The following is a 72,089-nucleotide window of genomic DNA, read 5'->3' as shown; positions in this document are numbered from 1 at the left end:
GAAGATGTTACATATTTTTCGATAAGGCGCCATCGGGCATCCGTACGAGAAGAGCCCCAAAGGGAGTTATCGCGTTGAGGTCGCCTAAAAGAATGAAAGTGCGGGTAGCTGATCTATACGGCTCTCGAAATCCGAGCTCGAGAGATTGAAATCAGAATGGATGTATACGGAGCAGTGTTATTTGCCTATTTAAAATATGGTACTATTGACCTCAGCGTCAAAGACGGTCTGTAAATGGATTGTATGACACGCCAAGAATTTTCGGGCAATGATGGCCACACCCCCTTAAAATGTACCACCACCAGCTCTGTCCTTACTAAATTACAGGTAACGATTCAAAAAATTGGTATGCTTCGTAAGGGAGTTTCTTCTAGACACAGGGCACTTGGCTGATTGGAGTGGAGTATCTCGTACACATCGTGCAGATTTTTAAAAAGGCCTCTCCAGTTTCATTGAACGATATTTTCTTTTCCCATTATTCAGTGTGACAGCCACTGGAGTGTGTCTGTTTATGTTTAGTGTTTCGGGGCTGTGACTCTTTTTGGGCTTGTCGGGAGGCTTTGGCGTCGGGACACGTTCCTTCGGGTGCACCGCAGACAAGAACAGTCCGACATCCATTTCGTCGTCGGATATCCTCGGTATGCATGCGTGATGAGGCTCCTTGGACCACGCACCCTTTGGGCGCTGTTTGCTTGGCCCGCCACAGCGGAGGGCTTCAAGAACGCGTCGGATGGCGCAGGTGGTGCGGCAAGGGTAGGAGCTGCGGGGGGTGCCTCTGCCTCTATGTCCTCCGTGCCCTCCCGTATGCTTTGGGCTGGTGGAGCGGAAACTGTGGATGCAGCAGCATCCCCCACCGACGTGCTCGCCACCACAGCCGCTGCTGTTTCAGCGAGCAGTGCGGAGGCGGGTTGGGCTGCCTGAGGCAACCCTGTGGGAGGCAGGGTGTGACCTAGTCCGACTCGCAGTACTGGGTCCCAGCCAAAATCAGACGCCACTATCTCACCCTCCCCGCCGCGAGCTGCGTCACCGTACTTCCATGTAGAGAAAGAGGCAAACCTCTTCCGCGCCTCTGGGAAGGGGATGTTCTCGGTTACATTCACATTGATGATGATCTTTCCCTGTTGGAACTTTTCTCATGTGCGGGACCATGCCGCGTGCTGCTCCTGACAGTTGGCACAGGTAAAGGTGTTGGAGTCGCAGTTTTCGGCGGCGTGGTCATGTGCGGCGCATTCGCGCAGGTCATTTTGCCACGACAAGAAGTTGTGCCGTGACAGAACCGCTGGCACTTGAAGCAGCGGTGCGGGTTCGCTGCGTACGGGCGTACTACACACCTCACGAAACCAGCATTCAAGTGGTTATGAAGTTTTGATCTGTTTAATGTTAAGACTATGTGCCTTGTTGGTATTTCTACATTTTCACGATGCATGGCATTTTCTGGCAGCTGTAACGTCCTGACTATTCAGGTCTTCCAGAAGATCAGCCTCTCTTTCGCTTAGCAGATCTTGCTCAGATATCACACCATACGAGCTGTTGAGGCTGCGGTGGGCTGTGACACTGATGTCCAGATCAGCCATGCGGCTTTGGTGACGAGATTTCTGGTTTGCTGATGCGTCTCGACTTCAAGCAACGCTTCGCCCGTTCGTAGTTTTTTGCCTCAAAAGATTTGCCGATGATTCCTGCAAGGAACGAAGAGACGAGGAATACAGCGTGGAAGGAGACGGGTTTCGATTTATCTACTGATTCAAGGACCAAAAAACCGGGAATAATTGTCATGTTTCGATATGTTGATTGTTGGTATGGATGGAAAGGAAACTTCCGTGCAGCCCCTTTTCAGGAACCGGTCACGTTTTAAGGGGGCTTTTGATTTATCCAAATGTCATAGGAAAAAGAAGGGCCGGGGGTACTTTCTTCGCTCGAGTTACCCTGACACCAAAAGAGATCCCAGAGCTCCCTGCTTGGTAAACAGACTGGGAGCACATCTGCCAGAGTTTTACCTGGGCTGCGAATGCCACTGTTCGCGGTTTCTCACCCTCCTCCTACAACACATCTCCACGGTTTGATACAGCTTACGTTTGGGGCTTGGGGTCTGTGGTGTTGCCAATACGGTAACCAAGATTACTCAAGTTGCCCCGTTCCGGTGCCATAAATAAATTCCCAGTCAACAACGGAGTAAATGCTTTGCTTTAAAACAAGCGAAAAGCTGTTTTGAAGCTGCGCAAATGAGGAATTGCATCTTATCATCTGGTTTTTTGAAAGAAAATTGGCAGTGTTGGTTATGGCAATCAGCCTAAATAAAACAGCTTAACTGTTGTTCTGCTGCTGTATTTTCTCTACATGCAAAAAGAAATAAAATACAAGGATATACGCAGAATAGGCATTGAGAAAGCAAAATACAATACACTGCTAAGGAATGTAATTCGTATTCAAGCCTGAGTACCTTTGCAAGCATTGCTACGATTGTGCATTCTGTTGCTTTTAGCATGTCTGCCATCTGTCTTCATACAACACTATGTTATTATAGCATGTCGCTATAAGAGAGCGGCTTAAATAAAGCTTGGAAATCTGTGAAAAAATCCGGCACATCCGCTGACACCACGTGCTATTAGGTTTCATTAACAACTCCTCTCCTCTAGTAGAATGGTAAGGGAGGACATAGTTTTAGATCGAAATTTGCCTCGCGTAAAATGATTCGCAATAATACATGTTAAGCATTTGTCGATACTGATCTCGTTGGGGATGTTCTTGTGTTATCTGACTACTTCAAACAAGCTAAGCCATCTGGCAACGGCTGCTTCATTGTCCAAGCTTGAACTGTTTTAGGAAATTTTGAGGTTTTTTTTAGATCTTTTCTGGTTATGTATTTTTGGATAAGTTTTCCCTGTACAGGGAAAAATTATTTTAGTTTTTTTGCAAAAGGGTAAATATTCAAGCAAAACGTACTTCTGTAAACCGAACATACGGAAGCAATGCGCTATGTCACAAGCTTTTAGAGGAACAAAAAAAAAAAACTCGTAGTCATTGACAATTGACTTCTTTTTCGAGTGTATTGCACATTGTATGTTAATCCACTTGATACTCTTCTTGCAATGTAGGAAATTTGTTTGTATAGCTTTTTATCGAAAACCTATAAAAAGGGCATATCTCACCCAATTTTCGAAGGTAAACTACCGGTATAAACACGCTAGGCGAAAGAGAAAGAAACACACTTACAGCCACTGAGCTGACGCCAGTTTATTCAAAGGAACCCCCTGAGTATTTTTAAACACGATAGTCTTTCTTGGGCTACTTAAAGGCAGAAAGTTTGGTTTGTCTATCTGTCTGTCTGTCTTCCTGTCTGTCTGTTACCAGATTCAGACAGCCGGCCAAAAGCACACAGATGCTGTTCTATAGTGTTATGTACTCACAGCCATATCTAAACGTTTAGATCCGGTGGTAATGTTCATAGTTGCCAACATTGTTGTTGACAATTACAATTGTCGACTTAATTGTGAACAAAAACTCTTGCCTGGTGTTGCCCGCGCTACATGGTGGAGTTCACAAAAATTCAGATGGCAAGAGCAACGAAATGTTACACTAGATAGGTTTTGCGTTCCACTTGAAACGCTCATAGAGTAGGGCAATGTGGCTCCATAAACGTTCCTGTCGGAGGCCCGCATTTACGCGCGTCTCTGTGGTACGGTAGAGCTAGCATCAAGCCACCCGCCTTGGAACGGTAGAACGCAGTAAATTTATACTCACTTGCGCAAAACTGTAGCCTGTTATCTTGGAAGGAATGAAACTCGAGAGCAAAAGCATGAGAAGGAGCGGGAAAGAGAACGCATGCATATTCTTGCCAGAGGCGCCAGTCGACTGCCGTCTTGCATCGGCATTTCAAACAAAAGGAGCAGATACGCGGCCAATTTTTTCAATGGAGCAAGCGCATATATAGTCTCACAATGTCTCATATAAAATGCAATGCCAAACGTAAAGCAACACCACACGTACTGTAATCGCTCCACTCACCTCAGAATGGTTATTTTTGATGTGATGTGCAAAACCAAAAATTCACTAGCGCATTTTCTGTCGTTGTACGTTCACGTTAAAGCTAATATAAGGCTCTCAAAATTCTTCATACTTATGTCCACACAATCAAAACAAGAACTCCAGATTTGTCAGAATTACGCTAGATTACTTGCACCATTCCTGAGCGACGAGCTGTGTTTAAGACTTCCATTCCTGATACATTAGCCCGACTTTTTGAAGGTGACTCTTCCACAGGATAGTGGTAAAGAAAAGGGTTTTTGCCGTATGCGTCCGGACATTGAAATCTAATAAATCGTTGCATGGTTGTCATGTGCTTTTCAAATTTTGTGAAAATGCGCTGCACCTGCTCTGTAAAAGAAAGCTTTCGTTATCACGTTGAACGCCAGTCTCTCCTGGGCTCCCTATCATCTCTTTTCAACGCGGTGGCCAAAACCTTATTGAGGAAGTTGAAGCTGCCCACCAGAAAGGGTTAGCCGCAAAAACAGTAACGCGAGCACGGTTCCAGTAATTTCCATAATTAGGCAATATCTCACAACATAAAAATTACTTCCCTGTCACTCTGTCAAGAAGGATGGCCAGCGCAGGTGTGGGCTGGTCGTCTCTCTTTTTAAATGCGGAGCATTTCTTAGACTCGCCTGGTCCTCCGTCGTTGATGGCGGTGCCGTCCACACGCTCACTGCGCATGCGCAACTCTCCTCCTTACACCCACAGCTCCGCGATGATACACTATAAAAAAAGAAATAGTTAGCGGCGCCCGGTTTCAATCCCACGACTCTCTGGCCGCAACGGGAGGTACACAGTGCTCTTCCCAGTACTCTAGAAATCCGGGACAAAGAGCAAGTGCTACGGACGTGCCTTATGTCCTTGACTCATTCAAACTACGTCAAGAAGCTACTGATACAACGAAGGCACGCGATGCTGAACGTCAACGGAAACGGCGAACTGCAAACTTTAGAGGGGGATGCTGAATTTCCCGTGGGAAAGCTGTGGCGGAAAGCACCACGCGCCTTGCAGCTCAACCAGCCCCGTCCGCAGCGCCTCTGATGCTTATTGTGACAGGATGCCCCTAGGGATTGGCCAACCAAAGAATCCATTACGAGATAGGTTCCCGTTAAACCACCGTCGTCATCTTCCTGTAGGGGAACCGCCGAAGAAGAAGAAGATCGAGAAGACAAGAGAGAAAGAGAGAGAAAGACTTTGTTTATGGCCAGCAGGGAATGGGAGGTCGGAATGCGTAGAGCCTCCACACCCCACCCATGTTCACGACGTCTTCGGGACTGGGCCCCGCCGGCGTCGGCGTGAGCGGTGCGCGAAAGGTACTCGGGAGTTCATCCCTTGCCCCCCCCCCCCCCCCGTCTGCGACTCGCTCCGCTTCTGCCTGGTGAGAGCAGCCTCGAGCTGCTGGACGGCTAGACTTTTTGCGTCTAGGTCCGTCGAATATACGGCACTCGACATGGTGTCCGGCAGCCGGCCGTAGAGGTCGGCAGCTTGCACGGGATGCACTGCGCAGTCCCACAGGATGTGGGCCAGAGTTGCGCGATGTTGCCCGTACACACTACACACGTCACTGGCGTACACGTCCGGGCACACGTGACGCGCGAGCGCCGGCGTGATCACTGACTGTGTTTGTAGTTGGCGTAGTAGCACTGGCTGCCGTCGTGTTAGTTCCGGGTGGGGCGCCGGAGCGGTGCGCCGGCCGAGGCGGTACCACTCCAGCACCTCTCCGTACGTGAGGAGGGGCTCCGGGTCCCACTTCACGTCGTCGTTGTCTTCGCGTTGGCCTCCCTCCTTCGCGGAGCTCAGCAGTGGGGAAGAGACCGCCGCCGAGCAGTTGGTCAGTCCTCGCGCGGCTGCGTCCACCGTCTCGTTGCGGTTGGGGAGACCGTCGCCCACGTTGCCTCTGATGTTGGTGTGCGCCGGGAACCACCGAAGGTGGGTGGCCGGCACCGCTCCACTGATCACCGCACTGCACTTCACCGCGCGCACGGCACTTTCACATACGTTGTTCTTGGCGTAGTTTGCGAAGGCCGACCGGGAGTCACTGAGCACTGTGGTGCGCTGCGGATCCATCAGCGCCAGCGCGATCGCCATCTCCTCCGCCTGGCTGGCGGACGGCACGCGGACGCTGCAGGCGCTGTATATTTCTCCCGTGGTAGCGCGGGCCGCCACCGCTACGTAGGCGTCGGGTCGGTCGGTGTACGGGGCGACGTCCACGTACAGAGCGCCCGGGCCCTCGCCTCTCTGCGACCGCGGTTGCGGTCGGGGTGGACGTTGCGGGGCAGCGGGAGTATCCGGAGTCGCCCCATCACCTCCGGCTGGAGCTGCTGCCGCTGCTGGTGCTGCGCTGTCTCGTTCTGCTGCGACGACGTGCCCGTCAGCCCGAGGCGTTCCAGGGTACGCCTGCCCGAGCTCGTGGTGGCGAGGCGTTCGAGTTGCGCCGTTCGTTGGGCCACGCTGATCTCCTCGAGGGTGTTGTACACCCCGAGCTCGAGCAGCCGGGCCGTGCTGGTGCTAATAACAAGCTTAGGGCAGTCCTGTACGCATTGCGGATGGCCGCGTTGAAGCGGTCCCTCTCCTGGCGCAGCCAGAAGTGGAACGCCCCGACGTAGGCGACGTGGCTCATCGCGAAGGACTGGAGCTGGCGGAGGAGGCTGGCCTCCTTCATTCCGTTGCGCCGCGTCGACAGCTTCCGGATGAGTCGGGCCGCCGCGCCGATCTTGGTGACGTGGCTGTCCACCGCGGTCTTGTTGCTTCTGCTGCCCTCGATGTGCATGCCGGGAACCCGGAGAGTGGCGACCCTGGGGATGACTGTGCCGTCCCTCGTTCGTATGTGGATGTTTGCCGATTCTTCTGCCTTTTTCTTGCTGTACCTGCCCGCCGGTGGGACGATCAACAGCTCCGACTTCTGCGGCGAGCACCGCAGTCCCGTGCCGATTTTGCTGGTCTTCGATGGCGTTCACCGCTGTCTGCAACGCGTCTTCGATGTGGCCGTTGCTGCCCCCGGGGACCCACAGTGTGATGTCATCCGCATAGATAGTGTGGCGGACCTGCGGGATCTCCGAGTGCGTGCGCGCCACGCCTATCAGGACTAGGTTGAAGAGCAGCGGTGATATCACCGAGACCTGGGGGGTTCCCGTGCTCCCTATCTTCTTAGGCGGCAGCTGTAGGTCGCCCGCTTGTATTGTGATGGTTCGTTCTGAAAGAAAGTCCCGAAGATATTCATAGGACCTTCTGCCCATGCCGAGTCTGCTGACCTGCGCGAGGATGGCGGAGTGCTTGACTTTGTCAAACGCACTCTGCAGGTCCAGCCCCAGCACGGCCCTGTTGTGGTGAGTGCGTACGGACGCGTCCAGAATGTAGTATTGTGACTGAACCATTGCGTCTTGTGTGCTCAGTCTCTCCCGGAAGCCGAGCATGGTGTCCGGATACAGTCTCTCCGATTCTAGGTATCGTTGCCACCTGTCGTTCAGTATGTGTTCATCATCATCATCATGTATTGTACCCTTAAAGGCCCCTTGCGGGGTATTACATAAGGGGGGGGCGAAATCATAGTACACACATAGCAAGAAGACAGACAGTAGTACAGGAACAATTCCGACATACATTCGTGTAAAGAAAGTGAAAACCTACAGGCATGAAAAGAATAAAAAGGGGGGGGGGCAAAACAATAGCACACACACAGCAAGAATTAAGACAATAAAACATAAACAATTCCGACATACATTTGTGTAAAGAAAGGGAAGACGAACAGGCATGAAAAAAGAAATGAAAAGAGAGAAAGGGGAGGGAGAGAGGTGACCAATTTCAAGAAGTCAAAGTTTCCTTAGTCCGCCCAAAAAAAAAAAAAAAAGCTAGAAAGAGCAATGAACTGACTGAGGGCGTCAACCGTATGGCATTTGAAACGCGTGCCAATGCCCTATGAACGAGCCGCCAGAAGGGCGCCGGCCTGCCGGCCTGAGTACTCTCACACGGTCACAAGCTTTTGGCGTCAGTGGGCCGGCTAATCCCCTTGCCCCAAGGACCATGCAACAATGGGCAAAGCACTCGGAGTAGAGTTCCCCACTCTTTGCGCTCAGTACCCCAAAATATTCCCGGGAGGACAAGGCAGGGCAAGAACGACGACCGCAGACAGGTCAAGGAACGCAGCCCCCGTCTCCGAACAATGCGGGGCGGCAGACCAAAAAGCTGACCTTGCCGGAACTGCCATCTCCGAAAAAGGGGCGAACTGGAGGAAGTGCCTTTACAGTGAACCCCACGGAGCCGCAATGGCTCGCAAGGGACTCCCCAGTCTGTGTAAACACATGAGCTGCGTTCCGCAGGGCGGGGTTTGTGGAAGGCCGGCAGCGGCGAAGGGTTGCAAGGCGGCGTTGCAATGTAAGCCGTGTCACCTCTGAAGAAGGAGCCTTGCCGTCATCGGGACGCAGGATCTTCCCCACGCATGACGTTAGGAAGATTGGCAGCAGGTTTTTATGCCCGGCGGTTTGCCCGGCTTCGGAACGAGTACCGTCTTCGCTGTCTTCCACTGCTTCGGTGGTGTTCCCGAACGCCAACAGCGGTTGAAGTATGTCGTCAAGGACGCGATGGCTCCGTCTCCGAGGTTTCGTAGGGCCTTGTTCATTATCCCGTCCGGTCCGGCCGCCGACTTGCAATTGATACTCTGGAGCACAGCCCGGAGCTCCCACTCCTCGAAGTCGCGGTCGAGAGCCAGGTTGTCCACGCCCGCGTATTCGCCGTGTCGTTCAACGGGAGTGCTTGGGAGGTACTTGGTATCTATGCGGTTTTTCGTCTCTTCTTCTCCCACCGCTTTGGTTGCCGCGTGCAGGACCTGCGTGAGGCGGTGTTGCTGGTAGACCTTGGTGCCGGTCTCGTCCAGGAGGTAGCGGAGTAACTTCCACGTTCTCCCCTTGTGGAGTTGGAGTCCCCTTCGTTGCACACCGCGTGCCAGCGTTGGGTGCAGAGCTCCCAGCTGTACTTCTCGGTTTCGCGGCCGAGCGTCGCTATTCTCTTGCGGAGGCGGTGGTTGTTGCGCCTTCCCCACCACCTCTTCTCCATCGACCGGCGGGCTTCCACCATGTGCGCCAGGCGGTTGTTCATGTCGGGCCAGTCCTTCGCTAGGCGAACGACGTCGCTGGTCCAGTTCTCTGTCTGTGATGTCTCGTGCGGGCCCTTCTTCGACTCGAGCACGGAAGAGATTCCATTCCAATCCTTAATGTTTTGTCAGCGGCGATCGCGCTCATCTCGGTGTCTTGCGGACGTCGGCCGCTCGATCTCTATCACGAAGTGGTCGCTGCCCAGGTTCTCCCCGTGTTTCGCTACTTTTCGCCTCCTTTGGTTGTGTTGGCCGCGCGGACGAACGTGAGGTCCGGGTTCGTGTCCCTGGTCACCGACATGCCGATTCGGGTGGGAGCCGAGGTGTCCGTGTGTAAGGTGAACCCCGCGTCGGCCGCATCGTCTAGTAGTTCCCTGCCCTTGAGCGTTGTGCGGGTGTAACCGAGCTCCTTGTGAGGAGCGTTAAAGTCTCCGCAGATCGCTATCATGTCTCTCGGTGCCGCCACCAGCGTCTTGTGCAGCATGGTGCGGAACGTTTGCTGGTGGTGCGCGGGATTGCTGTATACGTTCATCAGAAGGATGGATTCTTTCTTCTTCTTTCCCAGCACCACCTCGGTCGCGCAGTATTCCAGCGCGCTCCGTCCGAGGAGGTCCACGTGCTTCACGAACGGGATCCCGCTCCTTACGCAAGTACAGACGCCTTGCGCCCCTTCCTTGCCGCAGGCTCGCGCGCTCGGAGGCTCGCGTGCGCCCTGTAGTTCGAGAGGGACGGGGCGTCCTCCGCCTGCGTCTCTTGCACCATGATGACGTCCGGGGGCTTCTCGGCACTCTGGATGATTTGGAGTAGCGTTGCCTTGTGGCAGTGGAAGCCGTTGGTGTTCCACTGCCATATTGTGAACTTGGAGTTGGCCTTCTTAGATTGTCTGTTTAACGTGTTGATGTTCTCGAGTTATCGGTGTGATTGCGGTCTCCTGTTGCCACCACGTCTTCGTCGCGGCCGAGCTTTTTGTATAAGAATTCTTGGAGCGCATCCAGCCGTGTGTTTCCGCTGCGTTCGAGCTCGTCGATTCGAGCGTCTAGTCGCGCGCTTAGACGGTCGAACCTCGAGAAGACAAAGCTGCGAAGAGCAGGGCGTGTACATTGCTCTCAGCCAGTGCACCAATGTCAACAACCTTTACCTCACCAAAGCTGACGGAGACTACCGATTCTACAACACAGACAACATCGACAAGAACATGATGGACGAGTTTCGGTGCCTCGAGAACCACCGCCTACTCGCCGTAACACAACAGCATTTGCGTGCCTTTGCCACCGGTGTGGACCCGGACGCGGAATTCCCTCTGGCGCAAGTAAAAACCAGATCACCCAACATAACGGCAACGCAATGGAACCACACGGAACCGCCACGATGCTTCGCATCCTCATCAGGGTTCCCCAATGGAAGATGGTGTAATTTTTAAAGACGGTAGTCTTTCTTGGGCTACTTAAACCCAGTAATTTTGGTCTGTCTGTATGTCTGTGTGTCTGTATGTCTGTCCGTCTGTCTGTCTGTGGCTCGATTTAGCCACCCGGCCAAAGCAAAACAATGCCTGCGCAGTAGTCTTATATAGTCACAGCTAAATCTACCCGTCTTGGTCCGGTGTAATGTTCATACTTATCAACATTGTTGAAGAAGAACAAGACATTACGCAAATATGAGACAACAAATCAATACAGAAGTGATATTTGCAGTGTTCCTTTATAAAAATTCAAACATGCTTGACTTTTGCGAAATTAAATACTTCATCAACTGCAGAAAAAGAATTCACTCCGCCGTCGCCTGCTGTCGCCAGCGCCACTATAGCTTCTGGCGCCATTTTAAGAAATGAACCGGCAACAGTTACGCAAGGTTCCACTAGATAGTTTCCACGTTCTGCTTGCAACGCACGTGGAGTAGGGAAACGCGGTTCTATAAACGTTGGAGTAGGGTGCCTCGATTAACGCGCGTCTTCGCCGTACGGCAGCGTTCGCATCGAGACGCCCGGTTTGGAGCAGTGGAACGCGGGAAATTTAAAATGATTTAGCAAACCTTTGGTGTCTTTACCTTGGGAGGAGCGCGACGCAAGAGGAAAAGCATGAGAGGTGAGCGGTAAAGCGAAGGGACGCATTTACTTGGCAAAAGTCGATAAAGACTATCGTCTTTTGACGACATTTGCAATGAAAGCAGCAGATACGCGGCCAATTTTTTTATGTGGTTCTTGATGTCTTTACGCAGGTACAGTAAAGTTCTCTTTGTAGTACGCAGCTCAATTTTTTATGCATGCATAGGTGAAAAAAACAGTGTACACGGCTTTATTTTACCTTATTGCTTCACTCAAGGCACGCGTTCGTTAGGTTGTTGTAGCAGATTACAAGTTCCGTGGGATTTTTTTTGGCGTTAATAAACACCGCCTTGGGGTCCGTCTCTTACACCTTAAGAATAGGGTTTCAATGCCTTCAAGTCGAAGTTGGAAAAGGTCAAGAGACAGAAGCACCTCTTGATATCTTGGGTATCTTCCAGTCCTTAAAGAATCACTGTTGACAACACCGGTTTAGCATGAATGAAGCAACCGTGATTCCCAATGCTGTCTTTGTTTATGAATTGTTTATACACCACTAGGGGTCACACCATTTAGGTGTTGCGGGCGCTGCTGGTGTGTAACGAGCTATCACTGCCGCTCGTTCCAATGTGAATGCACGAAGCAATATGGCGAACGCCTGCGAAGGAACCTTCTTCTTTTCGGGCGCATGCTGAGACTGTAGAGTACTCTGTCCTGTATTCGAAAACTTGGCCCTGCCTGACACCCGCCGACACACGACCAAGCTCGCCTTAGGAAAGGTGCCTTGTTATATAGGTTAGCTCAGAAACATGGTTTTCGGGTAATTCGTTGTACCCTTCGCAAGCTTTCGGGCTTCTTTGCTCGCATTCACAGTAAACGTTCCGTAAACTTTGTATGCTAAAACAAGGCAGCAAATAACAGTCGGAGTCTCCGGTACTGGCGTCATCTCTTCGGTGCCACTATTCCTTAAACGGATATACACCGGCCACTCGTGCCGGTGTACCAGAGACAAAATTCGTGATTATCAGACGTGCTTGAGTTTCACAGCCAGCAATAAGTTACCGCATGCTGCCCGTGCTGTCCCTCAAAGATCTTAAACATTAGCCATTCGGAGGAGGAGTTGCCACGCATGATGAGGGAGGGCTCATGGCACTCTTAACGCATAAGTGCGCGGTGCAAGTTGCAAGAGTGAACCCTTTTAAGATTTGTGAACAGCTTCAGTACAGTGATAGTTATGGGATTACAACGGGTGCAAGAATGTAAAACAATTACATGACGTGAAGGTTTTGGTTGGTGCTTCGCTTTGCTGTTGTGGTCTGGCAGTGGTTACAGCATCAGCAATTGCACCACGAGAAAAAGACATATAGTTAAGACAGCTTCGTTTGCAATAACACGTGTAGGTGTTCTGTGGTCGTCGGTGTGTTTCTTTTCTCTATTGTAAAGCATCTTTGGCTGCTGGTTTTAACTTTCCAAATATACGGACCAACGTGCGCCGCAGTCTTATTTAGTGAACTTACGGATTCACTATTTTGCAATAATACTTACGACGATGGTTAAGTAGTTTATGCCAAAAGCAGCATGTTTGATGGAGTACTTTAATCGTAACAAGAAAGGTTACTTAGGTGTCACACACAAAATGTAATGTTTGGGTGGGAATACTTTGAATAAAACATAATGTGGTGTCATTGAGGTTCTTCTGTACAATTGTATCTAGCAGTGTATCGACCGACGCAAGTACATATTAAAGCCAGATTATTTTTAACTACGCCAAATTTGTCTGATGTATATAAAGGTCATTTTTTTAACCCAGAACTAACAAGGACATCTGTCTACAGTGCGTCTCGGCCGTGGACTAGACAGCCGTCGATTAGATTAACAGCTGGGCGTAATTGTGTTCGGGTTGTTCATATTATTGTTCTTGAATAAATCTCAAGTTATGGTCTCGATATGCGAATGCTGTGCCAGATATATTACGTTAATAGGCAACTATCTCGCACTAAGCGTTGAATTTATTATTTCAAAACCGCCGTTCTTATGCTACACGGCTGCTTTTGGTAGTCAGAGAAATTTTACGTATTGTTACTCTTTTATGATGTAGTGAACAGAGAGAGGAAATTGTTTAATTGTGGGACAGGGATATGCGTTATATATACATGGCCATGATATATTATAGTGAAGGTTGCAAAGCGTCCTCATTTTATTAATTACTGGTTGCTCCTCATTTGCTTGGCCAATGAGCCCTGCTATCTAAGCCGCTCCACAGGTGGAAATGTCTTTTGGGTTTCGCTTTCTTGCTACTACTCTTGATGCTCGCACAAATATTTGACTTTATGAAAAAATCAAATGCCGCGGCCAATTCACCATTTCCACATTTTAACAACAACCATGAAGGTGTGTTATTAGAGAAGTTCTGTGATGTAACAGAATGTCAAGAAACTACTGAATTCTGACCGAGACCCAAAATCAATAACGTTTATTGTCAACTTTTTAAGTTCTCTTGTTTGAACGATCCTTCATGAGCATATTTTCTACTCCTTCAGGAGTCGGCCTTGCTGTGTGGCATGGGTGCCGAATTTTCGGACAAAATTAAAGCGGCGGCTTCTGAATGCTTGTAATGGTCGCTCGAAAATTGGGCGTCGAAGACTGAGTGTACTAACCACCTTCTTTGTGATATTTTCTTGTTGCCAGGGCGTTCGCCTCAGTACTACGCTTTTTTCTTCGTTCGACATTTATGACGGAGGTGGAGGCAGTAGACGAGTCGCTTTGCGTTGTAGATAAACTTTAGTTAGCAGCAACGTTTTTGTGGGCCTCATTTGTTAGTTATTTTAGAAATACTGCAGATAAATAGCCCGGGCAGGAGAGGTAAAAATATCACCCTTTTTTCTCTTCCACAGAGTGGCTGCTCAGCTTAAGTAGCACCATAAAATACACCTGTTGATTTTACCGACTTACGTAAGCCGAAACATTTTTGTCTCGGAATTTTCTTGTTTTAGAATAAAAACTTCCCTTCGCAAACACCCTTCATTCGCTGTCTTTTTAGCGCATAAATACCTGCCACAGGCACAACAGTAATTCTTTGGGTGATTTGACCAGTTACCTGGATTATAATAGTGACTGATGGAAACACTTCTGTATTAGCCCTATATTATCAATAAAAATTACCAAATGTATTTGGTGTACAACCATTCCTTCGGAATTTGTACTTTATTTGTTCCATTTCTGCAATTTATTGCTTTGTAGAAGAGCACACATTGTTAACCTGAACTTCTCCACTGTAAAAGTGTAAAGCATTTGATACATAAATTTGTTACCTTGATTTAAATGGTATTAGTAAATATTGCCTCTGTATTACGTATTCGAGGGTCCCGGTACAGCCGAAGACTTTGGGACACTTTTGGTAGTGCTTTTACTTACGTTCTTTTCTTACACTCCTAAATGAGATCCTTCTTCTTCTTCTTCTTCTTCTTCTTCTTCTTCTTCTTCTTCTTATTCTACCTCTTCTTCTTCTTCTTCTTCGTCAAATTTGCTGCTGATTGTTGGATTTAATTTCCGAAGACAAAGTAAAGAAAAGAGCGTCATAAAACAACATTTGACCGTTTGACTAAGAATAAGGTTTTGTTCAAAAAATAAATGCGTATTTTTTTCATAAATTGTGCCTTTGTGTGGGTTATTTAGTTAAAACATTAAGAAGATGACTTGTCCAGAATCAAAAGTTGAGACTATTACTTTCACAAACTGAGATATGAAAACTTCATCTCGGATACAAAAATAAAAACACACAGGCTAAAAAAACACGACCTTTTCAGTTAGAAAGTATAGGGTTGTTGTATATCACGCCTATATAATTACGGAGAGATTGCGGCATGTTTTGTCGAGTTCATTGCATTTTCTTGGGACATCTTATTCATCAGCCTTTGTAGAAGACGACGCTTATCGTCATCACTTTTCTTTCTGCTCCTCTTAGGTTTCTGCATGCTCCCTTGGCTGCCCCAGCGCGCCCCGTTTTCTGAGAAAGCTCTAAGAAATCCTAAGCCTGTTCACACGTGTCGCTCCGCTCTCTCAACATCGTGCCTCAGGTGGAGGAACTAGAGGTTGAACACAGAGGTTTCGACGACACGTAGCTCATTGACTCAAGGAGCTATATATATGCAAGCTATATAAAGCACAGTTGACTCTCGATAAACGGAGCTTCAAGGGACCGAAAAAATTAGTTCCGTTTAACAGGAGTTTCGTTTACTGAGATAGATGTGCGAACGTGCAAACTTATGTGCACGCACACTGTTAATACCATCCTATGGAACTATAAGCACTAGAAGGTGAATGTAGCTCATAGGTTTTTAGAAAGCATGAAAACTACAAGAGGTTTAGGCACAGCATTCACACAGTTGATTTGGCAACAATGAGTCGCTGTACACTACAAAATGCGTTTATTATTTTTGTTTGAGTGTTTGCAACTGCATCTTCACAGAAGCTAGGGGACTCGACTTCGCGACTGCTTACGAGCAACCGAATTTGAAAGACGCCCATGCGGTAATGAAGCGCGAATAGAACGATGGCATGAACGAAGCGGCATGCAGGAGCTGAGACCTGTAACATTGCACGTCTTGAATTAAGACCGAACGACTGGAACGAAAAGTGCGATGTTGCATTCGTTGCGCTAACACGGCTGACCACGAACGAGACGACGCTTACGAGGCCAACGAGGCTAAAAAAACACGGAGGAAGAAAAAAAACGAAAAGACCGGAACTGTAAAAATCTGATTCTCATGCCAATCAGTTCCACAAGAGCTCCACTTATGGTTCCGTTTACACGGTAACGCTAAAATTTTAGTTCCGGTTACCGAGAGTTTTTTACGCTATCTGAATAAAAAACCAACCAACTTAGAGGCTCCTGGTCTGTTTTAGCGGCAATTTCGTTGAACCGATTTTTATTTATGGAGATTCTTCTGAATATATATATAGCTATATATACCTGCGATATACGCGAGAGTTCTCATGCATGCGACAGAAATGAGCGACAGCTTTTACAATGCCACAGCCTATAGGCGTCCCTAGATGGCCTTTTAGCGGAAGCAGAAAACCACATAACGGGAAAAGAGAGCTGACGGCAGGCGCAGTAAGTGCACTCCTCGAGAGAATGGGCGGATTTTATGGCAAGATCGAGAAAGTGGACGAGGCGATATTTGATGGGACAGAAGATGACCTTGTGAACAGCGAGCCCTTAGTGACTTAACAATACCCCGACAAGTTTGTCAGAACACACCGAACCTGCGTCTCAAACTGCAAGGATGCCGGTCTTAGGCGCCATGCCCGGCGACCGCACACTCAATACCTACCGGTAAGTGAAGGCTTCTCCAACAAGCGCTTCTGAAATTGGAGGGGAACAGCAGATCATGGCAGAGAATATGGTGGCAGTTTTCTGCAGCCGTTCACAACAATTAATGAAAAGGTCAGCACGGCTCACAAGTTCCAGTACTTCAGCAGCCTCGTGACTGAGGATGACAGCTACAGGCACCCCATTGAGATACTAAAAAGCAGTTCGGAGATGACTGCATCATACGCAATATATGATCTGCGAGACCTCCTGAACTTGAAACCGCTGTCGTTGTCATCCAATGCCCAAAACTAAGGCGAGTTATGACAAGATCCACATTCTCACCCACTGCTTCAAGGCCCTCGGAACGTGTTCGAGAACTGTTTGTACCATGCTGCGGGAAACCCTTCTAGGGGTCCTGCCGACGGACATGGCCCTACGGGTCCATGAGTGGCGGAAGACGTAATTTTTTCAGATGGTGCTTCATCAAACCTATACGGTGACTCATCCGGTCGAACAGTACTGTCCAACCAGGAGCTTCAACTGCTTTCGGCACTGCTGAACCACCAGCTCATGTATCGAGAGCGAAACCCATCCACCCGTGGGATGTTCCCAAGCCGGCTACTTTGCTAGGCTCAGCAAGTGCGCTCCGCTGTTTTTTTGCCAGTCCGAAATGCACTATGCCGAAATATTTATGTCAAGAACTCACCCTTATGTGAAAAAAATGAGTTCGTTGCCAAAGCTTGATGGTGCTTCTGTTTCTAAAGCAGGGTGAAATGGCGAAAGAGCAGAAACCAGTTGATATATGGCAAGTGTACGAGAGGCACGCCGCATTAGAGCGTGCCTCAGACAGTAATGATAACCACACGGAGTACTTCATTTCTACGCCGGTAAACCAGGTATCCATGCAAACAGGATCGGTCACGCTGCTGCAGACTCCGGACAACTGTTACCTTCTGACAGCGCTACAACTACAAGAATAAATATGCGTGGTCAATCTTATTATCAATCCGACATCAGTAAAGAAGCGATCGAGAGTAACAAGGAAATGAATATTGGTCAGGAAGCTTCCTTGAACATTTGTAAACAGGCCAGCGACGACTTTGTAATAGCTGCCAAATTTGAACAACGAATGACTTCGCTGAAAACATCTCTCAGCTTGCCTCGCGGAACCCTGAACATGCTAGTACGTTCTAACACGCAGAATGACACCTTCTGGCGAATGTCACAGGGCGTTTTCACTTCCCCAGAAACACTAATTCACAATTTAGAAGGTCTCAAAAGATACTGAAAATTTTCGTGAGCATCTGTCTCGAAAACCAGCTGATTTGAAAAGACAAACGCAAAAAGAAGAAAGCACGAACAGGAGACATCGTACCGATTCCGTGGTGAAGTGTCAATGGCGTATTTAATGGCTGCAGACACAGACCACGGATACAGAACTTCAGATGCCAAGAAGTTCATGGCGGAAAACCCAAAGGAAAGGTTGCAAACCAACAAATTTACTTAAGGATCGGCACGTTCAAGGAAACATTTCGGTTTCCAGCGAATTTCCTTGGCTCGAAAACTCTTGTCGCTCCAAACTTCACGAAATGAGCCCGGCTTGAAAAACAGTGTGGACTTGTTTTAGGTGCCTCAACAGGTTCGACGGTATAAATACCGATGACGAAAACGCATTCTGAGGCGCTGCAGTAGTGCTGCCAAGAAATCTTAAATCTAACCAAGGAAAACAGAGACTCCTTTAAGAAGAAAACACAGTGCTAGTCCACGAAAGGCCAATACATCGTTAGACTTTTACATCCGTAGAAGATTAATTTGGCGGACGTAACGGCGCCGCCAGGTCCTGATTTCTACGTTTGCTTGCGGCACTACAGCTGCAGTCACGCATCTCGATCAGCAACTAAACCTTTCGGAAGTAGCCTAGCGTCTTCTGGCAGTGGGTGAACTGTTGGGACTCCAGCTTCATCTCATCACCCCCTGTAGACAACAATGCTGATTATCGTTTTTATCCTGCTCCTCACAAGATGTCGCATGCACTTTAGGCTGCGCCAGCTCGTTCCGTTTTCTTACAAGACCCCATTAAGGATTCACCATTTCAGACGTGTGGCTCCACTCTTTCATCATCGCGCGGCAGCTGAAATACCGAGACGTTCAACATATTGCATTAGAATGGGAGGGACGGATATGTCTTCTTCACACTGCCACGCGGAAGTTTTGAAGACGCAATGAACCGGCACAGGAGTGTTGTGGGTGTGCGGCAGGCCTGTCATCAAGCAAACCTACATTGTTGAATCTCTTTGGCGTGTCAGTAGTGTGTGTGCGGCATTTACGTATATTACTAATACTTTGTTATTTTCTTGTGCCTTCCGCTGTTTTTCATGCTTTGTGATCTTGTTCCGTCTGTGGCTTGACCTCAGCCCATTAAAGCATTGGCATGTTTACCGAGTTCTCAAGAGCAGCACGAGTAGCCCATTAATTCACCTCTTATCTTGCTACTGTTATCTTGCTACTGTTATGCTCGTTGGGACTACATTGGCTTGTATGACTTCTTTTGTACATTTGATTGGTCTGCAATTCAAGATATTCCTGATTGTGATGCGCAGGTCGAGCAGTTCACTGAGGTTGTCAAAAGCGGTATGGACTACTTTATCCCCAAGTTCAAGCCAAGCCGCTCAAAGTACCCCTATTGGTTCTCCGCAGAACTTTGTACCGCGCTTAAATTAAAGGACCGTGCCCACAGAAAGTCAAAGAGCACTGGACTTGATAAATAAAAGGATTAATTTCGCTCTAACGGAAAAATAAGTAAAAGTCTATATGAGCGTGACAACCGCTCATATCTAGATTTCGTGGAGAGCAGCATGAATACCCAGCATGCAAAATTTTGGAAGTATATCCGGTCTCGTCAAAACAACTCATGTGATCGCATCAGCCTGGTTAATTCCTCTGGGGAAGAGGTGCATGACGTCGCCAAATATTTTGCGCAGCAATTTAGCGCTACATACGGCCAGCGCGATGAGATGGTAATAAACCTTCTGTTAAGCCATGTACAAGGCCCAAGCCTTATACTATTAGACGGAAAGCTGGTTCTTGAGAGCCTGAAACCATCTTTGTCCTGTGGCCCTGACGGAATCCCTCCAGCAATTGTTAAAACCTATGGCAGTATTTTTGTACCTGTTCTAACTTATATATTCAATAATTGTCTTAAAACAAACGTCTTCCCTCGCACGTGGAAAATCTCTCGAGTGCGTCCAATTTTAAAGACAGGCCCGACGTCTGACGCAAGAAATTACAGGGCTGTTTCTCTCCTTTGTGCCTGCTCCAAGCTTTTTGAGACAGCACTTCACAGTCTGATCAAGTTCTGTACAAAACGTCCTTATACCTAACCAGCATGGTTTTATATCGGGAAAGTCGACAACGACACACCTCCCCTGCTTCATGGAGCAGGCCTCCGCAGCAGTTTCAGAGAGGGGCCAGTTGGACGTTGTATACTGCGACCTGAGCAAGGCATTCGATGATGTCTGCCACTCGTTGTTCCTTAATAAGCTTTTACTGTTTGGCATTGATGCACCACTTGTGGCATTGTTGTGGAGTTGTCTACACAATCGGTTTTGTTATGTGAGTGTTCACAACAAGAAATCCGCTATGTACAGGACAACAAGTGGTGTGCCCCAAGGATCTGTGTTGGGCCCTCTGTTGTTTTCTATTTTTATAAACGATGTGTCAGCTGCAATCAAGAAGTCTTCGTTCCTAATCTATGCTGACGACATCAAAATATTCAAACGTATTGATTCTGCTAAGAACTGTGTTTCCCTAAACAAAGATGTGTCCTCGTTCTCTAAATGGTGTTCAGAGGATAGATTAAATCTTAATTCAAAGAAAACAAAGGTCATCTCTTATAGCCGAAAAACAAACATCCTTTACTTTCCTTACACCATTGACGGCAGCCCCCTGTGTAGAGTTCATGGTATCAGAGACCTTGGAGTGCTCTTTGATAGCGCCTTAACTTTCTTGCCCCATGTCGATCAACTTACTCGGCGGGCTCTTCGCTCTCTTGGTGCTGTATGCAGATTTTCACGGGACTTTCGGTCTCCTAATTCCTTTCTGAAACTATTCAAAACACTTTGTATTTCTCAACTAGAATATACCTCTGTCGTGTGGAATGGAACCTGTCATCCTAACAGCAAACGTATAGAGCGTGTTCAGACCAAATTTCTATCAATCTACAGACATCGTTTTTCCTCTGGGACTCCCGAGACTGCCTTAGGAGTATCCAGATTCCCATTACCTGTCTTTTTGAGTTGTCGGCGAACCCGCCTAGATCTTCTTTTTTCATATAAACTGCTTCATGGTATTATCACATGCCAGAACTCCTTGCAAAAGTCAGCTTTCGTGTTTCGCAAAAACAACAAGGTTTACCCCCCCTTTCCATAATGCTACAGCACTCAACACCCATTCCCCCTCCAAAGAGTGCAGCGTCTCTATAACTGTCACTCTGGGAAACTTGATACATTTCACCGTTCCCTTCGGGAGATTTTGACTGGGTTGTTAGCTGTGATACAATAATTACTCTTCTTTACGGCACAGTTTTTTTTAGTTTTTTTATGTCGTCTTTTTGTGTGCAATGTCTTCATAGTTCTTGTTTCTTATTTGTAAGTCCTATATATTCGTGACTTTGTGGCTTTAATTGCTTCATTGACTTGTCATATACTACGGTATGCTACTTGCCTTCCATCCCACCCGATTTATTGTGCCGCGAGGAGCCAGTGATGTGTCTGGTACTTTCCATCTTCTGTTGCTGTAATTTCATAAATTAGTTCCTGTATTTTGTTTCATTGATTCATGTTTAATTGAAGCTTTGTGTTTTCGCCAAAACTGCGAATATATTTTTATGTCTGCTTGCTTCACCCAACTGGTGTGACCGTTGTTCCAAAAACTTTTGCCTTTCATCCACCATTAGAGTCTCTTAATTGTCTAATTTTGGTTAGAATACCTTTTTATTATCCTTAGGGTTTTATTGCGCTTTCTTTTCGTCGCTCGTTCTTCTCCTTGACTGTTTATATTGTGAGTTTCTGCTGTATATTAGTGCCGCATTTTGTCTTCCTCAGTGCGCCAGAACTACGGCCTCGGCTGTTCCTAGGCACTTTAATAAACATTGATTGATTGATTGATTGATTGATTATTATTATTATTAATATTATTATTATTATTACTATTATTTTTACCTTGATATATTTAATGATTGCCCTATTCTGTTTCGCAAACATGTCTGTGAGTTTGTATTGGCGTAACTGCCACCTTCTCCTATTCTGCATTTGTCTTTTATCCTTGAGTTCATGGACTTAAATGACTGTCATTCCGTAACTTCAACATAAGCTGTCCTTTCGTTTCCCCCCCCTTTGTATTTTATATTTTATTTTGTATTTGAGAGATGTGTACATTATGTTTCGTGTGTTTCTGTTTCCGTGCACCAGCACAAAGGCCCCCCGGCTGTTCCTGGGCACGCAAATAAATGATTGATTGATTGATTGATTGATTGATTGATTATTATTATTATTGCGCGTCACTTTGGTAGCACTTTCGCACCTCCCAGAGACAGTGAGACATCTCGGTTTATCAACAGCATGCGTGAGGCAAGTTCAGTTCTTGAAGAGAAGCTTGTATTTGAAAGGCTCAAGCAGCTGAAACCTTCTTTGTCGTCTGGCCCAGATGCCATCCCTGCGGCCATACCTAAAGCTTTGAAAGATATTCTAGTTCCCCTTCTAACATCTATATTTAATAACTGCTTAACTACTAACACATTTCCAGCTTCATGGAAAATTTCTAGAATATATCCTATCTTTAAGTCAGGCAACCGCGCAGATCCAACGAACTACTGGCTGGCTTCAATCCTCTGTGCCGCGTCCAAACTTTTTGAGTCCTCGTTACACACAGTTTTGTCTTCGTCCGTAAAAAATGCGTTGTTACCCGATCAGCATGGTTTAATAACTGGGCGGTCAACGACAACTAACCTCACCTGCTTTATGACGCATGCATCCAAAGCAGTCACAGACCGAAGCCAGATTGACGCAGTCTACTGTGATCTAAGCAAGGCTTTTGGTCTTGTTACTCATCCACTGTTGCTCACAAAACTGTTGCTCTGTGGCGTCAATGCTCCACTAGTTGCCTTACTAGGCAGCTATCTTCTTAACAGACGTTGTTATGTCAGTGTAAATGGCCAAAGATCTGTCGACTACATTCCTACCAGCGGCGTACCTCAGGGGTCCGTGTTGGGCCCTCTTCTGTTCTCTCTCTTCATTAACAACGTATCTACCTCTATTAACAGCTAGTTTTTTCTTTTGTATGCTAACGATATTAAGGTTTACAAAATAATTAATTGCCCAGAGGACTGCCTCGCCCTTCAACATGATATCTCATCTTTCGCGCTCTGGTGTGCTGAGCAGGGATTAATTCTTAACTCTAATAAAACCAAAGTTATCACCTACAGCCGGAAAACACACCCCTTCCAATTTTCTTACACGCCTAATAATGCTCGTCTGTCAAAAGTTTCCGAGGTTAGAGACCTTGGAGAGCTGTTCGACAGCTCCCTCAGTTTCACTCCCCATATACGACAGGTGGTCGGGCAGGCCCTCCGCTTTCTGGGTGCGGTGTGCAGGTTTACAAGAGATTTCACTTCTCATGTTCCCTTTTTAAAGCTTTACTCATCAGTATGCCTCCCCCAATTAGAATACTCATCTGTCGTTTGGAATGGAACCTGCCAGTCCAACCACCAGTATCTTGAACGAGTGCAGAAAAAATTCCTGTCAATATATAAACACCGGCTAGGACGCGGTTCTGTTTTGTCCTGTAGTCAACATCAGCTTCCTAAGCTTATTCCGTTGAGTTCTAGGCGTGATCGAGCTGATCTTCTTTTTCGGCACAAGCTACTACACGGAGTCATTTCCTGCCCAGAACTTCTGTCCCAGCTTATGCTCCGAATTCCCCAGAAGTGCACGCGATCACGCTATCCATTCCATACTGGTGCAACTAGTAGTCGTCACTCGCCTATCCACCGACTGCAAAGCCTGTACACCGTTCTTGGTGACAAATTGGATGTTTTCAATGGCTCCCTCGCCCAGTTTCGTGCAGGGCTGAGTAGTGCTGTTTGTAGCTAACGGTATATGCCTTACTCATTTCACACAATCTTGCTATGCCACCTTCCTTTGTTTGCTCGTGCCTGCACTTTATTCAACTTCTCGTTTGTATAGCTTTTATCCTTACCTCACTATCTTCTAAATGACTGTATGTTCACTTAACCAGTTCATTATTTGTGGCTAACTCTTCTGTCCATAGAGTATGATATAATTGTTATTAGCGTTCTTTGTGCTTCTATTAGTGTAGTTCTTTGTAGTTCTATTAACAGTTCTTTGTGCTTCTTTTAGTGATACGTGTTGTATGTACCATGTCATTTTGTTTATTTTTATGTTTGTTAGTGTATCAGCACTAAGACATCACCGTCGTTCCTGGGCACTGAAAATAAATTGATTGATTGATTGATTGATTGATTAATTGATTCATTATTATTATTATTATTCCTGCGCTCTCGCCGTCTGTATGCGGGCCCATGGGGCCAGTGCAGCCGAGAGTGCCCGGAACTGCAGCCTCCGACACGCCTTCACAATCGTCCACCAATGGTAAGAGCCCAACACTTCTACAGGCAACAGGCTCTCGTCGTCCAACCAAGGAACGATCACCGGCGTGCTTTGGACTGGCAACATGTACAACGTTGTCGGTCGCCAGTCAACATCGGCGATCGAAGGCGCTGTTCGTGACAAAGCTGGCTCCTGAAACATCGTCTTCCCAGGTGTCGGCATATGTTTCCAGCGTGGCGATCGCACCGTTAGTGTGAAAACGTCTGAAAACGAAGTATTAATCCTCTGCATCATTTTACGTTGCAGTTGACGACGTAGCTTTTCAGAAGCTGCAGGACCCGGGCCTATGGCCGACAAACTACCTTTTTAAACCTTTCCAGGGAATCCTTCATGATCGCCATCTGCCCGCATCTGAGTTAGAAAATGAACAGGTCACTCATTAATAAGTCACTTACCGTTTTGTATCAAACTTTTCGTGGTGGAAGGAGTAAAGCAAACGAATTTTTTTGTAATGTATCTTCCTCAATTTTTTCAGTGATTGTTCCTACGGAGACCTGGCTCTTACTCAGTATCTCGTCAAAAGATTATTTTCCGCCTTATTACTATGTGTTCCGCAGTGACCGTGCCACATCTTGCCTTAAATGCACGGGAGGGGGAGCTTTGATAGCCGTCAATAGCTCATTCAAATCTTTGAGGCGCGCAGACCTGGAGACAGAGGATGAGTCTGTCTGGGTTGACTTGTGTTACATAGGTGGCGAACGCGTCCTGCTTGGAGCATTTTACTTGGGTTCTAACAAAGCTCCGGTTTCTTTTAAAACTTGTTAAGCATCGGTTGAATATGAAAGTTTCTCTCATCCTAGACACCGTATCGCGATTCTCGGTGACTTTAACTCGCCGGGAATAGAATGGGGTGACCTTAGTATCTCTCATTACAATATCTACATGGTTCAAAAGGCCTTAGCCTTACTGGACTTCATTTTAGTTACTCGTCTTGAACAGTGCAACCACGTTGTGAACTCTGCTGAGAGCTTACTTGACCTTTGTTTTGGTTTGGTTACCCCGGACAATTATCATCCACCCTTATCTATAGTACTACCTATTCAAAGTGATGTGGAAAAGGCCAAGCCACGTGTTTCCTAACTCCCCCGCTATAATTTTGCTGCAGGTGACTACATTAGTTTTACCAGTGCTTGTCGAATTTTGATTGGTCGGCAATACTCGCGTCGAATGACCTAAACTTTCAGGCCAGCGAAAACCAAAGTACTTCAAGAAGGTATGCGCAGATATATACCACTAATGAAATTGAAATCTTCGAAGTATCCTTTCTGGTTCCCTGGGGACTCCGGTCGGCACTAAAAGGCAAAGAGCCTGCCCACAGAAAAGCTAAAAAGAGTGGGGAGACAAAATTGAAGTTAGAGTTTAAAGAATACCGGTCACTCTGTAAAACCCTGTATGATCGTGATCGGGCTGCATACATTACGTTCATAGAAAGCAATCTTAAAAGGAGCCCCAAAGATTTATGGAAATATATCCGCAGTAGGTCACCCCAGCATAACACTGAATGCATTAATCTTTTTGCTCCGATTGAGGAATCATTGATGACGTCCCTACCGCTTCGCTCAGCAGTTTAAAACGGTGTATAGAGATACCTGCGGCGTTCCATCAGCTCTGATGTCCAATTGTCGCGGTACGGCGCCGAGCACGGCATTTGTAGGGAAGGAAATCGTGATGAAAGCCCTACGGGACGCGAAGCCGTCGCTAGCCTGTGGCCCAGATGGCATTTTCATGACTCTACTCAAGGCTTTCAGTTCTGTCCTTGCTCCAGTGCTTGTATGGGTGTTTAACAACTGTATTAGGTTTGCATGTTTCCTAAGTGTTGCAAAATTGCTAAAGTTGTACCTGTACACAAATCCGGGTCAAAAAGAGATGCAAAAAATTATAGACCGATTTCCCTCCTGTGCAGTGCTTCTAAAATTTTTGAATCTATAATTCATTCCCTGATTACATCCAGAGTAAGATATGAAATTATTCCAAATCAACATGGTTTTATACGTGGCCGCGCAACCACTACAAACTTAGTTTCTTTTATGGAACATGCGTCAAAGGCAGTGGAAGACCGAGGCCAACTTGACGTGGTATACTGTGACCTTAGCAAGGCGTTCGATGCGGTTTCCCACTCATTGTTGTGTAAAAAACTTTCCCACCTTGACATTCCTGATTCGTTCCTAGATCTGCTGTGTGACTACCTTACCAGTCGTCACTGCTGCGTTCACTGTAACGGGCTACACTCCGGAACGTCCTCAGCCACCAGCGGGGTGCCTCAAGGCTCTGCCCTTGGACCACTTTTGTTTTCCTTCTTTGTCAACGATGTTTCGACAGCAATTCAGCACTCATCGTTCTCGGTATACGCAGACGATATTAAAATATTCAAATTGATTGGCAACATCTCACACTGTGCACAACTGCAATGTGATAACGCCGCGTTTTCGGACTGGTGCAACAGAAATAAGTTGATACTAAACAGTGCAAAAACCAAAGTGGTGTCGTATACCCGTAAAACAGATGATATCAATTTCACCGATCGTATAAGTGAAGAAGATCTTAATCGGGTATGTCATATCAGACACCTGGGAGTTTTGTTTGACTTTAAGCTCACATTTACAGCCCATACTAATGAGATTACCCGTCGTGCTTTGCGAACACTAGGTGCTACATGTCTTGTCTCCAGAGAATTCAACTATCCAGACACATTTCTTCAGCTCTATACCTATATGTGTCGCCCTCTAGTGGAATACGCATCCGTGGTCTGGAATGCAACGTGCCGGTCCAACGCGGCGGCTACTGAGAGAGGGCAAACTAACTTTCTTTCAATACTAAAACATAGGTACGCTACTGGAAAGGCTAAAGATGATCCTGGTGTTGATAATGCCAGCTTGCTTGTAATGGACCCAGTACACAGCCGGAGGGCCAAGGCTGACCTTTTATTCTTGTACAAACTGGTCCACAACCTCATTGATTGTACAGAGTTGTTGGGTGCAATAAATTTGACAACCCCGACAGGCAACACCAGGGCACCTAGACCGTTTCATGTCCCCGCCCGTGTCAGGAGTCCCGTGGGACGCCTTCAGCACCTATACAACATGCACGCAGAAATTTTGGACGTATTCCATCGTCCCTTTCCATATATTTGTAAGGAACTGCGTAGCTTGAGAAACCAGGATTAGTTTGCTTGCCCTAGTATGTAACTTCAACTCACACACTTTTTGCTGTCGGGGTTATGTTTATCTATGTATGCATGCTCTTCCGATGATTCACTTGTGTATGTAAGTTTTAAGCCTTCATTTTGGCGTGATTTTAGCTAATATCTTTTTCCGGTTTACATGTTTCAGTGTACAGAGTTTTAATCAGTTCTTGTTGTCTTACACTTGCCTTGTTTGCATATGTGCGCGGGTCATGTGCGTGTGTCGGCGTGTGTGTATCTGAAAGTGTCTCATTCTCGTTCAGACTAAACAATACTATTTTCTATATTTTTCTGAGATATGCACTTTTCTTCCCGCACCAGCACATCGTTCCTGACACACCTTTAACAAATAATTGGTTTATTCATTCGTCATTTTTGTTATCTCTGCGATTTGTTGGTCTGATCATTTATGTCTATACTCCTGCCATTGTTTTTTCGCTATTTTTCTGTCAAACGTGTTGATGTATTTGTTGTGTGTCTCGACAAGATGGGACATTGCAAAGCCATCGCTCGTTTTACGCTAATGCAGTATTGCAGTGTAACTTTTCAGAAATCTAATCTCTCGCTTTATACGTACACTTTGTCTCTATTATATGCACTGTGGATTTTGTTTTATAATTCCCTTTCTCAAGTGCTTTGAACGTTTCGCTGGCCAAGGGCCATAGCTTGAAACACTGTTTTTTTTGCCTTTTTCTGAATTTCTGTAACCATTTTTACGTTATTTTTTCTGTCATACCGGGGATTTTGTGTTTTGTGCCGTGCTGTTGTACGTTTCTTTTAATAATGTTTTGTATATGGTGTGCCAGCATCAAGACGTTAGGATTGTTCCTGGGCTCCGAAAATAAAAGATGATTGATTGATTGATAAATATTAATATTAATATTATTATTATTATTATTATTTCTGTCGGTTTAAGTGTCAGTGCTTGTAACGCTGAACTTCGTTTTTTCATTTTGAAATTTCCTAACATTTTGTTACAAAACCTTTGTTTTATGTGTATAATCTATCTCCGTCATGTGCATTGAGTATTTGCTTGTGTATTTTCAATTTTTCACGTGCCTTCAACGTTTTGCTGGCCGGGTGTCATGGCTTCTAACACTAGGCTTCCTTTTTTTTGCTGTTTTGCTGTTTTGCTTTCTGGGATCTCTGTAACTATTTTTATCTTATTGTTTCCTTCATATATATGGTTTTCTGTGTTGTGTTGTCTTGATTTTAGTTTGTTTTTATGAATGTTTGTATATGGTGTACCAGTACCAAGACCCTAGGGTTGTTCGTGGGCACCAAAAATAAAGGTTGATTGATTGATTGATTGATTGATTATTATTTGTATTTCTATTAATAGTTCTTTGTGCTTCTTTTAGTGATACGTGTTGTATGCACCATGTCATTTTGTTTGTTTTTATGTTTGTTAGTGTACCAGCACTAAGACATCACCGCCGTTCCTGGGCACTGAAAATAAATTGATTGATTGACTGATTGATTGATTGATTATTATTATTAATATTATTATTATTAATATTATTATCTCATTCTCGTTCAGACTGGGCGAGGAGAACCGGCTTCTTCGACGGGACATTGTGGCTGGGCTTGCCCAGCAGGCTGCAATCGTCGCTTCCCTGCGCGAGGAGGTTCGCTGCCTGCGAGGGGAGCTCGCGCGTCCCCCGTCTTCTCCGCCTACTTCCCCGAAGCCTGCTAATCCTTTCATGCCGCCGGTGACGTCACCGCAGTCTGGTATCCCTACGAGGTCGTCGTTGGCCGAAGCCGCCGCCGGTGCAGCTGGTGAAGGTGCCCCCTTCCTGTCCTCTACCACCGCTTCGCCGTTCGTTGACCGCCCCAGCAGTCAACCTACTACGGCCTTGAGCACTTTGGTTTCCCCTTCGGTCCACCCTGTGCCCCCGCCTCCTAGGTCCGACACTGCGTTTAATGGCCCGCCGACGAACTTGCAGAAGAAAAGGAGCCCTCCCCGCGTGGGTGCGTCGGAGGCTTCTCAGTTGGATTTAGTACACCGACCACCGAGCTCCAGGGTCATCTTTGTTTCAAAACTGTCGGCTAACACCACATCTGCTCAACTGTTGGCTCACTTGTCAACTGTGCAAGTTACGCCATTGTCGTGCAAACGCTTTAGGACCAAGTACGACTCCTATTCTTCTTTTTGCGTAACTGTTAACGAGGAGTGTTTTAGGCGCCTGAGCAAACCGTCTATGTGGCCAAAAGGCTGCCTTTTCAAGCCGTTTCAAGGCAAGGTCCACCCTGGTATGCTGCAGAGCTCTGAAATAACTGAAAATGATCAGTAAGTACGAGAGTTTCGACATATCCTATCAAAACACTCGAGGTGTACGAACTAAGTCCTCTGAATTTATTAGAAATGTTGTATGCTCTAAATTTTCTGCTGTTGTCAATACTGAAACCTGGCTTTCCGATGATATCTCGTCTTCCGACTATTTCCCTTCTAACTATCAAATCTTTAGAGGCGACAGAAAATTAACTGGACCAAAACAAAAAAGTGGCGGGGTTCTCGTTGCCGTTGATCATTCAGTGCAGTGCATGCGGCGTGCTGACCTCGAGACCCTAGAGTGCTACACTTGTGTAGTCAACGCTTCATACATATGTTTAAGTGGCCCGGGCAAACCAAATATTATAGAAACAAATGTTTCTATAACTTATCAGTTTATGTGAATAGTTACAAACATTTCCTGTACTTTGTTTCATACGTTTTTGTGTAATTGATGCTTCAGCCAATTGCTATGGTCATTGTACGCTGTTTGTGCAATGTACCATAACTTCGTGTAATGTAGTTTGGATGCCACTTTTAATTTTTTCTCTGAGGTATTTCATTCACCCACATTTTTTCCTGGTTTTATATGTGTCAGCCGCTGATGTATTTCAATGCGGCATTTTTTTCTTTTTTTTTCTCAGTGCGCCAGCACCAAGGCTTCGGCTGTTCCTGGGCACTATAATAAAGGTTGATTGATTGATTGATTGATTGATTGATTGATTATTATTATATTAGATGAGATTAGGGATCTAGGGGTGCTTTTCGACAGTACCCTCTCTTTTTCTCCTCATATTAGGCTCATCACCCGGCGAGCACTCCGAAGCCTTGGAAATGTGTGTAGGATTACAAAGGAATTCTCTTCTCCAGATCCATTTCTAATGCTATACAATGCAATATGTATACCACAGTTAGAATATGCTTCTGTTGCCTGGAACGGCATCTCCAAATCTAGTAGTGAATAATAGAACGTGTGCAGAAGAAGTTTTTATCCATATTTAAGCACCGTCATCACAATCACAGTTTTCATCCTGATTCTGACTTACCCATAGTCCCTTCCATCCCTTCCTTGAACTGCAGACGTATGCGTGCAGACCTTACATTTCTTCACAAAATTGTTCATGGCGACCTTTCTTGCGCAGACCTGCTTAACTGTTTAGAGTTTAGTGTACCACAAAAGCCCACCAGGTCGCATCGCCCGTTCTTGACCGCTGCGCGCAACTCCAATCATTCTCCTGTGCGCAGAATACAGAATTGTTACAACCGCTTCTTTGAACGCCTTGACATCTTTCAGAAATCCTTTACGATTTACCGTACAGCGCTGTTGAATACAGTATGTTAAACACCTATGATATGTCTGTCGCTCTTTTTTTTTTGGAATTTGGTTTCTCTGCGGTTGTGTCTATCCAACTGATAGTTGCCTATTTTTGAAACTGTTATTGTCATTTGTTCGTATTATCATTTGTCTCCACACTTTGTTGTTTTTGTTGTATTACTGTCAAACTTTGTTGCTCTGCCTGTCGTGTGGCCTTTACGACAGGCAGAGCAACATAGGCATCTTCTTTTTTATTTTTTACCTGTACCCAGGCTCCGCCTGTGCTTTATTCGTCATTTTAACTACTTCAATTTTTGTGTCTTGTCGCTTGTTTGTTTCTTGCTATATGTTTCTTGTATTTTGTTTTCATGTAACTACCCGTGCGCCAGCACTCAGGCCTCTGGCTGTTCCTGGGCACGTAAATAAACATGATTGATTGATTGATTGATTATTATTATTATTATTATTATTATTATTATTATTTATATTCAATAATTGTCTAAAAACAAACGTCTTCCCCCGCACGTGGAAAATCTCTCGAGTGCGTCCAATTTTAAAGACAGGCCCGACGTCTGACGCAACAAATTATAGGGCTGTTTCTCTCCTTTGTGCCTGCTCCAAGCTGTCTGAGACAGCGCTTCACAAAGTCTTATCAAGTTCTGTACAAAACGTCCTTATACCTAACCAGCATGGTTTTATATCGGGAAAGTCGACAACAACAAACCTCGCCCGCTTCATGGAGCAGGCCTCCGCAGCAGTTTCAGAGAGGGGCCAGTTGGACGTTGTATACTGCGACCTGAGCAAGGCATTCGATGATGTCTGCCACTCGTTGTTCCTTAATAAGCTTTTACTGTTTGGCATTGATGCACCACTTGTGGCATTGTTGTGGAGTTATCTACATAATCGGTTTTGTTATGTGAGTGTTAACGGCAGGAAGTCCGCTATGTGCAGGACAACAAGTGGTGTGCCCCAAGGCTCAGTGTTGGGCCCTCTTTTGTTTGCTATTTTTATAAACAATGTGTCAGCTGCAATCAAGAAGTCTTCGTTCCTAATCTATGCTGATGACATCAAAATATTCAAACGTATTAAGTCTGCTGAAGACGGTGTGTCCCTAGTCCTTGTTCTCTAAATGGTGTTCAAAGAATAGATTAACTCTTAATCCAAAGAAAACAAAGGTCATCTCTTATAGCCGAAAAACAAACATCCTTTACTTTCCTTACAACATTGACGGCGGCCCCCTGCCTAGAGTTGATGGTATCAGAGACCTTGGAGTGCTCTTTGACAGCGCCTTAACTTTCTCGCCCCATGTCGATCAACTTACTCGGCGGGCTCTTCGCTCTCTTGGTGCTGTATGCAGATTTTCACGGGACTTTCGGTCCCCTAATTCATTCCTGAAACTATTCAAAACAGTTTGTATTCCTCAACTAGAATATGCCTCTGTCGTATGGAATGGAACCTGTCATGCTAACAGCAAACGTATAGAGCGTGTTCAGACCAAATTTCTATCAATATACAGGCATCGTTTTTCCTCTGGGCCTCCCGAGACTGCCTTAGCAGTATCCAGATTCCCATTGCCTGTCTCTCTGAGTTGTCGGCGAACCCGCCTAGACCTTCTTTTTCTATATAAACTGCTTCATGGTATTATCACATGCCAGGAACTACTTGCACAAGTCAGCCTTCGTGTTTCGCAAAAAACAACAAGGTTTACCCCCCCTTTCCATAATGCTAGAGCACTTAACACCCATTCCCCCCTCCAAAGAGTGCAGCGTCTCTATAACTGTCACTCTGGGAAACTTGATATATTTCAACGTCCCCTTCGGGAGTTTTTGACTGGGTTGTTAGCTGTGATACAATAATTACTCTTCTTTTCGGCCCTTTTTTAAGTTTTTTATATGGTTTTTATGTATGAAATGTCTTCACAGTTCTTGTTTCTGGTTTGTAAGTCCAATATATTTGTGACTTTGTGGCTGTAACTGCTTCATCGACTTGTCATATATTACGGTATGCTACTTGCTTTCCATCGCACCCGATTTATTGTGATGTGTCTGGTACTTTCCATCTTCTGCTGCTGTTTTTTATAAATCAGTTCCTGTATTTTGTTTCATATATTCATGTTTAATTGAAGCTTTGTGTTTTCGCCTATATCTGCGAATATGTTTTTATGTCTGCTTACTTCACCCAACTGCTGTGACCATTGTTGCATATACTTTTGCCATTGATCCACCATTAGAGTTTCTTAATCGTCTAATTGTGTTTGTAATACCTTTTTATTATCCTTAGGGTTTTACTGCTCTTTTTTTTTCTTCGCTCGTTCTTCTTGTTGACTGTTTATATTGTGAGTTTCTGCTGTATATTAGTGCCGCATTTTGTCTTCCTCAGTGCGCCAGAACCAAAGCCTCGGCTGTTCCTGGGCACTCTAATAAACATTGATTGATTGATTATTATTATTATTATTATTATTATATTATTATTATTACTGTGTGTAGGTTTTCAAGAGACTTCCAGTCTTCTCATTCGTTCCTAAAACTTTTTATGGCACTTTGTATTCCTCAACTTGAATATGCCTCTGTCATTTGGAATGGAACGTGCACATCTAATTGTCAACGTGTAGAGCGTGTACAAACCAAATTTTTATCCATATTTATGCATCGTTTTCCCTCTGAGCCTCTCCCGATAACTGTCTCTTTAAGTTACCGGCGAACCCGTTCAGATCTTGTTTTCTTATATAAATTGCTTCATGGTAGAATTTCATGCCCGGAACTGCTTGCAGCAATCGGGTTTCGTGTTCCGAAAAAAGCAACAAGGCTTAACCACCCTTTCCACACAGCTGCTCAACTTAGCAGATGTTCTCCTCTTGATAGACTGCAACGCCTATATAACCTTCACTCAGGGGAACTTGATATTTTTTGCCGTCCCCTTGGGGGGTTTTTGTCCGGGCTGTTAGCCGTGGCGCACTAACTTCATTTCGACAGTTCTCGTGTTCTTCAGTTATTTTCCGCATGTGTATGTTGTTTTCACCGAGTCTGTTCTCATTTGTTCATATATGTTGTTCATATATGTTCATATATGTTAGTGTTCATATGTTGTTCTTATGTTGTTCATATATGTTAGTGCTGCGGGCGTAATCGTTGTATGTACTATGCTACACTTGTGTAGTCAACTCTTCATACATATGTTTAAGTGGCCCGGGCGAACCAAATGTTATAGAAACAAATGTGTCTATAATTTAAGTTTATGTGAATAGTTACAAACATTTCCTGTACTTTGTTTCATACGTTTTTGTGTAATTGATGCTTCAGCCGATTGCTATGGTCGTTGTACGCTGTGTTTGTGCAATGTACCATAACTTCGTATAATGTAGTTTGGATGCCACTTTTAATTTTTTCTCTGTGGTATTTCATTCACCCACATTTTTTCCAGGTTTTATATGTGTCAGCCGCTGATGTATTTCAATGCGGCATTTTTTCTTCTTTTTTTTTCTCAGTGCGCCAGCACCAAGGCTTCGGCTGTTCCTGGGCACTATAATAAAGGTTGATTGATTGATTGATTGATTGATTGAATATTATTATTATTATTATTATATTATTATTATTATTATTATTATTATTATTATTATTATTATTAGAAGGTAATTACTCGTAGAGCTCTTCGATCACTTCGCGTTGTGCGTCGCGTGTTGAAGGAGTTCAAGGAGCCGAATTCTCTTCTCAAGCTCTACACAACTATATGTCGTCCTCAGCTTGAGTATGCATCTGTAGTTTGGAATGGCACGTGCAAAACAAACCGTACGCTTATCGAAAGGGTCCAGAATAAGTTTATATCTATCTTCAACCATCGCTTCGGCGACTGTAGTAATTATAACCCTGGATCCCCCTCTTCATTGACGCTATCATGCTTAACCTGCAGGCGGATTAAGGCTGATATTCTCTTCCTCTTTAAAATTATTCACGGTGTAGTGTCTTGTGGTGAGCTGCTACAACATGTTCCTCTCTACGTGCCGCAAAAGTTGACTACGTAACATGATACTTTTACAACCCCAAATGGCTGCGTGTTTTGTGCCCTATGTTCCGACTGCAATGCACGTATAATCAGTACTCGGATTAACTGGATATATTCAATAACTGCCCTACTTTGTTTCGCAAACATGTCTATGAGTTTGTATTAGCGTAACTGTCACCTTTACTTATTCTGTACTTGTCTTTTACCCCTGTGTTCATGCACTTGATGGACTTTCATTCGGTTACTTTAGCTTAACCTTTCGTTCTTTTCTGTTTATTCACTTTTTAATTGTCTTGTTTGCTTCTGTCAGATATGCCTCACTGTTATTCCTTACTTGTGTGTATGAATGGGTGCTTGTAAGTGCATGTGTTTGTGTGTGTTTAGGTCAAAATGTCTAATTTTCTGTGTGTGTAACCACTACTATTGTGTTGGTGCGTTTGCGTGTATTTATGTCAAAATGTGTAGTTTTCTTCTTGTGTAACCACTATTATTCTCCTCTTTTTTTTTCTTTGAGAGATGTGTACATCATGTTTCGTGTGTTTTTGTTTCCGTGCGCCAGCACAAAGGCCCCCGGCTGTTCCTGGGCACGCAAATAAATGATTGATTGATTGATTGATTGATTGATTATTGATTTTAGTTTGTTTTTATGAATGCTTGTATATGGTGTACCAGTACCAAGACCCTAGGGTTGTTCCTGGGCACCAAAAATAAAGGTTGATTGATTGATTGATTGAATATTATTATTATTATTAAATACACATGATTGATTGATTGATTATTATTATTATTATTCAAGATGGCGCCCAGCACAGATGTCTGCGTGCTGTGCTCCGCTGTTTTTTACGGCAGACAGGAGCATTTTCGATGCACATCGTGCAAAAAACGTGCGCACTCCAAATGTATTTAGCTGCCCGACATGGAGCTAAAGCTCTGAAGACTGGTGAGAGGCCCTTCCAGTGTAATCTGTGCCTGTGTTCGGCGTCGGAGGTGGTGAGTAGGCCTAGTGACGATTCCGTACACGAGAGCCGGCCGGCCACACAGCCACCCGATCCTCAGAACAGCGCTCCTCGACCAGGCGACCTTGGAGGGGACGCGACCGACATCCGCGAAATGCTGCTCCACGCTCTCGAGGGCCTTTCATTCCTGACGGACAAGGTGGCAAAGCTACGAGAGGCCAACGACCGCCTCAGCAGGGAGAACGCGCGTGCCTTCGCCCCGCAGTCAGGTATAATTGCTTTTCTGCGGGCGGAGGTTCGCAGCCTTCGAGGGGAGCGGCTCCCGCGGTTAGCGCGGGCCGGTCTCTCGCCTCCCGAGCTGCCTGCCCCCCCTTCCACACCTGAGCTCAACGTGACGATGGCGACCCCTTCCACGCAGCAAGTGGACATTTCATGCTTTGCCACTGTTGTGGCGAAGATAAACGCAGCGTCTACGCTTTCAGCGAACGAGAAGCTGACCCCAGCCCCTTCCGAGGCTTGCCTTTTGTTAAATGATGCATCCGGCAAGCCACCTTCCAACGACTCGGCCCAGTCAAACAAACGCAGAGGGAGTGCAGTGTGTGTGGGTGCTTCAGATGCGTGTAGCATATCTGTCGTTCGTCCATCTAAGCGTCCGAGACACATCTTCGTGTCTAAACTGTCACCGTGCACCACTTCAGCCCAACTGACGGAGCATCTTTCGACGGTACATGTCATACCTCTGGCTTGTCAGCGGCTGAAGACTAAGTACAGTTCATATTCTTCCTTCTGCGTTACGGTCGATGAGGACTCCTTCGAGCGTTTGAGCGATCCTTTGTTCTGGCCGAAGGGCTGCCTTTTCAAACCTTTCCGCGGAAAGCTGCAGGCCGAAATGTTCTGTTCCACTGATGTCCCACACGATGAAAAAAACTAACAATAGGGTGGACATTTACTATCTAAATTCGCGCGGCTTTCGCACTAAAGCGTCCGAATTTTTGGCTAATGTACTTTCCTCAAATTTTCCAATTATTGTAATTTCTGAATCCTGGCTCTGTAGCGACATTAGCTCAAATGATTATTTCCCTCCAAATTACCAAGTTTTCCGCAAAGATAGGAATTTTACTGGGGCTAAACAAAAGGGAGGGGGCGTATTAGTTGCGGTCGATTGTGGTCTTCAGTGTAAGAGGCGACAAGACCTTGAGGGCGACAATGAGTGTGTCTGGCTGGACATCCGACTGACTGGGGGCGAGATGCTCTTAATAGGGGCGTTTTATATTCCCCCCGATGTTCCTATTTCTTCGTTCAATAAGCTACTTACTTCTGTAGAAGAAGTTTGCGCTTCACACCAAAATCACCAGTTTATCATTCTGGGGGATTTCAATGCACCTGGTGTACAATGGGACAGTCTAGCTAACCAGCATTACAATTATTACGAACAGCAAAAATCTCGCATTGTTTTAGACTTCCTAGATTTCACATCCATGACACAACTGAATAACATCAAAAATTGCTCCGAAAATATCTTAGACCTCTGCTTCTCAAGCATTCAGAGCACGCGAGTATCAATGGTGGATATCTCTCTTGTCAAACTCGACAGGATTTATCCTCCATTTTCAGTTTAGGCTCCCGTTTCGATTCGGCATTGTGGTACCTCACTAAAGTATAATGAACTCTCTCCCTTCTGTTATGCACGTGGGGATTACATTGGCTTGTATAGCTTTTATTCTTCGTTTGATTGGTCGGGAATTCAAGAACTCCCTGATTGCAATGCACAGGTCGAACGGTTCACAGAAATTGTCAAAAGCGGTATGGACCAATTTATTCCCAAGTATAAACCAAACCACTCCAAGCACCCTCATTGGTTTTCGAAAGAACTTCGTACGACTCTTAAATTAAAAGACCGCTGCTACAGAAAGTATAAGAAAACCGGGAGTGACGAATAGAAACAGAACTGCTGCTCTTACCGTAAATTATGTAAAAACCTTTATGAGCGGGACCAGCGCTCCTATCTCGATTCTGTAGAGAGTAGTGCGAATTCTCTGCCTGAAACATTTTGGAGATACATCCGGTCCCGTAAGAACAACTCACATGATCTTATCAATCTTGTAGATTCCTCTGGGGAAGAAGTTCATAATGTCGCCAACCACTTTGCTCAGCACTTCAGTGCCACATGCGGCCAGCGTGACGTCTCTGAAATGAACATATTGGTAAATCGCGTGCAGGAATCTAGCTTAGTGCTTTTGGACGAGCAGTTGGTTTTGGAGAGCCTAAGCGCATGAAATCGTCATTGTCGTGCGGAGCTGGCGGAATACCTCCAGCTATTCTGAAAACATACGGCAGCATTTTTGTACCTGTTTTGACGGTGATATTTAACCAGTGTCTAAAAACAAACGTGTTTCCTCTCGCGTGGAAAATTTCCCGAGAACGTCCTATTTTCAAGTCAGGCTCCAAATCGGATGCAACAAACTACAGAGCAGTTTCTCTCCTTTGTGCTTGTTCCAAGCTGTGTGAGACAGCGCTGTACAAATTACTGTCAAGTTCTGTACAGAATCTTCTTGTAAGTAAACAGCACGGCTTTATATCAGGAAGGTCGACAACGACTAATCTCTCCTGCTTCATGGAGCAGGCCTCGGCAGCCATTTCTGAGAGGGGCCAGCTCGACGTTGTCCACTGTGATCTTAACAAAGCATTTGACGTTGTTTGCCACACGCTGTTACTTAAAAAGCTTTTACAGGTAGGAATTGATACACCACTCGTGGCGTTGTTGGGTAGTTATCTAGATAACCGGTTCAGTTTCGTTAGCGTTAACGGGCAGACGTCTGCTCTGTACAGATCAACAAGCGGTGTGCCTCAAGGCTCCGTGTTGGGGACTATCTTGTTCTCCATTTTTGTTAATGATGTGTCAGCCGCAATTAAGATGTCTTCTTTCCTTCTTTACGCTGACGACATTAAAATATTCAGACGGATTGAGTCCATTAATGACTGCATTGCCCTGGAGCACGATATATCCTCATTTTCCAAGTGGTGCTCAGACAATAGATTAAATCTTAACTCTACAAAATCAAAGGTCATGTCTTATAGCAGGAAAACGAACCGCACTTTATTTTGCTACAGTATTAACGGCGGTTACTTGTCTAGAGTTGAAGAGATCAGAGACCTCGGCGTGCTTTTCGACAGTGCCTTAACTTTCTCACCTCATGTCACTCAACTTACTAGGCGGGTGCTACGCTCTCTTGGGGCTGTTCGCAGGTTTTCTCGAGAATTCCGGTTTCCTTCTTCATTCCTAAAACTATTCAGAACGCTTTGTATTCCGCAACTAGAATATGCTTCTGTCGTTTGGAATGGAACCTGTAGTTCCAACTGTCAACGTTAAGAGCGTGTACAAACCAAATTTTCATCAATATTTAGGCATCGTTTTCCTTCGGTGCCTATCCCTATAACGGTTTCTCTAAGTTCCTGGCGGACCCACTCAGACCTTCTTTTCATGTACAAATTGCTTCATGGTATTATTTTATGCCGGGAACTACTTGAATCAATCAGTTTTCGCGTTCCACAAAAAGCTACAAGGCTCGCCCACCCTTTTAAAGCAGCTGGAGCTCTCTGCACACGTTCTCCTCTTCAAAGGATGCAGCATCTGCATAATGTTCACTCCGAGAAGCTCGATATCTTTCAGCGTCCTGTTCGGGAGTTTTTGGCCGGGTTGTCAGCTCTGACACACTAGGTTCATCTTGGCAGTGCTTTTTTTCTTCACTTATCGTCCTGACGTGTGGATTGACTTCACCGAGCTTGTTCTTGTTCCTGTTATTCGTGTATTGTGCTGATACTGCGACTGTAATTATCGTAGAATTTTATTTTTTCTGCCGCTTTTATCATTAAAAGTTGCCATATTCCCTTCATGCGTCCATTTGAAACTGAAAATGTACGCTTCCCTTATCTTGCAAAAACTTTGTTCTTTTCACTCACCCTTCCGTATAGTTACGCTTATTCTAAGATGTCTTCTTGCAATTGACCAGACATTACAGTTTCTATTGATTGTGTAATGTTGCCTAAAATTACACTATGGTATTTTATTCTTCTTTGAAGTTGTAGTTTCTTCATATTTTTTGCTCGCTCACTGTTCTTTTGCCAGCTGTTGATGCATTTCATTGCTGTCCTATACCTCTTCTGTGCGCCAGCATGACTTGATTGTGTAAAGTCGGTTGGATTGCACTATTTTATTACTAATCTTCTTTGCCGTTTTTTGTAAGTCTTTCTGTCTTTTTTTTTGCTCACTCAGTGTTTATTAGCAAATTGTTCATGTACTACAGTGCTGCATTTTTCCCCTCTGAGTGCTCCAGCACGAAGGCCTCCGCTGTTCCTGGGCACTATAATAAACATTGATTGATTGATTCATTGATTGATTATTATTATAATTGTTATATTGTATTATTTTTATTATTATTGTTATTATTATTACTCTTAATATTTTTATTTTTATTGCAATGATTGCAATGCACAGGTCGAACGGTTAACCGAAATTGTCAAAAGCGGTATGAACCAATTTATTCCCAAGTATAAACCAAACCACTCCAAGCACCCCCATTGGTTTTCGAAAGAACTTCGTACGACTCTTAAATTAAAAGACCGCTACCACAGAAAGTATAAGAAAACTGGGATTGACGAATGGAAGCAGAACTTCCGCTGTTACCGTAAATTATGTAAAAGCCTTTATGAGCGGGACCAGTGCTCCTATCTCGATTCTGCAGAGAGTAGTGCGGATTATCAGCCTGGAACATTTTGGAGATACATCCGGTCCCCTAAGAACTCACACGATCTTATCAATCTTGTAGGTTCCTCTGAGGAAGAAGTTCATAATGTCGCCAACCACTTTGCTCAGCACTACAGTGCCACATGCGGCCAGCGTGACGTCTCTGAAATGAACATATTGTTAAATCGCATACAAGGCTCTAGCTTAGTGCTTTTGGACGAGCAGTTGGTTTTGGAGAGCCTAAAGCGCACGAAACCGTCATTGTCGTGTGGAGCTGACGGAATACCTCCAGCTATTCTCAAAACATACGGCAGCATTTTTGTACCTGTTTTGACTGTGATCTTTAACCCGTGTCTAAAAACAAACGTGTTCCCTCTCGCGTGGAAAATTTCTCGAGTGCGTCCTATTGTCAAGTCCGGCTCCAAATCGGATGCAACAAACTACAGAGCAGTTTCTCTCCTTTGTGCTTGTTCCAAGCGGTTTGAGACAGCACTGTACAAATTAGTCAAGTTCTGTACAGAATCTCCTTGTAAGTAAACAGCACGGCTTTATATCAGGAAGGTCGACAACAACTAATCTCTCCTGCTTCATGGAGCAGGCCTCGGCAGCCATTTCTGAGAGGGGCCAGCTCGACGTTGTCTACTGTGATTTGAGCAAAGCATTTCACGTTGTCTGCCACACGTTGTTACTTAAAAAGCTTTTACAGGTAGGAATGGATACACCACTCGTGGCATTGTTGGGTAGTTATCTCGATAACCGGTTCAGTTTCGTTAGCGTTAACGGGCAGACGTCTGCACTGTACAGATAAACAAGCGGTGTGCCTCAAGGTTCCGTGTGTGGGACTCTCTTGTTCTCCATTTTTGTTAATGATTTGTCAGCCGCAATTAAAATGTCTTCTTTCCTTCTTTACGCGGACGACATTAAAATATTCAGGCGGATTGAGTCCAATAATGACTGCATTGCCCTGGAGCAAGATATATCCTCATTTTTTAAGTTATGTTCAGACAATAGATTAAATCTTAACTCTGCAAAAACAAAGGTCATGTCTTATAGCAGAAAAACGAACCGCACTTTATTTTGCTACAGTATTGATGGCGGTTACTTGTCTAGAGTTGAAGAGATTAGAGACCTCGGCGTGCTTTTCGCCAGTGCCTTAACTTTCTCACCTCATGTCACTCAACTTACTAGGCGGGCGCTGCGCTCTCTTGGGGCTGTATGCAGGTTTTCAGGAGAATTCCGGTTTCCTTCTTCATTCCTAAAACTATTCAGAACGCTTTGTATTCCGCAACTAGAATATGCTTCTGTCGTTTAGGATGGAACCTGTAGTTCCAACTGTAAACGTATAGAGCGTGTAGAAACCAAATTTTCATCAATATTTAGGCATCGTCTTCCTTCGGAGCCTATCCCTATAACTGTTTCTCTAAGTTCCTGCCGAACCAACTCAGACAAATTGCTTCATGGTATTATTTTATGCCTGGAACTACTTGAATCAATCAGTTTTCGCGTTCCGCAAAAACCTACAAGGCTCGCCCACCCTTTTAAAGCAGCTGGAGCTCTCAGCACACGTTCTCCTCTTCAAAGGATGCAGCATCTGCATAATGTTCACTCCGATAAGCTCGATATCTTTCAGCGTCCTCTTCGGGAGTTTTTGGCCGGGTTGTCAGCTCTGACGCACTAGGTTCATCTTGGCAGTGCTCTTTTTCTTCACTTATCGTCCTGACGTGTGCACTGACTTCACCGAGTTTGTTCTTGTTCCTGGTTATTCGTGTATTGTGCTGATACTGCGACTGTAATTATCGTAGAACTTTTGTTTTTCTGCCGTTTTTATCATTAAAAGTTGCCATATTCACTTCATTTGTCCATTTGAAACTGAAAATGTACGCTTCCCGAATCTTGTAAAAACTTTCTTCTTTTCATTCACCCTTCCGTATAGTTACGCTTATTGTAAGATGTATTCTTGCAATTGACCAGACATTACAGTTTTTATTGATTGTGTAATATTGGCTAAAATTACACATGGTATTTTTATTCTTCTTTGAAGTTGTAGTTTCCTCTTATTTTTTGCTCACTCACTGTTCATTTGCCAGCTGTTGATGCATTTCATTGCTGTCTTATACATTTTCTGTGCGCCAGCACGAATTGATTGTGTTAAGTCGGTTGGATTGCACTATTTTATTTCTAATCCTCCTTGCCGTTTTTGTAGGGTTTTTTTTGCACACTGAGTGTTTATTAGCAAATTGTTGATGTACTACAGTGCTGCATTTTCCCCTCTGAGTGCTCCAGCACGAAGGTATCCGCTGTTCCTGGGCACTATAATAAACATTGATTGATTGATTGAATATTATTATTATTATTATTATAAGCGCCATCTCGCGAGATGGCGCCTAGTGCGCATTTCTGTATTTTGTGCTCCCAGGCTTTCTTTGGTAAGCAAAAGTTTTCCCGTTGTGTCGCCTGTAAAAAACGTGCGCACGCGAATTGTGTTGCGTGGCCGGACGCGGAGCTGCAACTTCTGAGGTTCGCTGCCTGGCCATTCAATTGCAATCTGTGTGAGACGGCCGAGGCGGCGACTAGGCCTAGCAGCAGAGCTTCACTGATGAGCAACGACACCGGCCCGTCCGCCAACAGGTGATCCTCCCTCTCTTCCCTCCGACGGATGTCGCCGGCCGAAGAGGCCCCTGTTTCGCCGTCCTAACTGGTTGGCTGGCGCTGCTGTCGTCTGTGCACTCCATACCGACGCGTTGGGGGGCATTGTTTTTTTGACTGGCCAAATGGCCCGACTGCGTGAAGACAATGATCAGCTGCGCCGGGAGAATATGTAGGGTTTTGACATCCTTCGTCGGGAGATTGAGCGGGAGTGGGCCCACAACACTGCCATCATCGTTTCCCTTCGGCAAGAGGTACGCACTCTCCAAGAAGAGCTCGCCGCGCGGCAACCGGTTTCCCTGTTGGCCTCCCCTCTTCACCCGGCGTGATGCTTTCAACCGCGGCGTCGGGTCTGGCTGGGCCTGTGTCACCTGTAGTACCCATGACATCGTCGTTCGCCGCTGCCGTCGCCGCCGTTCCTGCTGTTACTGTTGGTGGTGCGCCTAAAAACGTTGTCCACGGTCACCAGCCGGTGGCTTAACACGGACATCAGCGTCTGCAGCGGCAGCTTGCGTCGCCCGGCTCCAGCCCGATTGCTGTCGTCACTGGTGCCAATGCGGGTTTCACATCGCAACCGTCAGATGGAGGAGGAGGATCCACCGTGGGCCACACCAGCATTGGTGATGTCAATGGCAAGGCTCGTCAACCGGCAGACTCATGTGAGGTCACGGTGGTGCTGAGACAGGGGCTGCCGAAGGCTCTCTTCATCACGAAACTTTCACCCAAAACCCTAGAAGCTCAGCTGTTGTCGTACCTGACTGAGAGAGATGCTGCTCCTCTTGCTTGCAAGCGGATAAAACTAGGTACAACACCTATGCCCCTTTCTATGTTGCCGTAAGCAACGTCTGCTATGAAGTACACCAGGATCCAAGTCTGTGGCCAAATGAGTGTCTTTTTAAGCCCTTCCGGGGCGTACTGCGGGAGTCCATGCTGCACCTGTCTGAACCTTCCTCGCCGTCATGATCAGTGTTTGTTACCAAAATGTCCGTGGTTTGAGGGCCAAATCTGCTGAGTTTCTCTATAGCTTCGTCCCCATATAGAGTAATCGTGCTTACCGAAACTTGGCTATCCTCAGAAGTTCTGTCTAGCGAATATTTTACCGGAAATTATGATGTTTTCCTAAGTGACCATACTGGCCCCACTTCTAAAAATTGCGGTGGTGGAGTGCTCATAGCGGTGGACAAGTCCTTGAACTGCCGTCGTCGCTCAGACCTCGAAACTGCTGCATAATCAGTGTGGGTGGAGGTTCTCGGCGGTAGAAAAAATAGTATCCTAATTTCCACCTTTTATATACCTCCATTCATAAACTACGCTGAATTTCAGCGCTGTGTCGCATCAATAGAGGATGTTGTTAATCCTTACACAGACACTAAATTTCTTATATGTGGGGACTTCAACGTTCCCGGCGTCGACTGGGATGATCGCACTGTCAGACACGATTATCATTACATTTCCCAGAAGGGCTAATGTGTGTTAGACTTTATTTCTTTCAGTGATCTGGAACAAAGTAATAGGTGTAAAAACATTTGTGGTAATGTTTTAGACCTTTGCTTTTCCAACCAGGCGGGCCTTACCATTCCTCTGTCGGTTACCTCGCTGGCCCGCCCCGACAGATTTCATCCTGTCCTTCATGTCTCACTGTCGAATGTGTCGTGGCAATCGAGATGCTCCGGCCATTCTGCACATCCGACGTACACTTATGCTGCTAGAGATTACGTTGCTTTTAACAACTACTTATGTAACATTGACTGGTCTCTCCGTGACAAACTTCCCTCTGTTGATGACCAAGTCGAGAAACTTTCTACAATTATTGAGCAAGGAATGCACATCTTTATACCGAGAGCGTCCGGAAAGAAATCTAAATTTCCGAACTTGTTATCTGCGGAACTGAAAAGGCTTTAAAATGTACAGCCCGTGCTCACAAGAAAATTCGCGGGACACAATCCGAAGCTTGGAAAAAGGAGTTTAAGTATTTCAGGAGCCCTGTGTAAAGAGCTGTATGATCGCGATCGTCAGACTAAATAACCAAGGTAGAAATCAGCGCTACGCGTGGTCAGAAAAGTTTGTGGCAGTATGTTCGCTCTCATTCTGCTGGCAAGGTTGCCGAAATCGCTACCCTTCTAGACGACAATGGAAACCCGATTGGAGATGTTGCTAATGCCTTTGCGGATAATTTCAGCTCTGTATTTCCAAAGGGTGAAGTTAACATTGTGTACAACTCTTCCTCTGCGTCGTCTAAATTATGCGTTCCCAGAATAAGTGAGGACGACGTTCGGAAAGCCCTGAAGCGCCTCAAACCGTGATTTTCTTGTGGCCTTGACGGCATTGCTCCCGCAATATAAAAACCTATAGGGAGGTTCTGATTCGTATACTAACCAATATTTTTTTAATGATTCAATTCAATCTCCTATTTTTCCAGCAGCCTGCAAGTTAGCACGCGTGGTCCCTGTTTTCAAAACTGGTGCCAAAGATAGCGCTAGAAACTATCGGGCTATTTCGCTTCTGTGTGCGGCATCTAAGCGTTTCGAGACTGTGTTGCACGATGTTTTAACTTCCATTGTTAAGGGCATACTAATTTTCCAAAAGCACGGGTTTATGTTCGGACGTTCCACAACCACTAACCTCGTTTCTTTCATGCAGCGAGCGTCCGAAGCGGTTCATCATAGGAGGCAGCTCGATACTGTGTACTTTGACCTGAGCAAGGCTTTCGATGTGGTCAGTCACCCTTTTTTAATTTCTAAACTGTCGCTCCTGAACATAGATAATTCGATTTTTGATTGATTGTAGGGTTTAAGGCGCCGACGAAACGCAGGCGATGAGGCGCGCCGCAGTGGAGGGCTCCGGAATAATTTTGACCACCTGGGGATCTTTAACGTGCATCGAAATCTTGTACACACGGGCGTTTTTTGCTTTTCGCCTCCATCAGAAAAGTGGCCGCTGCGGCCGGGAATCGAACCCGATAATTCGATGTTTGACCTCCTAATTTGTTACTTGCGTGGGCGGACCTGCTACGTAAATGTTAACGGCCAGCAATCCTTTGTTACTGCGTTTCAAGTGGCGTGCCGCAGGGGTCTGTTCTTGGCCCTCTTTTGTTTTCTTTATTTGTCAATGATGCTTCCGCTGCTTTAAGGCATTCTTCTTTTTTACTTTGTGCTGATGATATCAAGATTTTCAACAAAGTTTCGTGTCTTAGCGACTGCGGGCATTTAAAAGAGATGTGGATTCATGTACACTCTGGTGTAAAGAGAACGAACTGATAGTGAACGCAGCGAAAACCAAAGTGTTGTCGTACACGCGTAAAATGTTGTCCTACACGGCCAAACGAGTGGCGTCCCAAGTTGGAGCAAGCTTCGATACTTCGCGGACCTATGCGCACAGTTAGCCGCCCTGAAGAATCTCCTGTCCGAAGCCTGCACCAGCCTCTCTTTTCTCGGGGATGTTGCCACCGAGCTGCGCAAGCAGAACCGGCTTCTTCGACGGGACAATGTGGCTGGGCTTGCCCATCAGAGTGCAATCGTCGCTTCCCTGCGTGAGGAGGTTCGCTGCCTGCGAGGGGAGCTCGCCCGCACGCCGCCTTTCCCGCCTGGTTCCCCGAAGCCTGTTAATCCTTTCATGCCGCAGGTGACGTCACCGCACTCCGGTTTCCCCATGAGGTCGTCGTTCGCCGTAGCCGCCGCCGGTGCAACGGGCCAAGGCGGCCCCCTCCTGTCCTCGACGAACGCTTCGGCATTCGTAGAACGCTCCAGCGGTCAACCAGCTGTCGCGTTGACTGATTTGGGTTCCCCTTCGGACTGCCCTTTGCCTTCGCCTCTACGGTCCGACACAACGAGTAATGGCCCGCCGGCGAACTTACTGACGAAAAGATGCCCTCCTCGCGTTGGTGCATCGGTAGCTTCTGAGTTGGTGGTGGTGCGACGACCACCGAGCTCCAGGGCCATCTTTGTTTTGTAGTTGTCGGCTAAAATGACATCTGGGAAACTGTTGGCCCACTTGTCGAATGTACAAGTCGCGCCATTGTTGTGCAAATGCATTAAAACCAAGTATGACTCGTATTTTTCTTTTTGTGTAACTGTTGACGCAGAGTGTTTCAGGCGCCTGTGCGACCCGTCTATGCGGCCAAAGGGCTGCCTCTTCAAGCCGTTTCAAGGCACGTCCCACCCTGGCATGGTGCACAGCTGTGAAACTACTGAGAATGACCAGCAGTAAGAACGACACTCTGGGCATCTATTATCTAAACGCTCTGGGTATACGTACTAAGTCCTCCGAGTTTCTAGAAATGTGTGTGCTCCAAATTTTCTACTACTGTTATTACTGAAACTTGGCTTTGCAATGATATCTCATGTTCCGACTATTTTCCTCCGACCTATCAAATTTTTACAAGCGAGAGAATGTTAACTGAGCCTAAGCAAAAGGGTGGCGGTGTTCTCATTGCCATCGATCGCTCAGTGCAATGCTTGCAGCGTGCAGACCTCGACACCCTACAGGAATCAGTCTGGCATGAGGTAGGGCTCAAGATGGCCGAGAAGCTATTCATCGGTGCATTCTATATATTGCCGGATATTTTACCTGCTGAATATATTCCAAAGCTTACATCTATTGAAAATGTTTCCAATTCACAATACAACCATAAGCTAATTATAACTGGGGACTTCAACACCCCAGGTATAAACTGGAACAGTCTTTCATTTCAGCATAAAAAACATTATGCAGCGCAGAAATGCCGCATGTTATTAGATTTTTAATCATTCACCTCCTTGCAGCAGTTCTGCCACATAGAAAACTTCTGTGGTGATGTCCTAGTTGTCTGCTTCTCGAACCTGAAAAACGAACAAGTGTGTGCCTCAGAAATATCTCTTGTACACCCCGACAAGTTTCACCCCCCTCGTATTGTCGTTGTCTCGGTCGCTGCCCAGCATCGCTATGGCGGTGTTGACGATTGTGCAGTCCCGCGATTTGCTTTCAAGCGTGGAGATTATGCTGGGCTCTATCACTTTTATTCATTTGTTGAATGGTGTAGTGTTTTTGATGTCAATGACGTTGACGAACAGGTTCGACGTTTTACCGAAATTGGCAGGAGTGGCATGGAAAAGTACATCCCTTGTTATAAGCCTGTTTATTCCAAATTTCCTAACTGGTTCTCTAAGGAACTTCGAAGTTCACTTAAACTTAAGGACAGCGCCCAAATAAAGCCAACCGTTCTGGGCTTGACAAGTGGAAAACACAGTTTAGTCGGTATCGCTCACTATGTAAATGCATCTACCGGCGTGACCACCAGCTCAATATAGTGTCGTTGCAATCTGCTACTTTTCCACCATCCTGGAAGTTAGCACACTTGGTCCCTGTTTTCAAAACTGGTGCCAAATATAGTTCTAGAAAGTATCGGCCTATTTCGCTTCTCTGTTCGGCGTCTAAGCTTTTCGAGATTGTGTTGCACGATGTTTTAACTTTCATTGTTAAGGGCATACTAATTTCCGAACAGCACGGGTGTTGATGTCCGGACGTTCCACAACCACTAACCTCATTTGTTTCATGCAACGAGCATCCGAAGCGGTTCATAATAGGAGGCAGCTCGATACTGTGTACTTTGAACTTAGCAAGGCTTTTGATGCGGCCAGTCCCCGATTGTTAATTTCTAAACTGTAGCTCCTGAACATAGATAATTCGATTGTTGACCCCCTAATTAGCTACTTGCGTGTGCGTACCTTCTACGTAAATGTTAACGGCCAGCAATCCTATCGTTACTGCGTTTCAACTGGTGTGCCACAGGGGTCTGTTCTAGGTCATCTTTTGTTTTCTTTAGTTGTCACTGATGCTTCCGCTGCTATAAGGCATTCTTCTTTTTTACTTGATGCTGCTCATATCAAGATTTTCAAGAAAGTTTCGTGTCTTAGCGACTGCGGGCATGTGCAAAGAGATGTGAATGCATTTACAATCTGGTGTAAAGAGAACGAACTGATAGTGAACGCAGCGAAACCAAAATGTTGTCGTACACGCGTAAAACAAACTGCTGCTTTATCACTACTCAGTTCATGATGTTACTTTGCCTCAAATCTCGACGACAACTGATCTTGGCGTGCTCTTTGATAACCAGCTGAGTTTTACACCACACGTTAGATCCATCAAACAGAGAGCTCTCCGCCGCTTGGGCATAATCTGCCGGATGTCTAGAGAATTCCGTAGTGCAAAGTCCTTCCTGAAACTGTACTCCCCTGCCTGTCGTCCCGTGCTGGAATATGCCTCGGTTATCTGGAATGGCACATGCAAATATAACAGCGGGGCTATTGACAAAGGGCAGAATACGCTGCTGTTCATACTTAGACATTGTTTCCCTCGCGAGTATCACCGTCTTGACTCCGGACCAGGGTACTTGCAAGTGCTGCCTAATCTAAAGGCTAGGCGCGATACAGCTGACCTCTTATTTCTTTTTAATCTCATACATAGACAAATTAGCAGTGGGGAACTTCTTTCTGAGCTCCAAATAACAGTGCCTCTTAAAACCACAAGAAAATGTCATCCCTTTTGTACTCTCAGCTCCTGTAACCGACAAAGCCCGCTGTTCAGTCTGCAGAGCACGTGCAACTTCTACTCCGCAGCCGTAGATATTTTTAACAGCTCCCTCAATCAGTTCAGTTCAGAAACTTGCAGAATTTTTATTCGCTTTTATGCTCCCTCTTGTTCTCTTACATGAAACTATACGGAATATTTCTTTGCTCCGTCATACTGAATGGATCTTGTTCTGGCAATAGTAACTTCTTTTTACCTGATGCCTTACTATATAGATAGTATGCTGTTTATATGACTTTTTTGTTGTTTCCCTTTTTGTGGATTGTTGTTATAACGTTATACGATTATCTGTAGGGTGCAGATGTTCTGTTTCATCTGTACGATGTAATTACGAATTCTGTTGTATCCTGTCAGTTTTGTTTGTGTTCATTGCATGTAGTGTATACGCTATCTACGTTTTGCAGTTGGGTGTGGGGTATACTTTGTAATATACGTTGTAAAATAATTTTTCTTACTGTTTTCACTTAAATGTTGTCAAAGTGTTCTTTCCTTTCACACTTTTTCCCTTTTTTTCACTTGTATCCTCCTGTGTATCAGCACCAAGGCCTCACGGCTGTTCCTGGGCACAATAAATATACATGATTGGTCGAATAATATTATGAATAATATTATGAATCTTATCATTATTTATTACACTATTGTAATTATGTTATTATTATTATTATTATTATTATTATTATTATATTATTATTATTGTTATTTTATATTATGGGCCGCATGATGGCGCCAAGTAAGGACAAGTGTCTTCCTTGTTGCCTCTTTTTCTTTGGCAGGCAGGAGTTTTTTCGATGTTCTGCGTGTAAACGTCGTGCGCACGGAAAGTGCATAGTTCTTCCGGACGAGGAACTGCAGTGTCTGATCTCCGGTGAGCAGCCGTTCGTGTGTAATCTCTGTGTGGCTGCGGCGTCACCCGCTAGGCGTAGCGACTGCGGTGAGCAAACCAGCGAAGATGGTCAGCCAGCGAACATCCCGGCCGGACGAGTGGCGTCCCCTGTCGGAGTAGGCTTCGTCCCTTCTGCAGGCCTATGCGCAGAGTCGCTGCTATGAGGAATCTCCTCTCTGAAGCATGCGCCAGCCTTTTCTTTTTCGGCGATGTAGTCACCGAGCTGCGCGAGGAGATCCGGCTTCTGCGACGGGACGATGTGGCTGGGCTTGCCCATCAGGCTGCAATCGCCGCTTCTCTCCGTGAGGAGTTTCGCTGCCTGCGAGGGGAGCTCGCGCGTCTCCCGCCTTCCCCGCCTGCTTCCCCGAAGCCTGTTAATCCTTTCATGCCGCAGGTGACGTCACCGCAGTCTGGCATCCCTACGAGGTCGTCGTTCGCCGAAGCCGCCACCCATGCAGCTGGTGAAAGCGCCCCCTTCCTGTCCTCTACCACCGCCGCACCGTTCATTGAATGACCCAGCAGTCAACGTGCTACAGCTTCGAGCACTTTGGTTTCCCCTTCGGTCTACCCTCGGCCCCCGACTCCTAGTTCCGACACTGCGTTTAATGCCCCGCCGACGAACTTGCAGAAGAAAACGAGCCGTCCCCGCGTGGGTGCGTCGGAAGCTTCTCAGTTGGTTGTGGTACGCCGACCACCGAGCTCCAGGGCCATCTTTGTTTCGAAACTGTCGGCTAACACCCCATCTGCTCAAATGTTGGCCCACTTGTCAACTGTGCAAGTTACGCCATTGGCATGCAAACGCTTTACGACCAAGTACGACTCCTATACTCCTTTTTGAGTAACTGTTAATGAGGAGTGTTTGAGGCGCCTGGACGACCCGTCTATGTGGCCAAAAGGCTGCCTCTTAAAGCCGTTCCAAGGCAAGGTCCACCCTTGTATGCTTCACAGCTGTGAAATAACTAAAAATGACCAGTAAGTATGATAGTCTTGACATCTACTATAAAAACACTCGAGGTGTGCGAACTAAGTCCTCTGAATTTTTTAGAAATTTTGTATGCTCTAAATTTTCTACTATTGTGATTAGTAAAACCTGGCTTTCCGATGATACCTCATCTTCCAATTATGTCCCTTGCAACTATCAAATCATTAGAAGCGACAGAAAATTAACTGGACCTAAACAAAGAGGTGGCGGGGTTCTCATTGCCATTGATCACTCAGTGCAGTACATGCGGCGTGCTGACCTCGAGATCCTAGATGAATCAGTATGGCTTGAGGTAGGCCTCACGAGGGGCGAGAGGCTACTCATCGGTGCATTCTATATATGCCCGGATGTATTACCTTCTGAATTTATTCGAACACTCACATCCATAGAAAATGTATCAAAGGCACACTCCAGTCATAAGCTCATTATACTTGGGGCCTTCAACAGCCCAGGTATTCGCTGGAACAGCCTTTCCTTTGAGCACAAAAAACATTATGCGACTCTCGAGCAGCCCTTCAGCACCTCATGGTGCTGCCACAAGAGCAGCTTGCTCAAGAAATCAATGGCCAGCACATGCAGGCAATAAACAACCACCACGTCGTTGTTCTGCAGTGGCTTCCATCTCACTGCGGTGTGGCTGGCAACGACGAAGCCGACAGAGCTGCTGCATCAGCGCATTCAAGCCCAATTATTACGCCAGTGCCCTTCACAAGGCGAGATGGAGCGACTCTCGCGTCATCGCTTGCCAAGAGTTCTCAGCGATTGCTGTGGACCGACCCAAATAATACCTACGATCCGTTGCACACAATAGACCCAGAGTGTCGATTTCGGATGCCAAGCGGTCTGTGCAAGCGAGATGAAGCTGTCCTGCATCGAATACGACTGAATGTGGCGTACACTAAGCATTTCCTTTATAAACTAGGTCGAGTTTCCTCACCTCTGTGCCCTACCTGTACAGTTCGCGAGGACCTGAAACATGTTCTCTGCGCATGTCCTCGCTACGAACTTGAGCGTACCACGGCAAAGCTTTCTGTGGGCCTGCCGGCGTCCGCCCAGATCTCTTCGAGTCACCTCCTTGGGCCCTGGCTTGCAACCGGCATGGCAAGTCGCGCAACAATAGTGCTCCTAATGTTCCTCCGAAGCACTGGACTTGTCAGTGAGCTATGAACTCTCAGACAAATGACTATATCGTCTGATTGTGTGTGTGCTTTTTGTGTGCGTCTGTGTGTTTGAGTATTCTTGTGTAGGTGAGAGTTTTCATTAATCTTCATCACACCTTCACCCCCATTTGGTGTAGCAAGTCGGGCGCCCCGCCTGCATGACCTCACTTGTTCATAAAGATGTTTCTCTCTCTTTCTCTCTGAGGTGACCTCCTGGAGCGAATAAAAAAATGACACCACTTTCCCACCAAGAGAACCTTGAGTTGATGCGAAACATCTCGGAGGTTCCCAAACGTTCACGAGACTGGGTATCTAAATAACGGAAAATAACAGAATTGTTGGCGCCCTTTGAGCTCATCGGACGGCGCAGCGTGACTCAACCGAAGCAGCAACTGAGGGAGTGTTGCGCAGCCCGGTTTTATTAAATACAGCAGATGGAGTGGAGAGGAAGAGTTGAGAGACGAGACGCGCATGCGAGTTAATCGCGCAGCTGCGGTGATGAGCAGCGTGCGCGCTATCTCACAGCTGGTGGGGAGAGGGGGAGAGGTGCGGACGGACCACGGACGGACGACGGACGACAGAGCCTAGAGCAAAAATGCTTTGCATCTAAAACTTGTGCTGCTAGTCTGCAGTACTAGGTCAAACTGAGAGCTTTCATTGCATGGAAAGAATAAACGATTGGTTCAGATTTCTGGTCAATATTTCTCCCTTCACGTTCAAGTAGTTCTATGGCGTCACACGTTTCTGAGCCTACAAACGCCATCTGTAACTTTCTTTTTTAAAAGTTACCTTGCGACACTGCACCAATCTAGCCATCCATGCGTCGTATATCCGAACTTAGAGGCGCGTTCTTTGTTCGCATTTTTCCTGCGAATTGTAAGATACCTGTCTCGCAAAAATGTACCAAGAAGTTGTTTCTCCCCAAACGCAATTATGAGAAAGATAGCTTTTGTGGGGATAAACCGTTGGGTTGAAATATAACTTGTCTGCTTTCAATATTTTAACCTGAATCCTACTAGTTTGACACCATCTCTGCGCTTCGTTCGGCTTATGTGTGTTTTGTATGCACCAGGGCAATAGGTTGCATGTTGTTTCAAAAACAAGAGATGCTGCGAAACACATGATGTGTTCAGAGTGACCACAGTGTCACATATAATAGCTGGCAAAGTGGAGTTAACAAACAAACGTGGCCAGGCCTATATTTGAGTGCCCACTTTGCGACTTAGCGCATCAGATTCTGAGTCTTAATTTTTTGTAGAGAATTAGCATCCTGCGCAGTTACCGAAAGATGACATAACAACCCAAAAAAAGTTGGAATGTTCCAAGAATAACTCTTAAAGTAAAACTCTAGAGCTCACACCTGCCTTCTCGTGGTATTTAAATTGGCTGCCTTTTAAGCACTTGAATGTTAGTAGCTTAGTCACCGGTCATCGGGAATATTTTTTTGTATTCTCGCAGCTTTCTGAAGGACGGTTGTGCAGCACTAACGTCTACCCTTTGCTGCCAATACTGCAGTAGAGAAAAAGGCGCACCGTTTCCGACTGTTTGTTCACCGTTAGCCTATGCCTAATTAAACCGACTGTTTGTTCACCGTCTGCCTATGCCTAATTAGAGCTCATGCCCTTCAAGTCTGTCCAGCGCTAAAGATACACTGGCTTGAAAAGAATAATAGTTGGCAAAAACACGATATTCATGACGGCAATTTTACGAAGTCGACCATTGTTATAATAGGGATAAAGGGTAACACTTACTTTTTGCGTGGCAACATTACAATTGCTCTACGGAACCTGGAGTTTTTGTTGTATGTGTGTTTTTCTGTAAAGGCTGTCTCAGGCCAAAGAGCTAATGTGTATGGTGCAATATTTCTACGCTGGTTTTTCTTATTTCATGCCGAGGTGATAGGTGCTATCCGTACTGCTCAAAGCGACTCTCCATTTAGGCCCCTGAAATATGTTTACCAAAAGTTCCGGGAGAAACTGGAAAACATTGTAATTACAAAAAATATGAAGGTAGAAATCCATTACGGCCTTTAATTGGCCTGGGCTGAACCCTCTACGCCATTACGAAACATATATGGTACCCGAGCGTTTCATAAAATTAGTGCCGTATTTTTATCCCTACTAGATGAATATTACGACGAACTGTGTGGCCTGGAATTCTGTCCCGTTTCAGTCATATATTAGGAACAATTTTAGGTGAAATCTATTGAATTGCTTCAAATTCTCTCCAACATTTTTCTGTGGTATAAAAATTGGCTTATACCAGTCATTTTCACATTATATTAAAATACAATTTTCGAAATTCTTTATTGTCAGTAGCATTAAAGGACACACACATCGCCGGGTATGTCGGGGCTCATTCAATGGGTAATGAACCATTGCCATAATCCCAGCCACCTTGAAATTTATAGCACTTTTTTATGCCATGGTTATATGAACCACAGAAACACTCCTCTGGGCAAGTCGTATTGTTGCTGTCACACTGAAAAAGACAAATGTAGCGATTAGGTGTGAAGTCATAATAACACCACACACATAAAGAAATGTTTGTTTTCAGCAGCACCAAAACAAACTTGTATATCGAGGGTGAAGCTTCCAAAAGACGTCATTTATTTGCTTAGCTAAATCCTTTTTTGCGCACATATTGGGTATTCAGCTTCTATTTATTTTGCAGTTAAACATTTGTCACAAGCTTTATCACCATATTATAAATCATTTTTCCGTTCACTATTGTGGAATACGTTTTTCAATAAAGTCGCCGAACCAATGCCACCCCGGTTTTTCTCAGCGCCTGTTCTGTTTCTGTAAAACAAAGCGTACTTCTTATACTCTTGACCTCTTCTCAGAATCGATTAAACGGTAAAAGCTTTACCCTCAGAAATTTGTAACATCATTTCAAAATTGTAGAATAAATGAAACCACAGTCAGCAGTCGTACAAAATCAGTGATTGTAACGCAGGCACACAAAAATACAAGAAGTGAGATAAACCCTTCGTATTCGTTTTTCTTTTCAACATATTTCAATTTTTGATGAAATTGCGGTCACACCACTAAAGTAACAACTAACTCTGGAGCTTTGCTGTAAAGTACAAGAGAAAAATTATAATATTTGCGGAGAAGACTACAAAACAACATCAATTGTTATTGCTTTAGGCTTCGTGACATTCATTATGGTATTCAGGTAGTCATGGAATAGCGATTACAAAATACTTGAACAAAAATTATTGCCAAACAATACGTAACGAGCACTGGTAAGATGAATACTATGACACATGAACCAGACAAAATGTAACATTGCGTCTTTTAACTGCACAGATAAGTGAGCTCGTATTTCCCCCGTCCAACGTTCCCAGAAAAAAAATGCCAAGACAAAATAACCAGCACACATTAGTCGGCGCCTGATGTGTACTCATTGCGTCCGCCAGCTCCACCAACGAGAGCCCTCTGCTCAGCGTTCGTGGCGTTATCCATCGCGTGCTGTTTTGTTGGACATTCAAAGGTATTTCGCAAATGAAGTGGGGAGCACAGACGCCGACTTCGCGCAACAAACGCCGGGTTCCCGAGGCTGGTGGCCGCGGATTTTTGAGTATGCTAACACAGTACACTTCGGAAGATATGGCAAAGCCTCTGGACGGAACGACCCGGGCATGGTAGTTATGAAGAACTTCCGGCGGCAGTTTGGGAATCAATCTATGGTGCAGCAGCCAAGCCTTTGACGAAAGGAAAAGGGCCGCCAGCTCTGCTCTTTCTCGGGCGTTCCACCACAAGCGCATGGTGGGCCAATTTTTGGTCGTGTTTTCTCTTCCGGCGGCTGTGTTTACTATTTTGCTGCAGACGTTTTACCTCAGACACTTAGCTTCTGTCGTTTATTGTGTGCTTTTGAATGAAATATGCAAACCTAAATCGTGAACAAAATATTACGTATAGCCTGCCAAAAAAAAGATTTTTTACCGAACAAAATTAAAAAAAACAGGATATAGGAGTTTTTTAGCTTATTTCTTGTCCTAATGTCTCAAATGAAATGAAACAGACATGAATCTGAAGCAACGAACTGCAGTATGAGCGATTTGCTCCATTCTGTGACTAGTCTTGCAATATATGCGCTGGCTGATCTAGCAATATCTTGAGGCAAATTTATTGTGAATACCGTACTTTATATTTTGTTATTCTGAAAGTGCTCCATTTTGGTCGTATCATAATCTCTCAGCGCAAGAGGGCCATTGGCATCATATTATACAGTGAGCACAAGCGGGAATATTCTCTGCACAGTGCGCTAGTGTGATGGTATCCAATTAAGCTTCAATTAAAATCACGAGGTTATTGGATTACGAACGCATGTCTGAACCTGCCCCGTGCATTAAAGATTATTTATTTATTGACAAAACCAGTCTTGATGTGAGCAAGGAGAAAAACTGCCCCGTAAACGCTCCGCTGAATTAAGGAGATTTGTTTCTTTGTGCGAAACCTATGGGCTGTTTTTATTCTGTATTATTGTAGGTTTAAAGCCGTTGGATGTTTAACTCACCGTTCCTTCACAGTCAACTACTTCCAGGTCATCTGCGCTCGCAAAGGTGTAAATGTAGGTAAAAAATAAAGTTGCAATGCTGAAAAAAAAACAGTCATGTTGCTGTGGTTATGGTTTATAATATTTTAGTTGGGGAGCTTTGTAGATCCACCATCTCCAAAAATTTCTTAAAAACAGATTGTCACCATGACCACTACATCCACCATCTTTCACTACAGCCACCATCATCCACTACAGAATAAAGCAATCTCACAAAATATTTACTCTTTGTCTTCAGCGCTTACCCACGGGATTCTAAGTCTCCGTTAAGAGCTCTCCGATCTATTTACGTCTTTCATGCGCCACACTGTTTCAGTGACACCGCTTATGTTTTCACTTCGCCGCATTAGAACCCCAGACCAAGGGCAAGTGTTTCTCATGTTTCAGCTATCTAATAAGAGTCACTTGTTAATTAGCTAATAGAGTCACTTGTCCAATTGAAGACACTTATAATATAACTGCCATAAAGAAGTTATAGAACACAACACCAAGGCAACACACGCGCATTACACGAAAGAAGGCATTAGCATTTTCTTCTTGACAAGTAGAGCACCATGTGTATTTTACTTTAGGCTGTTTTACTCTTACTTTACTTTTACTTTACCTTTAATTTTTTTTATTTCAATTTTAGTTACGTTAGCTCGCTAAGACAGCACAAATTCTGCACATCATGCCACTTTCCCCAACCTGCAAATTGGTGTTTATTTGGAAGTTTTCTAAATCGTTTATGGACTGTTGCGACTGTAAACAAAGTAAAGGGTCATGCAGACCAACACAACTTTGGTTTATTCGAAATATGGCCTCGTTAAAATATTGCTCACAACCCCTTTATGTCAATTTTGAACAACAATTACATATATAATTAGGAAAAACGGATTGGCTTGTGACTCACAAGCGCACTTGCTGCACTAAAACATACGACGTAAATTGCAAAGATGTGCCATTAACGGAAGCTGCCAAAAGCAACCGCAAGTTAGGCAGGGCTTATAAGCTTGCACAACCAGGTATTTTCGCTTAAACGCATTGGATATTCATCTTATAAAAGTAAGAATCGTTGGGCAAACAACGGAAGTTTCCAAACCACACGTTAACATGGAAGTACCAAAGCGTACTGCTGTTAGTAGTGCGCGGGCTATGTTATGGCTGCAGAGCAGTCCGGCACTTTGGGGTTGCGTCACACGGCTCCGGCAGTTGGGCTTAAGCGAAGTTGTTTAAAGTGACTTGTTTGTCGAGCATACCCTATGTTTGAAGAAACGAATACTTTCGGCTGTAGCAAAAACAAACGAGGTAAAAATATCGCTAAAAACAAAGCAAAGGTACACAGCGGTTCAGTGCATATATACACAGATAAGTCTGTGGGAGCCAGAGAGCGACTCCTACGTTCTTTTTAGTTTGAGAGTTGCCCTCAACTTGGTCAACCATTCCCTCCCAAAAAGTTGTGGAGAATGTTTTGAGTCCGATTCGGAGTAACCTGAAGCCGCTTTCTGCTAATGGCAACATTTCAACATCACTTCGAAAGCCACATGGATTGTTATCCGCGTACCACGGGACTTTTTACGTCCATGTACATGGATGACTTGGCAATCGGTGCGCATACAGAACACGAAGCGATTACTATATACAATGACACAATCAAGATTTTTAAATCTGCTTCTACGAATATCAGAAATTGGGTTACCAACAACAGAAACATGGCCTCTGTTTTTCTCAACAACCGAACAGGCTCACCCTCTACAGTATGATTGCCGCAATCAGAGACTTCGATAGTTCTTGGACTGATATGGGTCGCAATGCAAGACGTGTTTGTTCTTCGGCCGCAAGTCCCGACAAATGAACGACCGGCTACAAAGAGATTGACACTGAATGCTATTGCCAAAACATTCGACCCACTGGGATTTTTTTACCCCCTGTTTTTATCACAGCTAAGATTTTTGAAAAATAGGTCTTGATTGGGACGATGAAGTACCCAAAGACTTGGCGCAAATTTGGCAGCGCTGATGTACGCCTTGAAAGATTCATTTTCCATGGTTTTTTGGTCAACGGCTCAATCAAGACATTGCAAAGGCTATGTTGCACGAATTCAGTGACGCCAGCCCTAGTGCTTATGGTGTCACTGCATATCTCTTTTTGGAAGATTCGACACAAGTTCATCAGTCACCTCTGCTTATCTTAAAAGTGAAGTGTCCCCTGTTAGTTCTATCACTCTAGCAAAGCTTGAAATAAAGTGTGTTCACTAGCTGCCCGTATGATCATATACATTCGTAAAAGCCTGAGCCTTGGGATCATAGAGACGCATCTATGGTCAAATGTTTTCATTACTTCATGTTATATTCTCACGAGACCACTATTTGGAAGCCCTTGGTGCAGATTGAGATAAACGAAATCAGAAGAACCTTAATCAGGTAGTCGCTCTACTGCACAGAAAAGGATATTCCAACGGGCATCCTCACTAGAGGAATTTCCCCCTGCCAATTGCAACAGTCCACATTGTCGTGTCACTGTCTGGATTTGCACACTCTAATTTGGGCCTTCAGAACCAATACCTTTAGATGCACAAAGCACAAAACTTACGGAGGAGACCCGAAACCCGATCTTGAAGTCAAATGTCTCGACGTCTGCAGTCGTTGACTTTACCCGGTTTAGTTCCGTCTTACGCCTCCATCGAGTTGTAGCTTGGATGTACCGGTTAATAGAACAACGCTCGGAACAAGAACAAGATTACGGGACACTTCGCGGCTCAGGAAGATAGGAAGGCCGAGCTTGACTGCATTGAGAGCACGAATCATCTGGTTTTCCTGAAGAACTCTATGGTGTAAACAAGGGGCTTCCTTTACCACCAACCTCATCTCTAAAATCACTGAACCTGTTTTTTGATGATGAACGACTCCTGTGGGTACAAGAAAGGCTACAGGCAGAAACGCTCTAACAATGTTTCAAACAAATGTTTTACGCTGACCTGCTCGTACGATTAACCCACATGACGTTAGGTCATGCTGGTCCCATGACACTCTGGTTAAACTGCGAGACAAATACTCGATCATCAAAGGACGACAACTCGTCAAGAAATTGCTTCTTGCCAGTGTAGCATGCAAATGATTTCATTCAAGCACATGTATTCAAGATGAAGCACCGTTACCGGAGGACCGACTCATAGAAACCGCTCCCACAAAACCTGTGGAGTAGATTTTGCTGGTCTGCTCTACGTAAAGGCAACATCGCCAGGATACCGGAAGTATGTGGTTTTTTTGTGCGCATTTACAAGAGCGATTATTCTCGAGCTTATACTAGACACGTCATCAGAGATTTTCATTCGAGCTATGCGCCGTTTTGATTCGAGACACGGACTCGGTCAAATGGCATACAGTGACAATGCGCCTACATATAAACACTGCGCCCAAGGACTCGCTGCGACTTAGAAAACTCTCAAACACCCCGTAGTACAAGAACATGTCATGTCCTCGTTAATTTCTTGGACGTTTATTGTAGAAGCAGCGACATGGTGGCGTGGCTCTTATGAACGAGGTGTGCGCTCGGTAAAAACATGTTTGCGCAAGGTATTGGGACGATGGCTTGTGGACGTAGCCGAAATGGCCTCAATCGTCACGGAAGTAGAAGCCATACCTATTTCCCGGGAACTCACGTTCGTTTACAACGATGTTTCAGAACCTTTTCCCCCATCACCAGCATGCTTTCTTGTTGGGAAAAGGCTGACCTTGTTACCACATTTGGTGCTGCATATCGAGGATCCACCTCAAAGGGGTCGACATCAACTCTGCTGAAAAGGATGTGGCGGCAACGAGAAGAATCATGATACAAAATTTGGCCACGGTGAGAAGGAATACCTCTACAAACTTCGGTCTCAAAGCAAGACACGTCGAAAGGTATCCAGTTAGCTAAAAACAGTGATCGGTAATTCTCGTCAACGGTGACTCTAAACTACGTGCAATATTGGAATCTAGCTCGTATAGAGACGGTACATCTAGGTCGTGACAACAAAGTTCGCTTCTGCACCTTGCGCTTTCCGAGAGAACTAATCGCAAAGCGACCAGTACCACGTTTGTACGCGGTAGAAGCAGACTGAACAGAGCTTGCTCGTAGTCGGGGAAGATATAAAATTTTTACTTGTAAACATCCTTGATGCCCCGACATCACTACCATATTTGCAGATCATCACACAACCGGCCCTCTCGAGCTGCTTCATGCTTTTTTAAATAGTCGCCATTAAAAGTCACTGCGATCTGCTTGGTCATTCTTTGTTTCAAACAGTTCTTGGTCTCTTGGGCTTGGATTCCCACAATATTCGTATTATATTTACCTCGGCACCAACAGTGTCATAGACACACTCTCTGGCTTGGTTTTTTAAGTCCCGTGACGACACTAGTAAAGGCTCCAACCTCGCGACATTCAGAAGCTCAGGGTGCTTTGATACCGCAGTGTAACTCTCGCTGTCGCACTACTGGATATCCGAAAAGGTCGGCGTTGCTACTGCCCACCAGCTCCATGCAGCACGATAGCAGCAATCGGGCAGCAACGCCGCGCCCCGCTCCAGACTGCTATTACTACCACAGGCCGCCAGCGCGATCCGCAGTTTTTTACTGACGACTTTGAAGAGCGGATTGACACATACAACTGTGTGATTTCTTTCAATTGATGGAATGACCCTTACAAGGTACTGAACGTGTCCTTCTGTTTCACCGAGTGGCTAAAACTTGGTTTTATATTCATAGCAAAGGTTTGACCACGTGAAGCAGCTTGACCACTGAACTTTGTCGAATTTTCCGCACATCCTCCAGGTTCTCAGAAGCTGTGAAGAAAAACTTCAATGAGCCCGGGCAATATCCCACGGAGACCTATACGTCCTACATCGAGGATGTATTGACCTTATGCCGACGAGTGGATGGCTGCATGTCGGAAGGAGTCCGCGCCTTGCATATTCTGAAGGGAACTGCCCCTTTTGATTCGCAAGCACTTGAGCTGAGAACCATTCACGCCTCCAGGACGTGACAGGAACATCCGAGCGCCTTGAAGAACTGAAATATATGCGGGAGGAGCCAGCCATTTTGGGCGATGGTTTCGCTTAGTACTTCCACTTGCGGGACATTACTCCGCTGACCGTTTGCGGGGACCCTCAAGGATACGTGTCGCACAATCTCCACCAGCACCTCCACCACCACCAGCACAATCGCCGCCAGCCCAGGAGTACTTTAGTGCACGCCGGAGCGCAACAAGATAGCTTCGTTCCCGGCCTCTGTGCGCTCATCATGGATAAGTTGGCCGCAATAAAATCCGGTCCTGCGTAGAAGGCTCAGCACTCTTGCACAACTCCCGCTGGCTCTGCCCGCTCACTGCCGCAGGTCATGCCAACGTCGACGCCGCTAACGCAAGTGGGGCCCATTCTTCCATTTGTGCAGTCTCTTAAACTCCACAGTCTTATCCCGCCTGGCGCCCTTCACGGCCGGTTTATTACTAATGTGGTATCCGGGGCCATATTTCCCATTTTTGAAGCAGCCAGCAGTACAAGAGTTGAAGTTAGTCTATGTAGGCACGCCGTTATAACCGCCCTCAGCGCTATAGACAATACTTGTTTCCACTAGCTGCCAGTCGCTCTACGCCCCCTCCTGTCCCCCAGGATCCGCCCCACGCACAACACCCTCCCCGACGTCTGTCACCTTTGCCTTACCGCCTGTCTTCCTCTCCTCTTCGCCTTGACTAAAGTTGCAGAGCGGCTTTCGGAAAACTGAAAGCAGCAGATTCCTGGGGGGATACTGCGTCAGAGAAAAAAATCTTCAAGTCTCCATGAGTTCCCATCAAATACATTGACTGTGTTTATCGAAGAAGTTTGGGCCGAAGCTATAGTAGATACTTTTCAGTGTTTCCGTCATTCATGAAGATTAGTACCCTTGGTTACGCAAGGTTTCAATGCCCTATGACGGTCCAATTGGTCGTGTAGTCAACGGTGTCATGATTCTGCCATCCACTTTTTGCACAGCTCATGTTTTCATCGATATCATATATGATCACCTACAGTTCCTCGGGTTGTCCCCATGTGCATATGACGTTATTTTGGATCGGGATTTTCTGTCAACAGCCGCCGCAAAGCCACCATTCATATAGGCAAAAACTCCACTGCCACTGTTTCCGATAGATAAAACAAACGCCACTTCGTAGCGAGGACTGATTATTTTCGGTCCCCTGGAGAAGAAACAGTTTTATCCGACTGCTCGACCAGAGTCACTGGTTCTGATCTGTTGATCGAACAAGCTGGAACGTTTAAGTTGAAACGCGTAGCTATACTTTCCTGTCTCGTCCATTTTTCGTCTGCTTTAGCTCGCCTTGCGGCAGTTAGTACGTCTGCCGAAACAAATTTGCAACCGGAATGTTCCACAATCGCGTCGGTTTTCGACGATGAAGCAGCGTTTTTCCTTCCAGTGTCTGCACTTTCGACACATGGGCACGTTTCGGAGTCGCCAACCCCAGCCTCTGCTTTTGACATGACCATAAGTTGTGATCCCCCAACAGAGCAGAAGGAAGCATTGAAAGTCTGTTTGCTTTCAATCTGATCAACCATCAAGAAATCTGCTGTTTGCCGCGGCCCAAACCACGTTTTTTCATTGGAGCGGAGGCATACAAGATAATGTCGGCGACATGCTTCAGGGGAATATCATCCGCCCTTCCTCGAGCCCCTGTTCTTTGCCTGTTCTGCTAGAGTAAAAAGTACGGATGGTACGCTTTTGTGTCCCCAATCGGGAAAAATATCTCGAAAAGGAGGTCACCCGATGAACCGAATTAATGATATTCTGGAGACTTGCAAGTTGCCGAGCAATTTAACAACCCCGAACTTTGTTCTAGATATTGCCAGGTTACCTTGCGCGAAGCCAAGTTAGAGAAAACATATTTTGCAACACCCGATGGTCTTCACGCATTCGTGATGCCATTCTCGCTGTGCCTTTCTCCGGCCACATTAAAATATAAAAGAGCTTTTTTCGGCCGAAGCTACAGGCCGAGAATATCGACCGCCTGGGCGAGCAGTCTACGCTGTTCTGCTCCTTCAGATCGAAGCCACTTGGTACAGGTGGTGATGGAAAGGGATGGGGAGGTATCAGTCGGATAGTTGAGCCGCGGCCAGTAGAATAGGCAATTAGGTAAATCAGCGCAGGCAGTGTGGCAGTTAGGACAAGAGGGGTCAGAAATATAGCCATACAGGAATAGGCAGGAAGGAGTGATCAGGGCATTTATTTGGATGTGCCGGAGGAGTCGAGCATCCGTTACCGTGAGTGATTGGTGGGGAGGCGGGTAGAGGCGTTTGTCTAGACGGAGCTTAAGGTAGAAATCTGATGGTAGGGCGAAGGGAGAGCCTCGCAGCGTCCTCCGAGGCCCCGGGCCAGAAGAATTTTTAACAAGTCATTGACACTGCACTTAGTCGCTTTGAATGAAGACGACATCTGGACGACATTGTGGTTTTTTTCTCTACTTGTGATTACCACCTACACCACCCAGAAGAAGTCCTTACGTGTCTTGCTAACGCAGGGTTTCAACTAAACACAAAATAGTGCAGATTCGCTAGTAATCCATCAAGGTGCACGCACATGTGGTGAGCTAAACAAGAAATCTGCCCCGTACGCTGGTAAAATCAATGCCGTACAAAGCGTTCCCAAGTCGACCCGTCAAAAAGAAAACCGCATTTTTCCAGGTTTAGCTTCTTATTTCCAGCCTTTCATACTCAACTTCGCTTCGCGTGCTTCGCTCATCCACAAACTTCTTACACCTAGCACCCTCTCGCATCTTGCACCTCCTACACATGTTCCAATGACTGCGAGCACGCTTTCACTTCTGCGGCGGTGCTCTGGCATTTTGACCAAAATACAGCTACTATTCAACACACAGACGCCAGTAGGCATAGACTCGGTGCCTTGCTATTAGAGCTCACCGCATCTTCAGTGAAATACGTTTGTGGCCTACGCAAGTCCCGCTCTCACTTCTGCCGAACACAAATATACAATCACGGAACAAGAGTGCCTCGCAGTTCTCTGGGCAGTGCAAACGTTCCCCTATACCTGTATGGACGCCACTTTACTGTGGTCACTGACCACAACGCTTTATGTTGGCTCTCCTCTCTCAACAACCTCAATGTCGGGCTTTGCCGCTGGGACATTCAGCTTCAACATTGTAATTTACAACGACCTAAAAATCAGCCAGAAGCACATAAATACAGACGCCCTTTCCCATTGCCTTTTCTAGTCAAAAACGTATTCATCAATCCTCGCCGCTCAAGTCACCCTGCCTATAGCGGTTTTGGACGTGGTGAAGCTCGACTGTCTCGACGACTTGGTTGCACTTCAACCGGCAGACAGTTAGTGTCGAATGTAAGGCATCCACTGAACGGTTTGTTACAGCCATCGAACAGTCACATGCGTCGTCAACTGTGGACGTTTTGTATCTTTAATGGTGTCCTACACAGTCGCAATTACGGGCTTAGCACAGACAAGTCGGTTCCGGTCGTTCCAAGTGCTTTGTTTTTGGCTACAGTTGTTTTCGACCTGTTGCGCAGCAGCTTCGCGTTCATTGCACGCTGCCTTCACAAGGCTCGATTAACTTGTTGCACAACACCTCCAGGGTAACCCTCACCCGACGGAATGAAGTGGTCGTACGGCAAACACACGTTAAGGGTTTGCTTGCAGGGCGGGAAAAAAAATCTACAAACCACATACAGACATCTAGCACCTAGATAAATGCTACCTGTTGCGCACTGCTGCAACGAATGGGACTCCCTTTGTAATTTGGTGAACACCAATTTTCTTGCGTTTTAAGAGGTATTACTAACGATAAATTAGCAACAGTTTCGGATAAATAGCTCTCATAAACCTTCCCTCAGCCTTCTCCTAATTCCCAAATTTATGACTAAATAGTTTAAAATGGTATAAGTGGGAATCACTAGTCACACGTGCCCAATTGTTTCGGCGTGTGCGCTTGTGTAGCGCGTGGGTGTACCTTCAAGCTAGCACATCAGTATGGCTAGGTTCCGTTGTCTCACCTTTAGAAAGCCGCTCCCCTCCGCTAATTCCCCTGATTCACGTCCGGGCTGCAGCAGTGGCATCCGCCGCTCCAGCCCGGCCGTGCCCGATGCTGCTGCTGTGTCCGGACGTCTGATCCTGAATTCCAAATAACGGCTGCAGAATCTCTGGTTTCACTTTGTAGAGACATGTGTGTGAATTCAAGTGACGCCACATGAACAATTGTTGTGGGGGTCGTTTAAAGCTTTAATTCTAAGCACCTTTACAGCCTGGATTGGAGCCAATTTTTTTCTGGTGTTTTTGTGCTTGTCAGTGAGCGACGACAAGCCGAGCGACCAGAAACCGAAAGTTACACAGCCGGACGCTCTAACCAGACCAAGAGAGCGGCACCCGGTGGCATGTTTCCGGAGATGGAACACTGAAACATTACCTTGTTTTTGTCATTTTGTGGCAATATTTTTAACCTCAGCTTAGAGATAATTCTTTCGCACTTCGCGATTGTTTTCGGCGGAGAAGGCTTGGAATCGCCACGATTATATAACGTGTAATTCGATAATCTGACTTCTAACAAACTATTTCGTGGTCACTTTTCGCAATCTGGTCCCCGGGACAATCAAAAAAGAACAAAAAAGTGTGTTCCGACCCCGACCTTCCCCGTTATCCGAATTTAGACGCACTCATAGGGTGCATGAAAGTTGCGGCACTTAAATCAACGTTTTCAGGGAACAGTGCTTGCAGGCTGCCCCGTAAAAGGAGTGGCGGTACTTACATGACACGTAGAAAAGCCATTGCAAACTCAGTGCTCTAAATCTCGCAGAAAACCAAAGATATTTAGGAAGCAGTGTCTCCTTCGAGGTAAATTTTTGAATGTGTAGCTTCATTTTTATACGGCTCTGTTAAATTGTTAATTATGTATGTATGTCTCTTATTTTTTGTTTTGGTGTAACAGACAACCCTCTGACGCACGAAAAAATACTTTCAAATTTTAAGGGTTACTGTCCGCCCTTAGGTCTGCCGTGCGGTTCACACACACACACACACAAGTAATTCAAACGTGCATTTTAATGAAATTGGGGTTGACCACGACAGTTTATTTACAAAGCTCATCAAAGGTCTGTAAACGCACATATTTAGAAACTGACATTCGTGGCTCATACTATCATCCGTATTTTGAGACTTTGTCAAAAAAAAGTAAAGGTCATTTTTGCCGTACACAAACATGCGTTCGACTTGGGTACTTTCAGGCCGTCTGAAAAGAAAGTTACTCTTCAACTGCTTTTAGGTACGCTGCTGTAAATCTTCAAGCATTAAACTGTGTGAGTAGCACCATAATGCATGAAGGCAAGAAAAAATCAATTTTAGTGGTACCAGAATTGCCCCTTTTTCCTACAATATTCGGAAGGGCACTACACCAGACCAAGCACAATGGTACTGTAGAGGAAAGTAGCGCCAAGTAGTACAATAAACATACTTTTAGAGTCATACAGGGCAAGTGTAATTTGATTGCTCAAAATGTATCTTTTTACCGGTTTTGGACAGTCACAAAATAATGAAGTTGGTGCTGAATGCTTTGTACCTTACACGTATATTTCTCGACTATTACTATTGCTGTTGAGAGCAAGGTTTTTCCGTTTCTCGAAATTTTTGAGAACATCATTTCTGTCTGAACAGTTATATTAGATGCACGCTTTGGCCATAAAAGACGCAAAGTGAAATACAACACATTAATTGTTAGTACATTTTTTCGATTATTTTCTGGTTCAATGTTTTATGATCTACTTTGTACGTATTGAGCTCTAATATTACAAACCGTCCGAAGGTCCTGGTATCAATTACAATTTGGTACGGGACAAATAGGTCGGTACACAGCCTCCTAACATCAAATCGAAGAAAGGCAGGAAGATAATCTCTTGCCAATTGCCAAACAAACATAAATTCCGTAGTTTGACATTAGGTACCGTCACCTCTACAACCTGATACAGAAAAGGGTACGCAACTATACCCAACTAATTTTGCCCCGCAAAAACGAAGCCTGCAAAGGCTCATTACTAGGTGTACTGAACTTTGAAAGCAACCGGAGCAATAAAATTGCGCGAAAACATCCCCTGGATTTCGTCTTTTTAGTGCTATAGGAACATTCCTTTACCTAATAAGTAAGTTTATTATTTTGCGAAAACAGTTCGTGTTAGGCGAAAGACGTGGCTCCGCAACAAGCGCTTACTTCGAATACGATCAGTGGTGTTTTGATCACCACTATGAATGTAGTGCCTGCTCGTGCACAGTGAACCCGACAGTTATAACAATTCACCCCTTTAACCATGTATTAGAAGACAACAACGCGAAAAGGTAAAGCAACGGAATTTATCATTGTTGTGGGTGATACCTACAAAAATTATTTAGACGACATTGTTCTCTCTTGCGGCTGTTTTCTGCAGCTTCTGACATTTTTTCTAGAAAACTGACAAACAGCACGCGCCAGGTGAACTAAACTAAATATATTTTGTATATTTACCACAGAAGTTCCCGCAACTGCTTCTCCACAGATGCCTCAATGTCGGCCGCCTGTGCGCTTCACGCCTGACGTGCTGCCTTTTTACTCAGCACAAGAACACTACAAAAATCTCTCGCGGTGCTCAATTCTCCGTACGCAATTTGAAGCAAAAGCCTGATGATTCCTACTAGAAGTTCTTTATGTCAATTGCACCTTTCTTCGCGTTTGCTTCTTTGTCCTTAGTGAAAGCAATCTGAAAAACTGATTTTCTGATACACCGTGTTTGTGTCTCTTTCTTCCTCTTCACGCATTTGTCTTACGGGTTCAATTAGTCACACAACAAACTGGAACATCCCACATCTTCACCAGAACCAACATTCTGCTCGACTGGTTTGCCTCGTTTCGACTCACGTGTCACGTGGTCCGCTTTCTGATACAACCTTTACGTTTCAAATTCAATGTTTTGTGAATTTTTTTAGGCGGGAACATCGCTCCTCAAAGCCTAATATTCTTGACCAACCGACCAAGTTTTTATCTGCCACAGAGAACAGGACAACCCTAATAATATGCTAGCGCTGACAACGGGCGGAGATAAATCAGTGAGTAGAGCACTGGCGCACGTATTGTAGATCTCAGGGTACAAAATGTAAGGGAAGGCAGGTGTTTATTTGTTCCCCTACGCTAGAACAGGGGGCAACTTTTTTTGTTGAATGTAAGCAGCCACACAAATGGCACTTTTTTGAATAGCAAGCGTGTACTGTTTTCGTCTGAAAAAGAGCACAATCTTTGGGGCCGCATGCAATGACTTTTTATTCGCTCTACAATTTATGACACAAACAAGAAACCAACAACGCACTTCCTTTACGGACTGCCTGAATATTATCTCGAGAATGCAATAACACACAAAGCAACAGTTTGTGCTAACCCGAATAATGTGCTTCACAATATCCGCCTATAGTCTAAAAACAAAAATCGGTGCTCTGGATACCTACACACTGCGCGATTCAGGGCAACAAAATCGTTGAGCTGAATTCCGCTCTCGCGGTAGTAGGACGTAACGCACACCTCTCGCCCGTTCCCAGCGTAAAGCCATTACTAATACGGAGACTCAGGGAACGCGGAAAAATACGGCACATACAAACATTAAATAAAATTCGCAAATTAAACAATATTTATGTGTATGCTATTGCAACACGAGGGCCTTCGCTTGACAGAGGTGCTTCCGAAATCTCCTGTCTAGCAGAATGAGGTTCCTTGACGCCTCTCTCCTGTACAAGCAATTCTACCGGAAGGCGAATCACAGGGTATGTTAGATACCACCCTTCGCCTTTGTTGCTCTCGCGGTTTTTTTCTACATGCGTAGGTGCTCTGACCCCACCATATGAATTGCGCTTGCCAAAATTTTGTAATTCCCTGTTCCTTCAGGTCGTTCTGTACCTAGGATATCCAGTGAATCTCTACTTTTTCTCCGTGTTTTGTTGGTTTCCGCGTCCGCGCTGGGACTCTTTGCGCTAATAAAGGTAGGCCTACGAGTACTGGTGCTGCCTGGTCGAGCTCTTACGCATGCAACGTAGTGGCTTCCCTACGCCGCCTAATCCCCTCAGCCCACACCGGTTTGGCCCATGCGGACAGACCTTAACTGGCGCCCGATTGCCGGCTGGGTAGACTTTGAAGGTGCATTGCTGGTACCCGTAGTTGGCAGTCTTTCAGCAACGGTTGCTTTGCGAGAGTAATGAGAATAATAACAGCGCGTTATTCTATTTCACTGCCGCCAGTGTATTTGTTTGAAAGTGTTGCGAAACCCACAAATAATAAGGCATACAAGACAAACTGAAGTATTGATATGGAGACTGTGGATACGTCACACACACACACACACACACACACACACGCACGCATGCACGCAAGCACGCACACACACAGGCGCACACACACGCGCACGCACACACACCCGTACACACGGGCACGCACGCACACAAACACACACTTACTCACGCACACACGCACACACGCACACACGCACGCGCACACACACGCACACACGGACACAGCACACATGCCCACACTCAGGCACACGCATGCACACACACGCACACGCATGTTTACGCATGCATACACACGCACACGCACACACGCACGCACACACACACACAGACTAATTATTCATTCGTTTTAGATGATGCACGGCAACCAACCCCGCTTTGAGAGGTTCTTAATGAAAATTTCGCTTTTGCATGCCCTAATGAACGCCATTTCCTCTTCCTATTTAATGCTAAAGGTGATAATTTGAGAAATTATAGTCAAAAGATTCCACTATTTAAATCTTTTCTCGAATTTCAATTGTTTTCCTTTAACTATTTTAATGTTTTTTAGTAGACAATCGTTTCTATGTCATTATCTGTACCACATACAATTCAACATTTCTTTTACAAATGCTATCGGACTTGACTTATAAATGATTATATTCTGCTATTGGGCAATACACAGGTCAGTTTATTTGTATTTGTATTTGTTACAGTTTGTAGCTTACGTCTAGTTCATCCAGTTTTCCTGCCACCAGGCACCGCTTTACTTGTAAATAATTGATAACTAGCTCGTGAGGTATTCTTTTGCGTAGTATATACATCACTGCTGTTTAGTTGCCCCGGGCTATAAAAACAGCAATCGAAGTCACCCTCGCCTTCATTACCCACAGGTCAGTCGGGGTTCATGTTGCATGTTTATTTTTTTTCGGATAGCGCTGTTCAAAAGTTTTAACTTGCAAAGCGGTGTCTCAATGTCGTCTGTGAATATTTTACCACTGTCTTGTCAGCTTGTATGATGCTGGGCAATAATTTTTGATTTACCAAACGCAATTCTGCTTGTATTGTAGGAATAATATAAAGCAAAAGAGAAGGCCACATTAAAAAAATGGTTGCATTGAACAGAGAAGTGCGGTACAACACGGGTGCCAGAGCGCGAAGTCTGACAATGCGATTGAGGCGTTTGAAGGCGGAGTATCTACGTCCGTGGCGAATTTAAAAGAACGCGCAATTTTTAAACCTTCTGAATAAATTGGAGAAAGCCATACGGCACATGTTTTAAATGGCGCTTGAGCTCTAAAAGCACCATCTGAAGCAACAAAACATACCTCTCCATTACACTTTAACCCAAAAGGACAAATAAAGTAG

The 72,089-nt window shown here is 45.5% G+C and overlaps 1 long non-coding RNA gene across 1 annotated transcript; it reads right to left on the bottom strand.

Annotated features, from left to right (window-relative positions):
• Positions 1-55,170: 55,170 nt before the first annotated feature.
• LOC144165124 (uncharacterized) lies at positions 55,171-67,285 on the bottom strand. Its single transcript, XR_013321376.1, has 3 exons — positions 67,198-67,285; positions 57,379-57,457; positions 55,171-55,335 (listed from the first exon to the last, which is right to left on the bottom strand). It is a non-coding gene; the product is annotated as an uncharacterized LOC144165124 (long non-coding RNA).
• Between the last annotated feature and the right edge of the window lie 4,804 nt (positions 67,286-72,089).

The sequence above is a fragment of the Haemaphysalis longicornis genome, unplaced genomic scaffold (genome assembly GCF_048455015.1).
Source record: "Haemaphysalis longicornis isolate Haplotype H1 unplaced genomic scaffold, Haemaphysalis longicornis Haplotype H1 scaffold_14, whole genome shotgun sequence".
NCBI lineage: Eukaryota > Metazoa > Arthropoda > Arachnida > Ixodida > Ixodidae > Haemaphysalis > Haemaphysalis longicornis.
This window is presented reverse-complemented; position numbering and strand designations above follow the sequence as displayed.